The sequence below is a fragment of the Apostichopus japonicus genome, chromosome 4 (genome assembly GCF_037975245.1).
Source record: "Apostichopus japonicus isolate 1M-3 chromosome 4, ASM3797524v1, whole genome shotgun sequence".
Classification (NCBI taxonomy): domain Eukaryota; kingdom Metazoa; phylum Echinodermata; class Holothuroidea; order Aspidochirotida; family Stichopodidae; genus Apostichopus; species Apostichopus japonicus.
Window position 1 is genome coordinate 12,240,842 of NC_092564.1, and position 50,782 is coordinate 12,291,623.

Consider the following 50,782-nt stretch of genomic DNA (forward strand, 5'->3'; position numbering starts at 1 on the left):
TTTTTACTTTTAACCATTTACCTTTCAAATGTCAAACAAGTAAATGTGGGATAACAGTTCTCAATATTAAATTCCTGCTGGTATAAAATCTGCCTTTATTAGTCCCAGATAACATGTGTAAAAGTAAGTTGGCCTGATGTTTCGATCCTAGCAGGATCTTCTTCAGATGCTAAATGACAAGTAACAGTAACAGAAGGGACAAAAACATGCACAGAATACAGACAGGTTAATGAGCACAGTGAACACAATGAGATACATGTAAGGGGATTAGTAGACAAGGGATGGAGAGAAGAAAACAACAGGGGAAGAGGAGAAGTAGGAGATAAACAGTGGAGGGACAAAGAGAGGATTAAAGGAACAGGGTAGATAACATAACGTTAGAAAATGTAATCAGTAATGTTTCGCTGAAGCCGATTAGTTTGAGGCTGACAGTGAGAGTTGTAAAAACCTTTAGCCAAACTTGACTACTTTCTTGTGTTTGTGGAGGCAATACTGCAACTATTCATAATAATTTGTAACCATGATCTAAACATCCTACACTATGTAGTGGAGTTACCTCAACCACTTCTCCTTAAAAAAAAAAAAAAAAAATTAATGTCTGCCTGCTTCCCTTGAATGGTGGAAACCAATGATGAATGTTACACAAACTGTGAACTCTGTACAGAGGACCATTATAAACCGAATAGCTCAACAGAAGGAAGAAACATCACAAAAACACAACATCTATGAAATACCCTGTAAGGAATGGATTCCAATTTGAGCCATGTCACCTTGCCTCCTCCTACACCCCACTTTACCCACTCAAACATTACTATTAAGTAACCAATCAATTCTTCTTACTATTTATCTATTAAACCAACATTTACCCCCCAATAGCAATCAATCAAGAAGTGTTTCCCCTGGCAACAGAGGCATAGCAGATGAATATATCATCTCCACAGCGAAAAAATATGCAAAAGCGATGACAATTCCTGAAATAATTTGTGCCAATCTGACGATAATTCAGTTCTACTATGTTTACTTTTTAGTAGCTATCCTCATGTTCCACTAACCCTCATCTCTTGAGAACCCTGTCATGTGACCAAACCATTTAAAACATTGCAATGTGCAGGCTATGCTGTAATTGAGATTGTAAGGTTTGAAGTTTCTTATGCTTCAGGCATCCTTGAATAATAATTAAAATGACATCATTTTTCTTTGTGTAAGGAAACTGCTAAGTAACAAGTCTCTTGTAGAGTGATCTTCCAACTAATTCATTCCAAGTATTAAACAACCTGAGATATGAATGAGCCAATGTTATAAACTCAAGCTTATTCGTGTTCTGGACAGTTTCAACAGAGGCTCTTTGTGTGATCCTGAGCTACTTCAAACAGGCCCACAGTAACACCACTTTAAAGATTTGTAAACTTGTTTCTGTAGTAAATGGGTAGGTCAAGTAGTCTGGAGACAAACCTCTTCAAGTTATGAATGTTATGCAATGGCTAGCGAACTCAAGGTCTGTAGGTCAGAAACTAAATTAAACAATTTACTTTAACAAAGTAACATACTTGCAGTTGCTGCAAAAAAAAACAGAATCACATTTTATGGAAAATAATAGCTTTCAAAAGAATAAATGATATAAGGCAAGTGTAATTAATAATGTAAGTAAAACATGTTTCTTTAAGTTTTGGCTGTTAAGCTACCGAGCAGTCAAAGCCTAGATATGTTCATAATCACTTAACATATTCATAATTATTATTCCACTTGGTTGACAAGTGGAAAGCGCTTAAAACGTCATCTGTATTGCCCTCCAAATTTTAATCTGCTTAAGCAGAGATTGTGATCAAAGATTTATAAAGGAGGGGTGTGGCCTTCAATTGTTGAATCTGGCTCCATACACAGGATCTAAGTGCACTCTCCCCCCCTTCCCTCCAACAAAATTAAAAATGCGTTAAAACTAGGTTTATAATGTGCTTTATAATTAGGTTTATAATTAGGACTACATGCAAGGTTGAACCAATAACTACTTTAATGTAGAGTGATATTGAAAAGGGAATCTGTGCCTGTTTAAGTCCCTGAAAGTTTCCACATAACTGCTGGTACTAATTATATCGACTCATTAAGGAGGGTGGGAACAGACAGTTTAATATATCAAGTGGAAAAACTATGTGGAAGTGGCAAGGGGAGGGGAAGGGAAGGAGGAAGAAGAAGTTGGTTGGAAATGAAAAAACAAATTCAAGATTTTGTGATCACATTTTGGTTTTTCTAATATAATTGGAAGGCCCATACTCATTCACTTGAACTCAGGTTGGTAATTCACTTCTTTAGATAGTTTTCACGGCGGCAATGATTTCACTTGTGGAAGAATGAACTTTGACCTACAATTCAGAGTACAGTCCAGATGTCGGTGCCAGAGTCTTGACCAATGCCTGAACTTCCTTAAACTTTGGGTTCTCCTTGTCACCTAGTAGCTGAAAGATGACGGCTTCGCTAGTCGTTACCATGACACCAGACTGTCGGAGATGCTGAGGAAACGGTTAAGCAAAAAATAAATAAATAAATAAATTTAAAAAAAGGAGGCATACTGTATGTTCAACAGAACAATGACAGTGATTTTCAATTTTGGATATATAGCAAAGACTACTAATTGGCTATAAATTAACTAATTATCTTTCCATCATTATCATCTGCAATCCTAGAACAGTTCTTAGAACTCATACAGCATCAGAGACAATCAAATCAATCTTACATGATGCTACTTGTTTCTAAAACAAGTAGCAAGACATTTTCCAACACACTCTCAGAAGTAACACAGTGCGATATATAAACTGGTATGACACGTTGTGTCATTCTTCTCAAAAGGCAAAAATAATCCCTTTCCATTTTGATAGGTACACTGCATTCACATTATTATGATGCAAAGTATGAGCAAATTTAAACTTTAAACTAACAACACCTCTTGTGCTGATGGCTATTCGCATGACTCATCAGATTTAAGGAATCAACTTCAATCAATCCTGATAAGCAGTCAGAAAATGATGGGCTGGAATAACTTATTTATAGCACAAGTAGTTTATCATAACCTTAGGTATGTACCGTGGCTTGGTTGTGTCGGAATACAAACATTGTAACTCCTTTTTCAATTGCAGCCAACCCCTTCAACCATCATACAGCCTCAACTTCCAAATTCTAATATCAATGTTACAATCCATTGATCCAACCAGGAGCCAGCAAAATCCCATTACTTTCTTCATCACCCCTGCCCTCCTTATAAAATTAGGTTACATTCAATCAACCATATCTCTAGTTAGGGAGAAGATATTGAGAAGGGGTGTTCAACTAGCAAAGCAGAACATTTTTCTTTTTACTATAAGTTTCAGATTGCTTGTCACCAGAAAATCTCAAGTTCATTTACTGTAAGTCTCAATCAAAAAGAAAATTCCTTAGTAGTACTACTATATCAAAGCATGTGTTTGCATTATCATTTGCAAATATGGAATGCCAAAAGGCTCAGCTACAATAATGACTTCAAAAGATATGTCCATAATGTTTGCTGATATGAAGAAAGAAGTGAACATTTTATTGCTGTTGTAACAGATATGTACATGATTTTCGATACACAGTATTAAATTTTGTAGTAGATCTATAAATTTCAGAATATCATCAAAATTTGGTGACATTTTGACATACATACAGAATGCATGATATGTGATCAAGTTTCAAAGGATAATTACACGCTGTTCGGTGCATTTACTGATATGCATAATGTTCGTTGTGTCATTGTGTACATTTTAAGTCTACAACATTATCATGTACTTTTACATGATCTGAATATCAGTTAAATGTTACATCATGGACATTCATCTTTCAGATTATCATCATATAATGGTAAGCCATATTCAGAGTATTATGGTATACCATCACACATACCTCAAAGGCAATCATTCTGTCCATCATGCTACGAGATGATGTGGCATCAGCTACCACGTGTACGTCCAGACCTCTCTTGACCAGGTCGATGGCGGTCTGCTCCACACAGACGTGGGTCTGAAAACCGACCAAAAAACATGGATACGATTTGTGAAAAAGTATAGTAGCAAAGAAATTAAGACGTGTGACCCTGCATATAAATGACGGGAGAGTTGATACGTTTCTCCGATTTATATTAAAATAGCTGGATTAATCTTGATGAGTAGCTTGATTTTATGGAAAGCACAAAGTAATGACACAAAGGGTCTTTTCACTTTAATTTATTTTCATGTTTTCTCTTACTGGGTTTGCAAAACCTTGTAAAACACCCAAACCAGGATACTGGCAGGCGATTCAAGGTTGTTGCCAGAAATCAACGTGCAAAAGGTGAAAATTACATAAAAACAAATAATAACATTGATAAATGAAAATAAACAAAATAAACAAAAAATATAGGAACTCTGAGTGGTATTGCATGAAGATGGAAATGATACAAAATCACTAGATTGTTTAACTTTTGTTCTCATGGAAAAGTAGGATATTACATTCCAAATTAATAAGTTCTTCACTTCCCAAACAATAGCGGGAAATCTGATGAAATAGCAAACGTTATGTACAGGAAATGCAGCAAGTTTATTCCAAAAAAAAAATTCAGAACTGATATTTGTGATAAATGAATGCTAACTGGCTTGATGGCATCTGGACCAGCTGGTATCAATTGTGGTATAAATACAAATAATGCTCATCATCCGATAATACCCTTGAACAGAAGGTACTCTGTCCATTTGTTGTTACCAAAACAAATTCAAAAGCCTTTACAAAATCTGTTGCTTTTTGAAATAAAGCATCGGTTACTGGCCTGGACTCAGTATTTCCCAGCAGACTTACTGTATTAAGCCTTGCCTACTTTTCCAGATACGAATTAGGGCTGACGAGCCTGACGTCGTTGTCATTTTGGACAGGTTTCCCTACAATCGCATTCTTATGAGGCATTACTTCTTTTCCTCAGGAATTAGCTCTTTGGCCAGAATGGGCCTTTTGAGCTTTTGGGTTACGGATTGTCGTGTTTCACTATTGTACATACAGTCCTAGAGGTTTCTCAGTAGGCATTACATCTACATATATAGTTCTTACAGTACAGTACCTCTACTCCAAACAGGACAACCGTTGTTAGAGTTGGTAGTTTGCTTAGCTGTTCTTCTACTGCTGGTATCACCATGGAAAACTTTGTCTTGTCAAAGACTCCTTTAGCATGGTCTATATCCAGTTCCTCCACTGTCTTTCCGAGTCCCTTTGGATACTGAAAAGAATGAATATTAAATAGACTTGAGGGTTTGCAAGTCTGCAGTCTTAAAACTTAGTACAGGTGGTAGGTGGGGGGAGGGGGGGAGAGACTATAGTGATTACGTTTTCCCTAGAAATTTTTGTCACATGAGTATCATTTACCATGAAACTATGAAAACCATAATGTGCTGTGTCCACAAATCTGATACAGTTTTACAGTTGTTTTAGTAGATTGGCCAGTTATGTAATTGGGAGAGTGGGAGATTTAAGATAATTAAGTATTCCCGGTTGTGCCACTTCACAATCAGAAAAATTTCATTCCAATGATTGTGTGGTGCCTAGAATGGGTGCCCTGGAGGAGTGGATAAAGGCGGTGGCATTTGAAGCAATGAGGCTTAGCAATCGGGAGGTTCCGGGTTGGATACCTGGTCAGGAGGTGGATTTTTCATCCAAGGGTAATCTACGGTTTTCCCATCTGAAATGACTTTATAAATCGAACAAGATTCCAAGTTTGTGTTAAAATATTGAATTGGAAGCCACCTGACATGTAAGTTGTAATCCATACTGTACACAAGCCCCTGCAGGTTTCTCCCACATTTGTGGTCACTGAAGGAAAATAATACTGCTGATTAAATTATTATTATATTAGAATCCATTCTTGGTAGAGTCTACATGAGAAAATATCAATTTTACAAATTTTTGTGCAATTTTTATTCTTCTGTATGATGGAGTATGTTGCAGGATTTTATTGAAATGTAATGCCAAGGAACTCAAAGGGTGCCTTGGGACCCCTAGGGTACCAAGCAAAGGTTCTGTACTGCAGGCATCACATAATGTTCTGCAGCCTGTAGACTGTATTTCTTGCAAAATTTAGTGATATCATCACTGAGGTACAGTATGGACAGTTACTACTTACTGTCAACTTATAATTACTGATTGAAAATCTTTTGTGCTTTAATTAAATGCATTTATCAAACAGAATATATGCTATTGTTCCCTGATTTTGAAATGAGGCACTGTACAAAGCAGAGACAAGAGAAGAATTATATTGCAGATAACCAAGGAACCCTCAATAAGTAAAATTTAAAGAAAATAAAGTACAGTACGCCAAACCTTTCACATTATTTTGAGGGGGTAAGGGGGGGGGGTGAGAGAAAAACACTATACTGTACCTGTTCAGTAGCTATGAGTGGAATGTCCAATATTTTTGATGTCTTCACCTGTAATCAGAGATGGAATGAAAAACAGAACTACATTATTGTGCCATATGATACAAAATTTACAAACACATACTCTGATGTGGAATAACATCTTTCTGCTCTAGTTGAATTTGGGTTCCAAATCACAATAATAACATTTTTTATAGAGGTAATTTTTTCTTTGTGGTGCATGATGTTGGGTGGGTGGGTGGGCGGGTCTTTGTTCCTGGTGAACTTAGATCTATAGTTCTGAACTTTCTAAATGAAACAGAATGTGGTTATTACATGTCAACACAAAACTGAGGTATTGAAACAACAAGTACAGTGAAGTAGTATTGGGTTTTTTCTAGTTGATAGATGACTAGCAGATGATTCCTGCAATATTGCTTTCCATAACATCATATGAGTTTACACCATCAAACTTTTAACAACCTTGCAGTTCTTTCTAATTTAAATAATTTTTTTGTTTAAGTTATTTATATACTGTACATATCCTGACATTTGAACGATGAAATAATACATACATGAAACCTTGCTATCTTCTTGTATGTATGTAAGCTCAATATGAAGGTAGGCAACTTAACTATTACAAACGGTCTATACACTGGGAAACTTGTTATGAATTCCGTTATTTTATTTTTTCTTCATAAAATTTGCAACACACATAACTTAAAGCTTTTATCGATGCACATCTGCTAAAAGATGAAAGAATACTATGTGCTGCTATCCACAAGATGTGTTGCATAGATAACACAGGTTCAAAGAAATATTCTTACAAACCCTTCGCACATTTGTTTCTGCATTATTTCAATTTTCTCTATAGAAGGAGCTTAAATAGATTGAAATTAGTAAGTTATAGGACACAATTGCTTCGCTGAAGTAACTGTATTATTTAACAAAGTGGCTATTCTTACGACTAGTTGTAAGAATAATTTATAAATACGCATGCGCAGTTGCTTTAACCTGGCTATTTTACGACTAGGTGTACTATTTTTACGACTAGGAGTAACAATAATTTCCGGTTAGGGTTAAGGTTAGGTTAGTGTTTAGGGTTAGGGTTACCCCTACTACATGCGCAGTTGCTTTATTTACTTTACTGCACTTGAATTCGCCGATGTCGTAAGAATAGTTTATTAATGATTGTTAGGACTAGTCGTAAGAATAGCCACAGCCATTATTTAATCTAATTTAACTGAGCATTGTTATGTATGTTTTATATCTTTCTTTTTATGATAACAAAAATTATATTTGTCAAGTAGGCCTAATCTTAAAATCCAATGAAAACCTGTTGGGTAGCCTACAGTTTTTCAAATTGCACAGTTTTTATTTATTAAAGAATAAAGAGTCATGTAAATCTGACAGGAAATTGAATGAGCAGAAGAATGAAATCATTTGTTGGGCAGGAAGCATATTCCTACGCCAGAGTATAGCCTGGTAGACGGCCTAGGCTACTGTACATATATTCTGGTTCATATACTTACAAGTCGATTCGCCACCTCCAAAATTTCGTCAAAATGCTTAATTGCTGGTCGAAACTTTTCCTGCATGTCACACAAAAGGAATGCAGTACAGGTGACCGACAGGGTCCCAGGGGTAACATGAAGACGCCCAGACATTACTTCAGAAACGTTGTGCTGCGTTATTTATTGTAATTAACTCCAGGTTGCTAGGTATACAATACACAACTGTAAAATAGACCTAACCTATTTGAAAAGATTGTCCAAATGTAAGGTGCAAAATGTCTTGCTTTGCTTGTTATGATCGCTGAACTCCTACAGTATATGCTACAACTGTACGCCGGTAAGTTTATCCTTAGCCTTTGAAGCTTACTGTATGAACACAATCGCTAAGTTGGGTCAACTAAGTGCAGTTGATTTTGAAGATGGCTTGTTAGAATCAGCTAAGCGATACGCAAGTGGTGAAATCTGTTGCGATGACTAAAACAAACCCTGTTCACTTTGAAATATGTTTTTTATTTCAAACAATGGCGGAGACAACAAAACGTTTCTGCCTTTGTTTCGCAGTGATCTTTGACTTGAGGGGAGCCACATGCGTTTGTTACAGTACCTGCACTCAGCGCAGTATATAGTATACACTCTAACTCGGGCCTCATAGAGTTACTGAAAATGAAACCTTCTAGGACGAGTGTAGCCATTTTATTTTATTTGTATTGGATCCCACTCCAAAAAAGAACACCTAAAATTGCAAACCAAGGTTAAAAATACATTCTTTTATATCATACTAGCTAGTTTGACCAAATTTTATACCATTAAATGTTATCATAAACCATTTTATCCACTATCCTGATCATATACAAAACAAAAGTTTGACCAAAATGTCTCATATTTGTCAGGCATGATCGTCACTTCAACACAACAATAATAGTTACAGTATTATATATATCGATGGTGCCTTTGAATCAGCTGATTAGTTTTTGCCTGTCTGTGACCATGTTAGCATATTTTAGGCTAGGCCATAAGTTTGTTTGCAACATCTTACAGAAATGTGATCTATATACCACTATCCATGTAAATAAATGTGGCTTTCTAAATCGCGAATAAAGCTGCCTGTTAACGTCTTAACTGTAACTTGTCAACCTGCTTTCCAAAAATTCTGAAGTTGGTTGAACATGGAACGCTGAGGTGATTAAACCACCCAAAGTTGCTGTTATGAATATGATGGACTAGCATAAAATAGGCTAGGCCCTACCTTAGGCCTCCTTGAGTCCTACTTTAACATGCAGCAGTACTATAGGCTATAGCCTTACTTTGGGTCACTCTATCTAGCCTAGCTGCAAAGTCTATTGTAATAGTATCATATTCTTCAGATGGAAAGGTTCCATCCAATATATCTGCTATGTTTCGATCATGAAGAAAAATAAGATGGTATGATAGCCCAATGTTTATTGACTAAGTTTGTGATGCTTGTGAAAGTGAGTCTGGGCAAGTGCTGTAGTACAGCGAGGCCGACCTCAAAGTCAAAGCTAGGCATTTGTGATTTGATTTTATAAGATAATGATATAATATGGGAGGGACTTATTCACCTGAATATTGTTGGTTCAATAAGGATGGGAACCTTGCTTATATACCTGACCAGCAGTTCAAAAAGTTTTGCTCTGGTGCCTACAGTATAGGCTACTTACCCAATTGTCAGTTCAATATTGATCATGACTTACTTAACGGATGACCAGTTGAATAAGTCGGTTACATTACTAAATACTGGTGCTTATTTACCCCAAAATCCATTAAATAAGGGTTGCTTAACTATCAAATCAAAAGGGCTCTTTCCTTTGTCTTAGTATATACTTATTTACCCAATCATTGATTTTAAATAAGTGTTGCATTAACTTGCTGCTTAATAACCAGATTATCGATTCAATAATTGGTGCTTATTTGCCAGATGGTAGGTTAAGTGTGCATGTTTTAGTGCATTATAACTGACCATCAGGAGATAATGAACACCAGAGTTGGGACCTGGTCATACCCACTCCAAGTGGTACAAGTGTATTTGACAAAACATTTAATTTACTTTATATATAATACACTTCACTAAGACTTTATAATGCATCTGAACACTTAGCAAGATGTGGCTATTTTGATAGGATGCATAGACACAATTTGTTCCTCAATTGCTTGATGAGTCTTTCAGCTCATAGGCTATGATCGAGTGAATAATCGAGCGCCCCATGCTTATTCACTGGAAGATCATGTAGATAGCCACTACAATGATTTAATGATGCTCCCCCTGAATATTTGCCCTGTGGTTTATTTTTATCATTTCATTGCATGATTTCATTGATGGCTTCATCAGATTCAGATTTATAGAACTGTTTTGTTTTATCTTAGTCAAAACTCTCATCAAAGTTGTCAAAAATGTCACCAGTTACATCATGTATGCACTAAAGTTTACTGAGTTTATTGAGGTAATAGGTGAAATAATTCATGAAAGTGCTTCAGAAATACAACAATGTTCTTTTCTTTCATTGTGCAAATTTGTGTCTTTCTTGTTGATGCTGTGCAGATTTAAAAAAAAGAAAAAAGAGCTATTGCAAAAGCTGTGTCTACATTTCACTCTGTATTTTATTGTTGTGTGATGCTGTGGGTGTCCTCTTGCACATTGGAAAAGTAATTGATTGAACAAAAATCAAGGGCCTGGCAAAGCTATAGTTTTAATAATTTCTGAACTGGTTATCTACATTTTTCAATGTTTGTGACCGTTTGTTTCTCTTATATTTTACAGATCCACCAGCTGGGTGAATATTTTGCATAGCAGGAATGTGCTGCCATCCAGCAAAAGGTCTTAACAGGGTATCCTAAATATAATTAGTTGGTTGCAGAGCACTGCCTGAAATAACTACTGTATACAATAATGAGATCAATATAGAAATATAGTCAAGTACTGCCAAAAAACAAAACCTGTGAAAATTTGAAGCAGTGAAGCCGAATGAACACAGTGCAGTTGTTTTGGCATCTCGTGGCATTACCCCAGGCTGAATATTTGCATGGAATATTTATTTTCATGTGTTAGTAAAGATGAATTCTACTCTTAAGTTACTGGAAAGTCACTCCGGGCGTGGACGCATCCTGCGCACCGTCCAGTATGGCTCGAAGATGGTCGCAGGAACGACCTTTGTGAATGAACAAAGCAGAAACGGTCTGTTGGTTCTAAGCAGTCAGTTGGGTCTGTGTCGTACAATCCTTCGCCTCTTTGACGATCTACCAATGTTGTCTTACACCATGAGCTATGGACTCGGGTCACAGGTGTGTAGCACCCGCTTTGTGCTAGCTTATGTTATTACATAATAGTCTTGACTGAATTGTTTTTGCAATTGTTATGTATTTAGTCGTGTATAAAATGGTCCAGTTTGTGCCCCCTCCCACACCCTTCATAATGCGAAAGTCTACAGTACGCTACTGTGCATTATCAGCATGTACCGCTCATGATCAATCTTGATAGCCATAGACACCCTTGACTGCAACTCTTAACTGTACACAATCAATGCTCCTTGTCAATGTTTCATTATTATGTGCAGGGAGTATATACCTTTATGGACTACCACTAGGGGCTTTCATATTGCTATGCCAATTTAGTTCACAATTCCAAATTTGCATGTACAAAATTAAATTTGTAAGATTGGCTTAATGTCTTTCTTAATTGAAAAAGTAATAAATCCAATAACTTTAAAGTAATTCATATGCAAATTTCAGCTATGAAGAACAAATTTCCTTAAAATTTTTGCAGGATTTTGTTTCCTCAGTAGAAAGGGAATTAAAACTGGAAATTGTTAATCATATATATTTTTGTTGTTGTATGTTTCCCATCTGCAGGAGAAGTCTGTATTTATTCGACTGATAACACTGGTACAGAACTTTACGGATCAACTTTTCTTTCCAATTGAGCATATAGCCTGGGCATCTGATGCTGGTATTTTGAAGATATCTTCAGCGAGGTGGAACAACTTGTGTGTTTATTGTTGGCTCATTTCTCTTTCTATTACTATAACCAGGTAAGTACTTCATAAAAGGAATGGAAAAACAGATCAAAGGGCGTATACTCGACGTACATTAATGATCATCTCACTAAACTACACGACTTATCAAATTTAAACATCCCTTAATTCCCAATAGATGTTTGCTAAGTTAAAAGAGAATTTGATGAACTAAAGACATGAGCAGTAGAAGGTTTCCCTCTTCTGCATGTGAAGGAATCTTGCACGAAGCATAATTTCCAATCCTAACACTTGGTACTTCCAAGGATGTTGCTACCAGTTCATTATGCTCTGTGTAAAATAAAGGAATGCAATTTCTCTACCAAAAACTCCGAGGATACTTTGTCTTGGTTTCATTCTATGCTGAAAAACAAAAAAAGAAATTGATAATTCCAGGGACTAATTAAGTTTCCAAATTTTGCATAGTAGTTTTGAAGTCTCTGAACTTCATCTCTTGTTAATTACTATGGTTTCTGTGTACAAGAACTGTTATAGACCTTTGTAAATGTATAGCAATCTGCCCATTTTGCATAGCATTTTGCGATGCTATACCCAGGGATGTGCCCAGGATTTACTGAGTGCCGGATATACTGATTGCCGTCCTGGGAGAGGGGTCTAAGGGGCAGGGGGTGTCACCCTCCCCTTTGAGAAATTTTTCGATTTTGAAGGTGCTCAGATGCCAAATGCTGTCACTTGTGTAGCTTTTTAGGCACATACACAAGTACTAGTTTTGCTAACAATTTACATTTTTGAATTTTTTTTTAGTGAAATATATTACGTAGCCTACCTGGTTAAAGTTATTAGTTTGTTTCAAAGAGATTTTACAAGGGTCCGATTGAGAGCCGTAAGTAATGTTTCTCGCATGCGTAACTGATGCATTATTAGTCTGTATGATTTTGGCATAGGCTAGGCCCAATTTATGTTGAATATATTGTTAGGAATGTCGGGATATTAGATGAATATAGTACTGGGCGGGATTCACGATTTTTAAGACAGTGCTGGGCGGTAATTTTTAGTGCTGGGCGAGGCCGCCCAGCGTGGGCACATCCCTGTACAGTATACTGTATAGATTATTCCATGAATTCACATTCAAACATGTTTCAAATTCATATGGTGAAGATGACTAGCCATAAAAGTCACACATCATGAAAGTAGTTTAAAAATCAGTTGTATGAATGTACCATAACTACAAATGGAGTCATCAATGTTATCTGTCAGGGACTTCATGTATCGGGAGCACTAGACAGAATTTCCACTAATGCCTTGCCACACATTGTTCCGTTATGATATGTTGTTGATGTCCCTTGATACTCTGTGCATTTGTTTTCACTTTCTCTTGTTTAAACTTAAAAAAAAAAAATTCTGGTAATACATGAGAGCACCCACTGCTCACAATGTTGACGATACTATGTGTCCAGTACTCTAGTTGTGGTGTATCTGACAATAGTTCCTGCACAGCCTGAGATGAATTCATCATCAATCCAGTAAGTTTGTGTTTAACTCTCATTTGTGTCTGTATTACAGGGCTTTGTTTCCTCCAAGTTCCAGCTTTCTGGTTGCTTTAAGAGAAAGTCGGAAATTACCAATGTTAAATGGTTGTCAGATTCTGTTTAGTCTCTCTTGTGACAACTTTCTTTCGAATTGATACTTTTCATTGCAGAAATTTGATTCAATTGACCAAATTGAGGCAAAGGGAAGCTAAGAAAAGGTCTACAGATGCATCTGGGTAAGTATAATCTACTCTTTGGGTATCTGAACTGTAAAGTAAATTGCAATGCAAAGTTACTCAATAGGATATTAAAGGAGACACAAACCCAATACATAATTGTTGGTCCAGTGATAGAGATAACGGTGATTGAACAAGTTCCTTGAAACAGCTGAGAAATACATTTAATTTGGAAAACATCACAGATGTTCTTAATGTTTTACTGAGTTTACACAGTCTACCCTAAACACAAGGTAGGAAAATGAACTACTGAAATTTTCAGACCTAGCATTTCACAATTTTGTCATGTTATGTAATGGAGTACAACCCACTACCACTGAGGAAATTTAAAACAAGAGAAGTATTGTCAAGCAATGTTTACCGTAAACTTTATTCCTTTTTTTTAGATCCGTCTCGAGAAAATTGAGCCCAGAGGAACTCTGGACTTCTCTATCGATTGTTAGTGAGTTAGCTGACCTGGCTATCTGCATCCATTTTATGCCGTCTGGATTTCTGTGGTCAGGTAAACTCACAACATTCGTCGTGGGATTGCTAGGATTGATATCATCTCTCATTCCATTGTGGAGACTTGTTCAGTCACAGAGGTGAAGCTCAAATGATGGACATTTCCTTTTAGTAGCTGAAATTAACAGAATGAAATGGTTGCATGTAATATGCATGGTGTCATTATTGTAAGCTTGCCATTATTGCAACTTTTCTGATGTTTCTGAGGAAAATTGGAAATCTTAAAAAAGTGTATATGTGTGAAGAAATCTAAATTGAATAAAGAGAGGAAATGCATTTGAAGTGAGGCACTGCATTTACAAGCATTAGAATAACATTTTATGGTAAATTAGAGGGAAAAAAAGAGATAAGAACTTTGGCTTGATACACAGAACAGGTGATTTGTAGTTGAAGAAAAAATTGGACCATTGAGCAGTGTGTAATTTAGTGTAGCAAGCTTTCAATTTCCCCTTAAACAATGCAAATAGTCATGAATATTCAACAGAGAACTTGTACAAGCCATTACTATATTTTTTTGTGCCTCAAGGTGAGGAAGTGACTCAAGGCACTTTAGTATTTCATTGCGGCAAAACGTCGTTTCACATTGAACAATGGTCCATTAATAATGTACTAAAGTAGTGCATAATTACACTGTTGAAAGCACAGTCAGAAGATAGTATAAATCTTAGTTAAGGTATTCCCAATGATGGCTATACTAATCTTAAATAAAGGTTGCAAATAAGGCTTGCCTTTTTTATGTATTTAACCATAATTATGTATTTGTAAATAGCGCCATCTAATAGGGAGGCTCTTTCCAGGCCATCTGTTTACCATGCTAATACCAGTCAACGAATCATTCATTTCCATCAATAATTTTTGTTGCGAATCTAAAGGCATCATTACTTTATGATCAAAGTGTTACAAAACAGATTATAAATTACAAACATTAATAAGCTTTTGGTGGTATTTAGTTGACAAGACTGTAGACAACAGCATCTCAAGAGTCGAAAAGGTTTAGACCATAACAAGCAACTTGGTAATTTGACCTTGATTATATTATCATAAACTGTAATATGTAATTTAATCAAACTAATGAGGGCTTACGTATCTCAGGTTTTCTAATCACTATCTGCCACAAACATAAAAAATAAAATAAAAAAATAAAATAAAAAAATAAAAAAAATCTGGATTTCTACAATATTTATTTTAGTTAAATTTGATATTCCAGTCCAACAGTAATTAATATATTTGACAAACATCTTGTAAATTCTTATAAATATCTCCCAATCATTCATTCTGAAACTTGTATTGGGAGTTAAATTGCAAAGCATCTCAATTTAAATAGGATGTATATGCCTTTTTGTTAATATATATATATATATTGGTTGTACCATAAAGCAAATCAATGCATTGATTGGTCTAGCTTGATACACAGCATTTTATGAATATTCATTTTGCAGTTTGAACTATTGATTCTGCTGCTACATTTGAGTGACTGTTACCTTAATTAAGTTTGATTTTGTTTTTACTGAATCCCCCAAAATTGTGCTCAAAGTTCAAAACAGTTTCCCTAACAACTAAAGTGGTCCTTTATTTATCACTGATTATGATATCTAGATATGAAAAATGATAAAGCTTCTTGTTTGTCATAATCTTTGTCAATGAAGAGTTGCACACGTCTCCATCTTTCAAGGAGCTGTCAAATTTCTGCAGACTCCCCTGGCCAAAATGAAAATTTTCCAGAGCTTGCCTCAGGGTGAATCTTGATCTTGCCCTGATAAAAAGTCAAGCAAACAAGGATGGGGGGGGGGGGGTTGTAAGGGATATACAGCCTTGGGATGGATGGGGTCAATTAGGGGGATATGGGATAAAGAATAAACAATTAATGTACTCTATTTTTCAAAATATGCCAAAGGAAGAATAAAGACTTCCTTTGCACCTGTATCTACCATTTGGTAATCTTCTTGTTATTGATCTCATGCAGGTCTATATTATTAATGAGCTAATACAACCAAGAGTGTACACAGAAAGCAGGAGCAAGTCTTACATATTAAGTTATTTTGAAAAATTGCTTAATTTACTTTGGTCAGTTAACATCTTGTGGGTATTTATATATCTGACCACAAAGTTTGTGTATGTGTTCTATATTTATGTGTATGTGTTTGCACATGAATATGCAGGTGCTTCCTGGTTAACCTTTTTTGCCTGCAATCCATCACTCTTACCATTATGCTCTGTTGTCCTGCCCTCAACAAATGTATATAATGCCAAATTATATGTGTTTAAACCATTACCTGCATCCGTCAATATATCCCCTTTCATGCCCCATTCATGTGACTTTTGAGGGTTATTTTCATTAAGCCAATAGTTCCCTTTGAAAGCGATAACCAACTCATCGACTGTTAATTTCCTCCCTGGATAAAATGTTTTTCTCTCTGGATAAAATGTATGGAGGGGGGAGGTTGTAGTGGGTGGCACGGTCTCCCCACCTGCATTAAGTCAGATGATTTTTCACAAGTGTTTATTAGCCCAATCTTGCGTTTATGCCTGTTTATATATATATTACCGATTAGTTTCAAGTACACAGAATGTTTTCAGCATTTCATCAGTAAAATAATTTGTGCAGAGTCACTGTCATGTTTGAGAGGCCTGCCTGAGATGCTTTGACCATGTTCAGTCACATGCAACATTTTCCCCAAATAGCTCCCCTAAATTCTACCTCCACAATCCACATCGCCATGCAATCGAGCTAACTCATCATGCAGTTGTGCTAGCCAAACATTGTCGTTATCCGTTTTCTCATTTTCACTGTCCATTTCATTAGAATAATCACTCAAGTTATCTTACGAAATGACTCGTGAAAACCTCCCAACAAATTTGTGACATGTTTTTTTTTTATTAAAATCGGTGATTTTGTAATGTTGTAATTTAACTTTCAGTCCCAAGTTTCTGCTAAAATTTATGATGCAAACCCATGGTACAACCTCAGATGTGTTTGTTAAACACATGGCGAACTGGATGTATTCACAAAGGCAATAAATGCTGGAATGATACTCATCATCTTTATTGCAAAATGTAATCTATTTACAAACAAAAAAAAGATAGTAACCTATCACACCATAAATAGAAGCTAAAAGTGAATAATGTAAACCTTAAAAGTTAATAAGCACATTGTGAACGATATGTTAGATGTAAGCAGTGGCGTAGGAAGGTACTTTTTGAGTGGGGGGCTGAAGACTGATGGCCGGCCTCCCCATTGGAAATTTTTTGCATTTCCAGGTTGCCTCAAAAATTTTTTGCAATTTGGTGCAATATAGCACACTTCAACACCCACTCCATTTTGTAAATAATTTTGCATTTTCACCTGGCCTTAGATGCAATTTGGTGCTCCAAATGAGATTTTTTTCTCATTTGGAAATGAAAAAGGGGTTTTCTGACTTGCGAAAGCGGGGGGGGGGGGGCGGAATGATACTTCTGCCCCCCATATTTTTCACTGGGGGGCTGGCATCCCCCAGCCCCCCCCCCCCCCCCAGTTCCTACGCCCTTGGATGTTAGAGTTCGCATGTAGGTTTAATGAATGAGGAAGCCTAAGATGTTAAGTAACAGAGCTGGATGCATTTGGTTGTGCAATGGTTTATCACTCTGATTAAATATTTTTATATCCTATGCTTGCTTTATTTGACTTAGTGGGAGAAGTGTGGTGTTTTTTACTTGTATAAATTTTTAATTTGAAAATTTACAACAAAATTTGTTGTCTGTATGAGTGAAGTGCAGACATTGATTCATCATATGTTATTTCACTGTGAAAATGAAGATTATTGGATGGAAAAAACAGTAAACTTTTATCTTTTCTGATTTGTGATATTGTAAACAAATAATTACTGCTTTAAGTATTCACAATGTTTTACTTCACATTTTCCCTTATGTTGACAATATGCAAATTTTCATCTTACCATGATGTGTGATCTTTCTTATTACAGCAAGTAAAACTGAAAGTGCCTTCAGAATATCCATCTTGTGAAATCTTAGAAACCATTTGTTAATCACAATCATTTAGAATGACAGCCTGCAAAATACAGCATGACTCAGGCAAAAATGTAGGTGGCAAAAATGTTTCTGTGGGTCACAGAATTTTTCTAGAATTTATCTAGCTTTACAGCTTTCTGACATCCATATAATGTAGTCTAAACTAGCTTTTCATACATATTGAGCATTTATTCTGAGGGGGGAGGGGATATGGGTCTGGTGGGGATGGGGGTCTGGTGGGTCGTGACTCAAAAGTTGCTGATCAAGTTGTTAGGCATGACTTTTGATAAACATGCACTTTTTATATTTTGTTACCCTGTATAACAAGAGTTGTTCCACACATTTGGAGTAGTAGATACACCTGAATACATATTCTACTTTCATTCCACTGCCAAATACTGCTGACGGAGGTTCCAGGGAACAGAAAATTCCAATTGAGTTTCTAAAACAGTACTCCTTATTTGTAAATTGTGAGTCATATATTGTTTTCTCTGCCTTTGTATAATATTAATAATAATAACAATAATATATATATAAATAAATATATATATATATAAATATATAGATATATAAAATGTACCAGCACATAACAGTGATCATGCATGCCACTAGGTAGAGTCTGTTTTTCTACACATGTACTCACTTCATCCATAAAGTGGTGAACTTTGTCCTTTGGTTTTATGTTATAATAAAAAATGTAATGTAATATTTAGAAGGTAACCCACCTGTAATGTAGTTTATAGTGATACTTTTGTGCAGAAAATGTACAGCAATGTTTTGAGATGTTACAATCAGTGTCATGACTTGATACAATTAAATGCATAATTTGATAATGAGTCTTTGCATGGTTCATACACCAATGCATGCTTGATAAAGATGCATCCCAAGTGTACTACATGGGGTATGATTTTTTTCTCAACACTCTCTCTTTCAATTTCTGTAAAAATTTAAATATTGAAGTTAATGAGTACAGAGTGTTTGCAATATAAGCATAAATGAATAAAAGTGGAGTAGTTAATTTCTTTATTACCTGTTATTATTTGTTTAAACTGAGTGATTAGAATTGGTGCATAAATTCACAATCCTGTTCACTCTGTGTCCGAAGTAAAATTGATACGAATTCAGGTTTTTCCATGAAGACATTTTGGTATTAAACTTTCTGGATGCTATTGGATACTTCACGTTCTTTCAAATGTTTTCATTAAGGTGACTTTATCAAGCATCCCTTCAGTTAATGGAATAGACGTCACAAAAAATGAAGCTTTCAAAATTTTCATGTGGCCATGGGCGTCGATCCGTAGTGGGGGGGATATGACCTTGTTGACTATCTAAGCATAGCGCCACCACAGGTTGGCGCGAAGCGTACAGAGAAAATTTTGGGATTTACAAACCCTCTAATGTCCGGAAACGGCACTTCCCGAGGTTCCCAAGCGGCATATACCCAACTTTAAAAAAGGGATATCATGTCCGAAATATCTCATAATTCAGGATCCAAAATACTTTTTTTTTTAATTTCGGGTGTTATTTTGGGAAAATTGCCCCTGTCAATCTTGTTTCAGGCGCTACGTTAGAATGTTCGAGAGCTCTTTATATTATTCGATGAAGAAAATAGCCTCATGCAGGCTATTATAGGCCTATACACATGCAATACACAATTACACATATTTACATTCCGTTTGCTTTTTAGCTAGGGAAAACCTGATGAGTTGAACCAAGGAGTTGTTATGGAAACTCCCTGGTTGAACTTAGGGAATAACGCGACGACCTAGCAAATGTAGGCTAACTTGGCCGGGCAGTACGATGGTAGAGTGCTCGCCTGCGGTGACAATTGGAGGTCCAGCTGGTTCAAACTTCGGTATCAACATCTGATACCAAATCTTCCCTCAACTCCTTTCTCTATGAAAACTAATAAATTAATATAGGAGAGGCTAAGTCTCCATCCCCGAGTTCCGTTGCCATTTGCCAGGAGACTGGAGAGGAAAGTGTTTGCAATATCTGCAAGTGGACAGCTGTAGCCTACTCACGTTGGTTGGATGGGGACATTAAATGACAGTCCTGGAAGTAGGATTTTGACCCGCCAATGAAGCCTACAGTCAACTATTCTTGCTTTATAAAGACGCTTTATTTGAAAAGAACGCACTGCATTTATGGTAGGCGAGAAATGAATCTAAAAAAGAGCCGTACATTCACGATGATGCATAAATGTAGGCATGAAAATATTCTTATCCCTGGCATTTGGTGGATATGGTGTATTACATCCCCTCCACCAAGGGCGGGGGTGGGGGGTGCCAGCCCCCAGTGAAAAATATGGGGGCGGAAGTATCATTCCGCCCCCCCGCTTCGCAAGTCAGAAAACCCCTTTTTTATTTCCAAATGAGAAAAAAATCTCATTTGGAGCACCAAATTGCAACTAGGCCAGGTGAAAATGCAAAATTATTTACAAAATGTAGTGGGTGTTGAAGTGTGCTATATTGCACCAAATTGCATCTGAGGCCACCTGGAAATGCAAAAAATTTCCAAAGGGGAGGGGTCCCCTCCCCTTGACCCCTCCCCCAGGCCGGCCATCAGTTTTCAGCCCCCCCAAAAAAAAGTACCTTCCTACGCCGCTGCCGTCCACCCATTTTCAAGGGGGATATATCCCCCACCCCCCCCAGGATCGCCGCCCATGCATGTGGCATGTACTTAATGCTGATACAAAGATACTCCCTCGTTAACTTGTTGGAAACTTTTAGAAAAATATGCGCCCAAGATTCTGGAATGAAACACTCAACATTTAGACGTAATCACCTGATGCTTGCAAAGTAAACAAACTGAAGCGAACAAAGACTATTACAGGAGAAGAAAACACATTTACGAATTAGTGACACCGGAAGTTGATACTATGCAATTAGCGACCTGATACATGGATAGTAACATGTTGGCAAGTACGTACACATTACGGCTTCCTTCTCCAAGAACCGGAAACGTGACGTCATACTTTGTCACAAGATTCTGTACGAAATTGAGCAAGGGTCTCATCTTCCCCGAAATCTTCGGTATTTCGATCTAGGCCTTCTACAGGTACTTGGTATAATTAATAACAATACATTTACAGCCGTGTAACAGAAATTCTGGTGGTTTGTATTTACTGAGTGCACCTTGACAGATGATATAAACCGATCGTTCAAGTGAATAGACTTTATTTTTCAACAATCTCTTAACTGAAATAACACAAATGGTTATCTAAAGTTAAACCAAGATTTTAGGTTGGCCTTATTCCAAACTTTACGTTACCTAGGCTTTTGCACACTCTAAGGCCTAAGTAATTATAGGCGTAGGCCTACTCTATGTTGTACAGTAGGACAAACGGACCAACTTTAGTTAGAACTTAGAAAACTTATTATACTTCGACCTATTATGAGGAGTAGCATGGTATGGTAATGTGGTTTAGGACTACATGAGAGTTTGAAATGACAAGACTTAGGCTACATGAACTTCTCAATTTAAATTGGACCTGAGGTTATATGGGCCTAATCGAGAATGGTTTATGTATTTATAACTTTCCAAGTGAGCAACTTGTTGGGTCTAACGGAAAAGTAACATCCTGTATACTCCTAGGACCTAATGCTAGGCCTAGCAGTGGACTGGTATGCACAATAGTTAGCTTGTATAGAACCAAGAAATTTGTTATCTTTCTTCAAGTTACTTTGGACATGAATATATGTTACTGTTGAACTAATACAAGTAACCAACGGTAGCCCCTAACACACAAACTTCATAATCTTTGTCATCACTTTTGTGACATATATATAGAAATGCATAAACTTCAAGTTGGTTTCACTTTGCATAATTGGTACGTGATGATATCATGTTTAAAGTTGCAAAGGACGACTGGGGCTAGTGGGCTGGGGCCCCACTTCCACTTTTTAGGAAGAAAGGCGCATATCAAATACCTGATAGTGATACCTCCTAAAATGAACTGAGATTTTCTGTCGCTATTTTGGGCAGTTTGCTCCTCACATTTATGATGTGCATGTCTATCCTTAATATTGATGGAACCTTGAGTTTTTTTCCTCAGGACTTTAACATGTTAATATGCACAAGTTTCTTAAACATGCAACTTTGTTTGTATCTCAACGCATGCATTTAAGACTTCATTACTAACATTGTTCGCATATTTATTGCAGTAAACTAAGTTTCCAATTCTTTCCAATTATTTTACTTTCCCAAGTTTAGATTTTTGTATTGAAACAATTCAAAATGAAAGAATGGCCAACAACACAATGGAAGAACTAGAGGAAAGTTTCTCAATCGATTCCATCTCTCGTGATTTGCATCAACCTTTGACTAACTCTGAAATTATGAATGAAGCAGAGGCAGTTCGCATTTGTCCTCTGTCAGAATTTGTCACGAGTCTGCCAGATGCCTTCACATGTCAACTCCAACCCTCTGAGCCACGGCTGAGGGCCTCTATTTCTCCTGCCGAACCAGATGATATAATAGTATGCATTGAAAGCAATATGCTACAAGCTCACAGATTGGTCTTTCCTGAAAATAGGGGAAGGTAAGTCATGATTGGTTTTATCATCGTCTTTTAATCTCTGTTTTCCGTATGCTTCAAGTTTAAAAGGAAAAATGTTTCTAGTGCTAAAGAGAAAGCAGTTCACATTTCAGATGAGAGAGATGGTTAGGTTGTTCTGCCACTGTATGCAAGAATGTCTGTTTTTATGTCCAAAAACTTAATAATTGAAGTTCTTTGAATGATCAGTGGTTTCCTCTGTTGTTGCTATTGCTTCAATAAATACGAAAGTTAACAGTCTTGATGATGAAATATTTCGTTATAATTTCCTCATAGATGTTAACTTCATATGTTAATGTGCTATAGCAACCATTAGTTATAACATATATGTTTGATGTAAAATTTTCTGCATCCAAAGTGGTGCTGTTAGCTGTGTGTAATCCTAACCAGTTTAAAGCCAAAATAAAATAAAACTGTTAGCAAACTGCTTATCCACTAGAGAGCCTGTGTAGAGCCTGTGTAGGAGAATATATCAGTTTAAACCCAGTTATGCTATTCCTCTATATGAAAGTAGTTTATTGCACATCTACAGTAGGCTAGTAAAACACTTGGTCTTGTCTTTTTTATTCGTAAAAGTTGCACATCAGATGATCATGGAAATTCTCTTTGTGTCAGCATAATATCAGTGATGTTGATTTACCCGACAATCCTTGTTTACTTATTATTCTAATAAATTATAAATTAAATGCTTGGGTAGAACAACATGAGCAGAATACCAAATACATAATGAAGACTTCATATAATGGCATCACAAGCTTTTAAAATTTTTGTAACTTTCCTTAAATCAACTTTCTATATTTCCAACAGAATTTTGATGTCGAGAACAGTTAATCAGATGAATGGTCTAGCATATCAGCTCATTTCAAGACCTTTGTTGATGGTTGTGAGAGTCATGTATCGTGCCCAAAGGAATTCCAAGTGGTATCTTCAAGTGGGTGAGTTTAGCACAATATTTACAGATGTTGACTTAGTGAATAGTCATGCTGTGAAACTTCGTCTAAAATCCAACCAACTACACCTAATCTGAACAGTTACACCCAAACAGAACAGTTACACCTCATCAGAACAGTTACACCCCTTCCTAACAGTTGCACCCCATAAGAACAGTGACACCCCTTCAGAAAAGTTACATCCCATCAGAACAGTTACGCCCCATCAGAATAGTTATACCCCATCAGAACAGTTACACCCCTTCAGAACAATTACACCCCATCAGAACAGTTACACCCCATCAGAACAGTGACACCCCTTCAGAACAGTTACGCCCCATCAGAAAAGTTATACCCCATCAGAACAGTTACGCTCCATCAAAACAGTTACGCCCCATCAGAACAGTTACTCCCATTCAGAACAGTTACGCCCCATCAGAACAGTTACACCTCGTCGGAACAATTGCACCTGATCAGAATGATTACACCTCATCTGAACAATTCACACCCCGTCAGCACAATTACAACCCATTACGTCAGTTACACCCCATCTGAGGAATGACATCCCTTCAGACCACCCAGTGAATAAGTTATCTGGTATCACAATACAAACTACCATGCAAGTTGGGCAAATTCTTATACAAGTGCAAACATGTGTAACAGTTTTTGTACACAGGAGCCATAGTAGATCAATTTCCTAGCCTTTCAAAACTTCAGAATGCAAAACCTGAACACTAAATGATTCTCTGGAAGGAAATTACATTTCTTCAGGACAATTACACCCCATCTGAACAAATCAGTACTCATCTGATCATGACAGTTTTTAATAGCAAAATAAGAAAGGTGCATCAAACCTTTTATAATTTGTGTTCTCAATTGGAGAATATTCTGCTACTTACACATTTGTTTTCATGTGAAATGTCTTGTCACGTAATTGAAGGAAATCTCTAGTGATTTTTTGTCTCTCTCTCTCTCTCATCAAGCTACATCCTGCTAGTATCCTTTTTTGCAAAGTCATCTATTTATCAAATCATTTTTGAAATATTGTGAATTCATCTGGCAAAAGTACAGAGAGGATCATGACACTTCTAAACTAGACCTGGAGATCCTGTATAAAGTGTACATGACGTCTGACAGGTTCCGGCTTGGCAAATGCTTTCCTTCCCTTCACGATTGTTGGAAACCGGCCTAAAATTTAACAATTTTTAACCACTTGCTGAAAAATGCCGGTACATGAAAAAAAGCTTTTAGCTAAACTCAAATTCACACTCGCAGTTGAACATTAATTTGCACTGGCAGAAAAAAATGCCAATGCATTCTTTGACTACTGGCAAATGGTAAAAATCCACTGGCTTTTAAATAACGTGAATTTTGAGGCTGTGTATTTGTTTTTTGTTTTTTTTGTTCCCATGTGGTTTGAAAGGATGCATACACAATAAGAGTGTTCTTTACTTTTTGGCCTCCTTTTGACAGTAAACTACATTTAAAAGTGGTGAGAGTGTAACAGTGAATGTACTGTATGGATTGATGCAGGATTCATGCAGCAGGGATGTTAAGACTTTACCATATATACCTCCTGCATATAATATAGTCTTCATCACCACCAGGTATTTATCAAACTGCAACACATTTGCCATCTTACATGCTCCCATTTCATTCCATTTTTCTAGGTCATGGATGCTTCTTGTCAGTGGTGCGATCTCTCACTAACATCCCCTACCATGAAAGTAATATCTCTTAAAACAAAGACGGTAAGCTTGATGATCAGTCTGCAGTTTCTCATTTATACCAGCATTGTTCACCTCTTCATGTCATTAGTAAGGGGATGGTGATGCCAATCTTTCTTACAGAATTCAATGAGGGTTTACAAATTTGCATTTTTCTTTCCCTTTCATTTTTTTTTGCTTGTTTGTTGTTTTTCCATTTGCTTTTTGTGCTGTTCTCACACAAACACAAGACAGAGTACTACAAGCCTTTTATCTTGGACCATTCTAGACCTTCTAATTTTATCATTAATCATCATGTAAATGATTTCTACAATTTTTACTACCGAGGAAGTAATAAACGTTTTTTATTTCAACCTTTTTGTCTTGTTTTTGTTTTATGTTTCTTTAATTATCTTCTTTGTTTAGTATTTGCTTATACATGATTAAACATGTCATTAATATTTATTGTATACAGGAGCCAAACCAGAAAAGCTATGTTTATTTTTGGTTCTCTCTACCATACAGATACTGTATTGCTTTATTTCAATTTCTTTATGATGTTACTTTCACACTATATGTTATTGTATTGTATGTATATTGTGTTTTTGAATTGTTAGAAATAAATGAAATCAAATAATTACCCGTTTATCAAGAATCTTCATTAAGTGAACAATTTTCGAGTTCATAAGTGTTGAAGAATGAACGTATCAGTTTTATTGTCGCAATTTAATTGAAACGCCATTCTATTACTGGCCTTTTACCTCTGCAGCATATCTTACGGTTCTGATTAACACCAAACATCCATCCATTCAGTCACAGTTGGAGGATGGGCTAAAGAGAGGTTTGAGGTCCATCACTAATGGTAGACAGTTTGCTGTAGAGGTGAGAATATGGGCTGGCATATCATGCTTCAAAGCACTCATATTGACAGTATGAACAGTTCCTAACCTTTATATGATAGAAACATGATACTCATACTGTCACTATGAGTGCTTTTGCAGAGTTCCGAGAAAGATCGGTTTTTAAAACAGTGTCCCAACTTGGTGGTTTTACTTTGAAACAAATCACTATCTTTAACTTATTTTGGTGTTTTATAAGACAATGTTGATAGAATGTCTTTTGCACGCATGTTGAGGAAAGCATAACAAAAGGCCTTAAATGGATTTTCTGGTGGATGAAGTTACTTGCTTTGCAAACTAGCTAAAAGTTTCTTTGTATCTGTAGGTCAATAATCACACCCTCATAGTATTTTGCATAGCAAGAATATTTATTTTCTAATTTTGATGGTATTTCATCATTGTATCTGGCAACAGCAGAATGAATGATGTCACCAGGGCATTTCAGCTGAAAATGTCTTTGTGTTTTTGTTATAATATTTCAGTCATTTATTCACATAGGAAAATGAAACATTTTTTCCAAAAGTTGCATTTTGTCGAAATTCTCACATACAGAGAATGTTGAGAGAAAGTAATCATTCCAAATGGTATCAATTTTCAAAGATAAATCAACAAGAACATTATAAATCAACTAGAACATTATAACAGGTAAGTAAAGCTTTTGAAGAACAACTGCTGTGATGACGTCACAGGTTAAGCCAGTCAAAATACGTTACATTCAATCAACCATATTTTCATGTTGGGAACAAGATTTTGAGATGGGTAACTGTAGTCTGGGATATTTTGCTTTTCAATGCATGCTTGACATTGACTGTCAATGGGAGATCCCTTTTGAATCCTTAAAACAAAGATGGTCTAACCTTTTGTTTTGTTTTTACTTGTATTCCTCTGTTTCCATAGTTGAACTTTAACGCCATGATTGCTTCTTGGTTGAAGACAGTCCTTTGCAGGGAGCATGTACTATGGACCACATCTCACAGTTGTGAGTTCTTCTTACGATGTGAAGGAGCTAGTTTGGTCATCACAAACTGCAGCGAATACAACAGTTTGTTTGATGTCAGGGCACCCGACTGTTGCTGCATATGGATGTTTTGCCTGCCCTGCTGCTTGATAACGTGTCCAGCATATACTGTAAGTTCTATTCAAACTTCAGAATTCTTTTAAAGAATTCTGTTTTCAAAGAATTCATTTGGCATGTTGACGGGCCTGTAATTAAGAACTGTGGTCAGCCTGGGTTTACATTAAATGATACTTTTTGCATGTTGTTTTTTTTAACTTAGTTATTAATTTTTAGAGAGGAGGGGGGGGGGGAGGGGGAGTTAAGATGAAATTTCCAGTCAGATAATGATGTGTTTTGCTTCATTTTATTGTTTTGACGTCGCAGGTACCATTTGTGTTAATAAAATAACAATGAATGACGTGTACTCACATGGATCCAAATTGTTGAAAAATCAAGTCTAGAGAAAGTTCATGCTGTGACATCACAAATTAACGTTTGGTGCAAAGCCTTGTTTACTTCCAAGAACGAAACAAGTAGTCTCAAAAGCGTCATATTGTACCACATGTAATGATTACACTGTGTTTTTGTGATAAGGTAACTTTGGAGATAACTAGGAACTGGACCTTAATTATCATTAGCCAATCAGATCCCTTCTTGTTCATGGAGTAAATCAGTGAGTTATCATCTTGGGTTTGTCTCTCAGTATTGTGTGTTTGTTTGGAATAATTTGTATCTTGTACGTCACATCCAGTAACCCAATGAACAATTGTCATTTGGAATATGTAAGGTCAATTCAAACGGTGAAAACTGAAAATTGCTTCCTGATGAATATAACATACAGTATTTCCACCATGCTCTGGTTGAACCCAGTGATTTCCAGTTATAGATGTTATTGCATTAAAATGTCACCAACGTGATTCTTTCAACCTTCATAACAACAAAATATGAGATTTTGCCAGGACTATATCACCGCCATCTTGGTTTATTAGTATATAGAGTTATCCTGCACGCCTATCAATGCCCTTAACAACAAAATAAAGACATTGCCAGGACTATATTACCGCCATCTTGGTTTATTAGTATATAGAGTTATCCTGCACGCCTATCAATGCCCTTAATATTAAAATAAAGTCTTTGCCAGGACTATATCACCGCCATCTTGGTATATTAGTATATAGAGTTATTCTTCACGCCTATCAATATCCTTAACAACAAAATAAAGACTTTGACAGGACTATAGCACCACCATCTTGGTTTATTAGTTTATAGAGTAATCCTTCACGCTTATCAATGCCTGTTTGTGATCTTCTCTATATTTTCATTTCCAGGTGACCAGACGGATCACAGTTGATGACCACACAGTCAATATCAAAGCCGAGTCGAGCTATTGGGATCTTCAGAACCATGAAACTGCAGAGGAGGCGGTGATTCATCTGAGAGAGATCTTGTGTGGAGAAAATGTGGACTGGAACCAGGTCTATGAAGTATTATGGAGAAGATGTACTGAAGGTACGACAGAAATAAAACAACTGTCATCTCGATAGTTAAGTTAAGTTTAGCTTAGATTAGTTTAGCTTCGCTTAGCTTAGTTTAGTTTAGTTAGTTAAGCTAAGCCTAGCTTAACTTACAGTAGCTTTCTCAAATTCGGAGGGAGTAAAAAAAGTAACCCATTCATCATCACTACAGTGCAAGAAGTCACTTTGAAAACTCCATTATCCAAGTTTTCAAACTGGAAATATCATATCCCCTACAAATACTCCATTCAAAAACTGCATAGCAACGATATTTGAATCAGTCAAGAGAATCTGATACTTGATGTGGTTTTAAACTGGGTGCATAGAGGTTGTGGGGCAGACATTCCTACCACGTTAACTTAATATTTAAAGAGAATGGCAGAGAATGCTTCACAAACCTATCGTAAGGTGGATTACTTGGAGTGACTGACGCTGAAGTCCTTCGTTTTTTGTTAATTTCTATCTCAGGTGTCATGTGACTGCTTCAAAGACTATAAATCAAATTCAATGGTGTTCACAACAGTGGTCTATCCCAAAGTAATTTATAAAAAGTCAAGCAAGAAAAACAAAAGAAGTGTTCTTGGATATTCATATTTTATTCAAATTTTATTAAGAAAAGTGAATTCTGTTGACATATTTATAGACACATCGACTTTCAATTTATGAATGACCAAAAGTTTTCATTGGTTGCTAGTTTGTAGTGATTTTTACCAAACGGTTTGTTCCAGAAAAAGATGTATAATTGGAGTTGAACAGTAGTCTTTGTAGCTTTTGCTACTAACGAGACTGAGCTAATTAACTGGTACCGTTGGTCGATGGATTCTCTATTGTGTTTGCTGCACCTGTGTTTATCGCACATAAACCAAAACAGGATACGAAATACCTGTCCAAGAACTTATACAGTTAGTCCGTGGACCCTTTCAGATATTCTTGGCAAAGGGCCAATTATGATAATTATTAATCGCCTGCAGACCAAAATCTTGTACAAGAGCACTACTAGAACTTAGTTGATTGGATCACATGAAGCTAAAAGTAGGTGCTTTGTGATAAGAGTATGGCAAGGTACACTTTGCATATGCAAGGTGCAGAAAGCATTTCAAGTCCAGCGATTATATCATGTAGGATTCACATCATGAAGCCGGCACTGCGTAGAATAACTTGCCAAAAATCCAGCATTTTGGTATATGTATGAGACTCGCCAGGGTGGTGATTATTGTAGATTTTAATGGTATGCAGCTTTGTTGGGATTTCTGTTTATATCAATACCAAAAGTTGATTTGAATGTCATTATTTTCTCGCCTTCCCCTCCCTCCCCCCCCCCCCTCATGATACATGGAGACAACCTGAATATTATAGCTTTGCTGTGAACTGAATTAACTCCTTTAATGTTGCTAAATTTGATATTACATTTTACAATACAAAACAAAGTAACTTCAGATCAACAACTGACATTTAAGTACCTTAACTTGGCCACCTGAGAATGTATGCCATGTCAAAAAGGTAATGGGTTTCTGTTGAAGAAAATAATTCACTACAGGATGGAAGATTAGAGAAGGGAAAAATATGACTGTTATGTTTTTTATCTTGACCTAGGCCTGCAGGTACAAATAATGAAGCAAATGAGGGGGAGGGGGCTAAAATAGCTAGCAGGTAGCTACAAATTTGAGGTTCCTAGGGGGGAAAGTATGTTATATATAAGTTAGAATAATTCTGATGAAAACAACCATAACATGTGGTAAATAAGAGAAGAGATTATTTCATTTAAATGGAATGAAAATAAGTCATCTGCCTTTTCCTGTGGAGAGGACCCTTTGAAATGTTTTTGTTTTGAAATAATATGTAATATGCAAAGAGTTTGTTTCAAATATTGTTTCAATAGGTGATCCTTGTATAACAATTTGACATATAATGGCCCTGAGCTGTTAATGAAGAGACACATGGCCTCTGTGCTTTACCTATCCTAGGGTCCTGCACACTCTCACGACCATAATGTCAACTTTTGTTTTGGTATCAAAAAATTCTCTGGAACAATAGAATCAGTGGATGTCCAAAAGGAAGAAAACAAAACTTTGAGGGGGGTGGGGTGGGGGTGGTGGCGGGGAGGGGAGGGGGATTTGAATAAAGAGACTACTTTCTACTAGGGCAGTTATTAGATCCCAACATAGCAAATGGACAATAGGCAGGACAATATTTTCTGATCTATTAGTTCCTGTATAATTTAATATTTCCATTTTATTATGGGAAGTTTTAAGTGTAGCAGCCTCTGGATTGGATACAAAATTTCTCTGGATATTGCAATATCAATCCTGTGTCAATTTCTCCTGTAAGCTTCATACTGTACCACTCTATGACTGACAAACTGTTCACGTCACACTTGTTAAGATTTTCCCTTCAACATAACTATTAAAAATGTTTGTTGCTTCAATTTTCAAGAGTTGTGAGTTTTTCTCTGTTGTAAATTTCTCTTTCCTTTTGCCATTTAATGAATGAAGCCTAGTGTCTGTGATGTTTACACAAGCTATAGTTGGTCAGAGTACTGTCAGGCATTGTTAATTTTTGTAAAGGAAAGGGCAGTCCAAATGTTTACAGTCAGAAAAGGATATTTCAAGTGGGTAAGACCGAAAGTGAGTCGACTATCTTTATTTGGTGTGATTCACCTCCCAGTGTTATGAGTTTCAATGTTGTATGTTGCATTACTTACAATGCCACACACACTCACAAGTAATGTACATGTTTGCTCCTCATTTGAGATTTGGCTTGTCTTTTGCAGAGAGACTCCGAGCGAGAGGAGAGAGAAGAAGCAACGACTCACCGCATCATGGCGTAGTTTCATCTCAACCCCAAGGTAGTAGTAGTAGTAGTAGTGATGCTGACCTACCCTCTTATGAAGAGGCAGTGCTTCTCTCTGGCAAGGTCAATGATGCCATGGTGCTAGAAGAAAGCTGAAAATGATAAATCTACCGATCACATGATGGCAAAGATAACGAAGAACGGGAACATAACCCCTGTATTCTAAAGGTGGATGTAAAGGTGAGGTTACACAATGAATCATTGATCACAAACAAAGTGATTTGCCCCTTATAATCCGTAGGGTCCTATTCCCGATTTCAACTCTTGTAGTCTAACCAAATCATAACCTGCCTTTATATCAACTTTAAAATGCCAAAGTATTACCAAGTTTTGGCAATTACTGAAGCATCGAAAATCTGTTGAATTTTAATTCTTCTTTATCCACAAGCAATTGTGCCTCAGCGGTTTGTTTTCTTTTGTTCTACTTAAGTTCATATTTGTAATGTCACTACTTCTTTTGTAAAATATTTTGGTATTTTCCTTTCTTTCTTATTAAACCTCTTTGAAGGTTGGCAAGTGAGGTGAATTGAAATTGGGTACATATATGCAAGGATAAAATTTACCCTCTGCAACCTTGGTGGCTCAATATATATTATATTTGTTCCCATGTGCCTCCCTCACCACCCCCCCCCCACCCCCTTTTACCTCGATAACTTGTCCTAAATTCTAGACGAAATCTGTGTCTTTATAGTACATATATATTGAGTTGTATCCAGCATATATCCCTTCTTGAATAAGGTTTATTTGATTGATAAGCAAGTATTGATATTACACCCATTGGGAACAACTTGAAGAAGAAGAATAACGAAAGAAAATACTAACTAAAAACCTATACCTTGAGATATACAGGCATTATCAGTATGTTCTGCAGGTTTAAAATATCAATAGAATCTACTCATAATATTCCACATCATGTAAGGCTAGGCTGAGGATATCAGAGAAGGTTGGAATCAAAAGAACCTGCTCATGCTTTTTGTTTTTTTCCAATTCTATATACAAAGAAGTCATTTTTTGATAGAGCAAAAGAACATTTTCACTAAAATGAGACATTGCACCAGTGATGTCATTATTACTAGCGCTGTGCTAGCCAAAAAGCAGGGAATAGTTTCTGTGATAGTGAGCAAATTGCTATGTCCCCATAAGGCATAATTTTCTTACAGTTCTTGTATGTAATTGTTTATGGGACAATGTTGAGGGCCTTCAAAACTTCTATTGCAAAAACAAAACTGAAAACTGAGGTCTTTGCCCTTTCTGAATTCTGATTGTTACTTTTCAGTCAAGTATTTCATTTTGATTTAAAAAAATTGTTTTCTAAGGAATATTTTTGTATTTCATAGGTTTGGCCTTCCGTTTTGGTTAGAGAAAAGTCATTTCTTGGTCTCCCCAAGTTGCCCCCAAAAAATGTGACTTATAATGTTTGCATCAAACATATTATTTGTAGTTTCAATGGGCTAATTACCTAATAATACAAGGATCGTTTTTAAAACAGCTTCAATTATGGACTATTTAGTATTGAAATAAGAGTGAGGCTTTCATTTTAATACATTTCTTAATTTTTTTATCATATTTTAAGTCATGGTTAAACATACTTGATTGGGTATCACAAGAACTACTTTATGAAAAAATCAGTTGAATTGTTTATCATATGCAATAAGGGCAGACACAATGACACTCACTGTAGTACTGTAGTGTAATAGAGTTTGAACTGGGAAAGTATGTCATAGTTTTGAATTTCACATATGCTATTTTTTTTTTACATAATTATCCCCTCCAGGAGCTTTTCCAGGATTTTAAGTTTTCATGTCAAGTTAAAGAGTTTATTAGCTAAAAGCTTCTCTAACAAGTAAAATCATATTCCTGTATTAAACTTGACTTGCTAGTTGTTTTTCTCTTTATTTTTATATTTATGATTTTTTTTATGCTTTGACTGTTTAAAAGAGACAAAAGTTGAATTTTATGAATTGATGTTTCGTATAATATTCAGTTTGGTGAATAATTCTTTGAGTAGAATCAGACTCAATTACTCCACTTTTTCATTTTGTTTTTCAAGACGTTCACAGAAATAAACTTGACGTCTAAGATGATTCTTGCCATTAGCTTCAGGTATTCAAATCAAATTTACAACAGGAACCTTATACAGTGGCCTTAAGATCATGACTTGTCCTACGTGGTCTTTTCATATGCTAAATAAAATTCCCAGAACTAACTGGCAAATAGTTTTTTTTTCCTTTTTTTTCAAGTTGCCATGAAAGGAAAGAATAAAGATAAACCATTTTGCAGGCTTCCTTCTTGTGATGTGAAGTCTTAAAATTTGCTTGAAACAATATATGGGTATTAGTTGCATCACAAATAAAGGATTCAAACACAACGGTTCTGACAATCTGTGTTCTCTAAGGAGTCTAACAACTAGGTTAGGGTTATGGATACCATTTTTTGTTTTTTGAGTCCTTCCTTACCGAAGGAAGAAAAAAGAATATCCAATGGTGATGATGTGTGAGTGACATGTGTGTGTGTGTGTATGGGACATCAGCTTGTAAACAAACATAACTTAATGGTTGAACAGCTGATTGGTTGTAGAACCTCATTGGTGAGTTTAAAGAATACTACAGAAACTGGTAGAGGTCAAAGGTCATGTGAGGTCATCATAGGTTAAAATCTTCCCAAGAAATTGAACACAATAGTAACTGTAAGCCAAGCTTAGATGGACTTAATAGTTGATATGTTAATCAAACTTAGTGCATACAAGTACTCTTTTGTTTTGTTTGAAGGGCAAAGGTCACATGAGGACCAACAACTGAAAACCTAAACATAATATAATTTCAAAAGCTCAGCGTCGTCTTTCAATTTTGTACATGGTTTGAAGATCCACTCGAGTGGGTTCAATAACCTTATTGGCTTTTGTGTAGGTCATAGGTCACTTCAGGTCAATTAGAGGCCATAATCACTAAAACACAAACTTAAAGCTAGGATCTGCATGCTTGATAACTAGTTGACATGAGTACAAATATCTTTCTGGTAATAATAATCAAACCTTGAAACTCTTATGTGTAGTCTACTGAAAGTGTTCATATAGATTATGGGAAAGAAACACTAAGCCTATTTGATTTTTTTTTTTGGTTCTCATTTGTTATTATTCTATTGATTGTCACAAGCTGATACTGATAATACCAGTTGATTTGTCTAGGCTAGAGTGTTATTGTCATAGTAAAGCCAAAGGCAGCCAATAATGAGAGCTAATGATTTAAGTGTTTTAGTCTGGAGACGAGGCATGACTGCGAGTGATAAAGAGACTCTTAGGTGAAATGACAGGAATCGATTCAGATATCACTCAAAAGCTGCATATTATTGAAAAATGAAGGTGATCAGGATTAGGGGAACCATTTCTCCTAGGTGACAGTATTATGAATATCTAGTAAGAATTGAGTGTTACTTTTGAGTTAACAAAGGGTATTTCTACAGATTTAAGATCTACGGTCATTTATGAATTCGCCTGATGTTTTTAATGATTTTGAGGGTTAAAATGATATTCTGAATTCATTAAGAATGCTAATTAGCTAAATATTAGGTTTTAATGACTTTGTCATTACCAGACAAATGTGGAGAAGAAAGAGAGAGAGAGAAAAGGAATTAGCCAAATTGATGTCGTAATGACATAGTCATCATAGACGTTTTCAGAAGATCACATCTTGTGAAGTATAATAATATTGGCATAAAGTATATTAGTACATTACATAAACAATCAGTTTTTGGCGAATCATTTTCAGACTAGAGTTTTATATGCCTTGATTGCGGTAGTTTGCCCACCCCATGCGGCGGGAGATAATATTCTATGGAACATTTTAATGACCATTTGCCTATCAGACTTTTGTCAGTTATTTCAAAGTCTGTTTCTCGTTTAGCGCGGGAGTCAAGTGCACTATTTGAACTTTCAAAGTGCACTAAAGAGACAAAGATACTGTATATGTAGACAATTATTGGAGTATCGAGCAAGTAGTTGAATTGTAACCACGATCTCATTTGTATTGTGAATATAACTATCAGTGACATGCTCGGGATTTGAAAGATAGAGAGGGGAGGGGTGGGGGATTCTAGATTCTCTGAAAGACGTAGTAATGGAACAGGAATCTTTATGGAAGGGTCAGAGGCATTGAAGGGTTTATATAAGGAGAGGTTTGGGCCTGGGGCTGTTGAAGGTGACTCCCATGTAGGTTGATCTGGGGGTCCTCCCTCTGACAAAAAGAGTAAACAATAAATGGTACATTATGTGCCATATTTAAACTATACCTTAGCTCTATTATAATGTCTAAACGCTACGGTGTGCTGCTTAATAAAAATTCAGTGCTCTGGAATATTTTTTGTTGGGATGAAAAGGGTGTGCAGACCCGTAGAAGTGTTATAATTAAAGTTTCCAAAAATCCCCCAACTGACAATGGAGGTAGGTAAGCAACCACCCCCCCCCCACCCCTGCCACCTTTCCCTTTAATCTCGCCACTATATACTTATTAGCCTAACGTAGTTAACGTATCTGACACTTTAAAAGTACGACTTTTCATATATTTTCGTTATCAGTCTCAGGTATTCTTATATAGTGTTGCAAAATTCTGAGATCATTTTACTTTTTTTTTTTCTTTTTTTTTTCAGTTTAAAGACTTGCTTGTCTGCATATGAGAAAAGTTAAATAACTGGTTTACAAAAACAAATAAGCGCGTTACAGTCAAGATGGAAGCTGTCAACACTATTTTTAGGGGGCACACTTTTTTTTCCACTTTTCCCAACGGTTGATGGGGGATGGTTGGGGGGGGGGAGTAATTACCTAGATCAAGAGATGGGGTAATTATTGCTTCTGTGAAGTGATTCTAATTGACTAACAGCTTTAGTGTGGCGACTATCTTGTATTTCATTAAGTTAATCGCTTCGTGTGTCTGTTTTATTTTATATTATTATCCAAGGATTTTGCTATGTATAGTAATGATCTGAAATGCTCAAATATAAAAGTTACATCGTTCAAACAAATCAGTGTATTTTCTAAATTTCTTTTATGACGAGGTTTGAAAGACGTACTCGTCTTCGTTGTGCAGTGTCTCACGTTCTTAAAGAAAAAGAAGAGGGAGCCATTGACACCCACGGATAAGCAAACCTTTTTGCATTTTAAAGTCGACCCTCGTCCACACCTCTCTACCTCCCCCACAAGGTATACACGACCCCCTCTGGCAAAGAAACGTGTAACAAATCTAAGTGTTTGGTCTGTAAGCATGTCATCCACCATTACCCACAATGCCACGGGCACGATTTTGAAACCAGGAAAGTTCAACTGCGATTCATAACGTAGTTAATTTACTTTACTGCACCCTTTGTCCCCTTGCCACATATATTAGGGAAACCGGCACAAATTTCAGACTTCGATTTAACAACCACAAACACAGCATACGTAATAACAGCCCCGGCAACCCCAAAGCTGGACACTTTAATCTACCGAGCCATGGTTAAGTCCATCTTAAATGCAGCATTTTATATGGTAACTTTTGAACATCGCTAAATAGAAACAACCATAAGCATAGGAGCCCAATTTGATTTGGGGTGCTGTAACGACTTTGCCGAAGAATATAACCAACATTTTTCGCGCGCTAAGCGCTCGTTCAACATGTTAATGTACATATCATATAGGCATGCATCGGTTATTACATCGCATTATCCGTGGGATGCTACTGTCAACACCGAACTATCTTATGTAGACGGAGAAAAAGCATGGAGGTCCAATTATGTCAAAACTCTCTTTTACATTAGTAATGGCGATTTAGTCGGACAAACTTAGAACTTTATTTTAATCACCAAGGAGATTTTTTTAAACTATTGATTTCCTTAAGCTACATCATTGCAATTTATTTTCTTTCAGTAGTTGCTCGAAAACCTCTCGGCATATTGCCCGAATTTTCACAAAACTATTTGGTTGGGGGCGCAGAACCCCCCCCCCCCCCGGCCTCCTACGCCTGGAAACAACCAAGAAACGAGATCGATACTACAGCTTAGAGACTGGTCTAAACATGGACCTGTCTATTATGAGCACCCATGCGAGAATCCCAGCCGATTTATAGGGTCAAAGTTTTTCTTTCACTCCATTAATACAACTGAACAAGGGCGGTTTGCCCGAAATATTTTGTATCTTTTACTGTAAACATTACAGTTGGCATGAATTTATCCGAATTTATCCGTTTTGTCTATATTTTTCTGTTTACAGAGAAAGATAGAATCTCATATGCAAATTTGTATGTTATTGGAATTGTTGTACATCTGTCCAAGTATCGGCTTTGTAAAGACTTAAATGAAAATGGTGTGTTTTGAAATAGCAGCCCTACAAAAACATGCTAATTAGTAATGACATTGCATTATTCTGACGACTGTAGATGTCGCTTCAGATCCACCGTATATTTCTTTGGCGGGCCCCATTTGTTGCGCTTCCTACGTAAGAAATCAACAACCGTCGTATGATTTTTTTCTCCGCCAGGAAATGTCACTTAGGAACTCAGCAACCGTCACAAAAAGATGGCGTCTTACGTTGTTCAAAAATCAAATCAGAAACTAACAATTAACAACAATGAAAACAATTCTATTTCCTTTCTCAAAGTACGTCAAATGAAAGAGGAAGAAATAACGTAACACACTGAGTTTTAACTAATTCGTTTTATAGGAAGGAAAAACTCCATCATTTAGTTTATTTGGGTAGTAGGCGTACTTTGTACCCAGGAGGTTAACTAAGAATAAATTTATCGAACCACTGCTTCCGGCTTGATTTGTTTGTCAAATCAGACAATTAAAAGCATACCAATTATAGTGTACTGTACTGAATTAAAATTGATTAACTTTCATAGATTCTGTTAATTAATGACGTATTAATTATATGCTATGACAAACATGATGTCATCCTAACTAGAAATGAAACATTCTGCATCCCGTGTCATGGAACTTACGCTGAGAGAGGCGTGGTCGGTGAGTTTTACTATAGGTTTCAATGGTTGATCGTCAATAACAAGTTGGTCGTGTTGTTCGCACAATTATGCGAGGCTATACGTTATATTGTAGGAGTTTGGTAGGTCTATGAAGCTAGAGATAGAGAGAGAGGGCAAGGACACATGGTATGCTATGGTTTGTTATAAGACAAATACATCTTACTCAGATTTTAATCACGAAAAAATCATGAAAACGATGACACCCAGTTGTGACAACTTTGTTTATAAACTGTACACTTTCTTTTCATGCTTCGAAGCAGTTATAATGGCATGATATATAAATTATTTTCAACTATTTATCTGCTTACACCGTTAATAATTGGTCATATTCATGCATGAATGAATTTGATTTTGTAAACACATTTGTCAACCGTTTCGATGGTAAGTTACGTCATATTTAAGTTACGTCATATTATATATATATAAGTGACGTCATATTTATATATATCAGAGACGTCATATTTATTTGCAGACTGTTGGTTGATATCTTTTTTTAAATAAAATATAGTACATACTTTTAGTCGATAATATAACACAAAACCTAAGGACGTATATACTTCATAATAACATGACAATATCGCTAGTGTTTTAGTGTCTGCACTAGTAAACATTATTACGTCATTAATACGTCAAAACAAATATAATTCGATCGCTAGATAAGTTTTCATCTGTCAAAAAAAACAAAAACGTAAAAACTTTACAGAAAATGATTTACAAGAATAAGATCGAGGAACCGTTCCTGTTTATATAATGAGTCCAGCTTTAAGCTGAAAATGTTTTCATACAGTCTGTTGTCCATAGTCTGTCCTCGTATTTATGTAAATTTACCGGAATTTATTCAAATTAAAACAATTGGAATTTTACAAGGTTTAGGAGAGCATGTTACTGTACGCAAGTAACCTCGGGAAAGTAATACGAAGAGAGAGGTCCTATACTCCGTCTGTCGTATAGTCTTCAACAATAGTAGTCCAATTCGTATAAATATATATAGGCCTAACATAGATTTGTCCGCTATCTTCAATTCGTTTCAGTCTTTGTCAATGTCGTCTTCCAACATGGTGCAATTAAGTGTTAGAAAACAATGTCTCGTTATAAAACGTCCTTGTTACTTGTCTTAAATTAGTAACGATCAAGTCCTTTAGCGATCATCACGTCATTGTCAATGAGCTTACCATGGCATACTACGTGTGCAGTATATGCATATGAAGGGTCAGGGGTTAGGGGTTAACATTACTCTTATAAAATAAAGAAGCTCTTCTGTTGTATCACTTGAAGTACATGTATGACTCGTTTGTGATAATATTCTGCTGTAACTTCGTACGTACATACTGAAAAGCTAGTTTGTAATTGTAGCTCAACAACAATGACGTGGCGACTACGGAAATGCCTTATGTATAAAAAATGTTAAAACCAATATAAGCATGTCCACAATAAATATAAGCATGTCCAAATTCGTATAAACATGTCAAAATTAACATAGGTATATCCGAAAAATAATATGAGCATGTCCAAAATAATATAAGAGTGTCGAAAGATTATATGAGCGTGTCCAAAATATAAAAAAAGAGTGTCGAAATCTAATACAAGAGGGTCGAATGTAACTGCCTATTCTATTTTGTATAGTGAACATTTTGGCGTTTAAGTTACACTATATATTGCAAAATATCCAAATAATATAAGCATGTCCAAATTAACATGAGCATGTCCAAATTTTTATAAACATGTGAAGCTAATACGAACACGTCCAAACATATATAAGTATGTCCCAAAATAATACGAATATGTTCAAAATAATATAAGAGTGTCGAAAAATAATAGAAAAGTCTCGAGTGTAACTGCGCACTTCAACTTTGTGCAGTGAACATTGAGGTTTTTGAGGTCACGCTATGTGGTCCAAATATCGAACTTTTTATATTGGTATGTCGAAACAAATTCAGCTTATCAATACCTTCTTTGGAGTTACTCTGTATCAACTGACACTATGGTTATCATTGTGACATTATAATATTGCACCATTATTCTGTTTTTGTGAAGCAAATAATTCAGAATATGTAAATACAATACCATCACCTAATATATTTATTTCTTACATCCGTTCTTAATGTGAGTGGTTTCGCTCTGCCTATATATTGATGCGTAGGCAAAGAAGTTTACGTACGAAAGTACAACATGCACATTCGCTAACAACTTTCTAACTAGTACATAGTTATCACACATGCGTACGCTGACAGTGAAAATCAACTACCATTTTTTTAACGGAGAATTGTGACACTTAATTACGGTTACCAGGCTTGTTAAAGTAACATATTAGCCTTCTAGTTTTGTCTTTATAATTTATGTCCCTTAATATTCGAAGTATACTAAGGTAGATTAAATAATAAGATGGAGTATTTGGGGGAAATATTTGCCGCTCTACCCAATTTAGTTGACGAAGTTGAGAGGGTTATCCGAGATTGGAATGGGTCTGACGTGGTACTTTTACGGATTGAATATGCTACACCATCCTTACTCTAGAACTAGTCTTAACCATTCTCAAATTCGTAGCACAGGTGTACCCTTCTGGAATTCTCTTAATCATGTCATTAAAATTTCTCCAACACTCAATACTTTTAAGCAAAAACTAAAACAATACCTACTGCATAGCAATCCATCTTAGTTGTACTTCCTGTTTTTTTCTCTTATGCTTCTTTCTTTCTCTTTTCATAAGATTTTGACTTTGTTGGTTTTTGGGGGGAGGGGGGGGTGGTGGGGTGGGTGATGTACTTTGCACTTTCTTTGTTACAAAGGGACCAGACCAGAAAAGTATCCACTTATTTCTGGTTCCTCTACTTCCATCTCACATATATATATTATTTCAATACTCTATATTTACTGTTTACTGTATTTGATACCATCTATATTTATTCTATACTGTTCAAAATGTAAAATAATGGAATGTAGAAAATAAATTCAATTCAATTCGATTGCACCTTGGGGCCGGGCGACCACTCGCGCTACGAAACAACTCAACTAATATTACCTCGAAAATAAAATCATTTCTCCACCAAAATATCATTAAAATATAAACACATACATTAAGACGGTAATGGATGAATTGTTCATCACCTTACGTTTTGCTTGATATGCTGAATTTGTTTTCGGCACACCAAAATAAACTTTTGATATTTGGAACAAGGCGCGTAACTTTAAACGCCTTAATGTTCATTACAAAGTTGAAGTTAGCAGTTACGCTCGAGACTTTTGTATTAGTTTTCGACACTCTTATTATTTTGGACATTCTCGTATAATTTTTCGACACTATTATATTAATTTGACATGCTTAAACTATTTATGGACATACTTATGTTAGTTTCGACATGTTTACAAAAATTGGACATGCTCCTTTTATTTTAAACATGCTTATATTATTTTGGACATTTGGCAACAAATGGCGTGAATTCAAACGCCAAACTGTTACTACAAACATGAAGTCAGCAGTTACATTCGACATGTTCATATAATTTTTCCATACTCTCATGATATTTTGGACATGCTCATATCACTTTTGGACATTAGTTTCGACATGTTTATATAAATTTGGACCCACCTATATTAGTTTGGACATGATTATATTGTGTAAAAGTAAGTAGGCCTAACGTTTCGATCCTAGCAGGATCTTCATTATATTGTGTTGGACTTTTTTGATATAGGCCTACTGTAATGACATTCCGTAGACGACCACTAAGGGACTTGATCCATTATTTAATCCAAGAGGTGAGTCTGAGAGGAAATAGCTTACCCCCCCCCCCCCAAATCTGGTAATGACTGTGTTTAGTTACTTCAAAATTTGTGTTTTCTGGCTCATATATAGGTTATTCATGATATAGATTGATTACCTTAAAATTGCCCACTGTGCATAGAAACATAGAAAACGAACATTTAAAATGGATTTAAAAGCAGTAGAAAAACATATTTTTATTCTATCAAATCAAATCAAATGTTGGCCATCGTTGGACTAGCCTCTTTCAATGAAATCTGCATATCCACTTACACAAATACACACACACACACACACATACTGCAAGCGTATTATCAATACATGTAACGTTTAGCGAGTATCATGAGTTCGTAGGAAAGTTAACCAGGTTAAAGGTAGGCCTATATAGTATTGTTCGTTTAGACAAAATAAATCCCTTCATACCAATAATCAGTCACCTTTACAATTGTTAATTTTTTCGGGCTGAATAACTTTTCTTAAGTAATGAAAATACGCCTATGCACTATATATGAAGAATATTATATATGTGAGACAATGAAAAGAATGTTATATTTAGTATAATGATATATCTAAACAAAGTGTATCTTATAGGTAATTGCTAATTGAGGTCATGTTCGCCGTTGTCTTCCAACATGTTATTTATGTTCCTTTTACCTTCCTGATTGGTTTAATTTATGTTAATTAATGCGTTATGTAAACAAAATTTGTTAACACCCGAATCAGTTGCGTTACTGTTTAACACGTGATATTTGGTATTACGTGGTATTATATATATGTTAAGCTAGCGACAACGAATAGTAACTTTTAACTTGAAGGCTGCCTCGTTAATGGAGCCTGGTGGTTTTGACAATAACACATATCTAGTATATTATATTATATTATAACTTGTTAACTGTTTAGCCTGATGCCTGGTATTTCGTTATTACCAGGCCCCTTATCAAGCCTGGCTTATCTACTTATCCTGATCTTGAATCAGATTTTTCACTTGGTTTTGGTCGAAACGCCGAGCCTCCTAATTTATAATTTCCTGGCTGTAGGGTATTTTCGTATAGACACAAACTTGACAGCCTTTTCTTTCAATTATTTCAGAGCTGCACCATTTATGCAAAAGTTATTTGTGACACATGGTTGAAAAGATTGGCTAGAATTGATAGACGCTATATGTAAGCACTGAACATTAAAAACGTTAAGTAAGTTACTAGGTCCCTGTTGAAATTGTGTCAAGAAATCAAATTAATTTATTTAATAAAAACAAGGTATTCATTAATATGGAGCTGCCTAAGTTTCTATAATACGAAACACGTATCCAAAGATCAATATCTCCCTGTCGAAGATCGAAATTTAAACTAAATAAATGTAACCACATTTTTACATTGTCAATTTGTTTAATTTTTAAATTAAATTAGAAGCTGATCTAACATAACAAAAAAGTCTCTATTTATTTGTGTGATTCAAATCTATCTTTTTGCCGTCCTTTTTGTGCTTTTGGATGTTTACCGTTTTTCTACTGCATTATATGGTATATGTATTTTGTAATGATGGCTCCAATGGAAAGCAGTGCTTCTGCACTGAGCAGGACTACCCTCATTAAAGATGGCAATAATAAAAATAATAATAAAAAATGGTGTGCTCATTTTTATCATTAACACCATCATCATACTGTTTCTCACCTCAATTAATCATACAAATCTTAAAGCTGAAAATGATTTTAGTTCTATAGATGAGCTTAGCCAAAGTTTAGCCAACGCCTTAACGCATTACGTCATTGTGAACTAACGACGTTCTGTACCGAAGTATATATATTACGTATGCACCCTTACGTATACGTGACAATAATGTTATGTACTGGAAATACTGCGTATATTTTAAATTGAACAGGGAGTTCAGTTGATTTCTTTACGGTATTGACACCTCAGGGAAAGTAAATATTTGGTGGACCAAACTTGAGCGTTCACGTGACGTCATACGGATAAACGTTGAAGAAGAAATCATTACTAACTTAACAAATATTTTCTTTATCGTCAGTTCGCTTTCAGTGGAAACAATCCACATGATATTTTTTTCTCTACGATGTTGTCAGCAGTTTCTTCAAGTAATGTCGTCAAGGATGGTAAATAGTTTGGTCACTATGGTAAATATTAAAGTAACCATACCATTACATCCTGAGGGTACAGACTTCGTGGAAAATACATCCTTTACCCACGTGTCTCATGCAGGTCCAACTTTTAAAACTTTTAATTTGTTAGGTAAACATGAAATATTTTGTTGTCATCGGTGTCTTTGAAAATGGAAAAGAAAGATTTCTTGACGTCAAGAATTTTGATCCGATAAGGTCTGACGTCACAGCTGGCACCATAATAAGCACATTTCACCGGCTTTCGTCTTTTTTAGTTCAACCTTCTTCCATGCAGTAAGTAAAAACAAGTACATAAATGCATAGCAAGGACATTTGTAAATACGTTCATTACCTAATACTTAAAAATTACTTAATAAAAATAATGATGATGATGATGATGATGATGATGATGATGATGATGATGATGATGATGATGATGATGATGATGATGATGATGATGATGATGATGATGATGATGATGATGATGATGATGATGATGATGATGATGATGATGATGATGATGATGATGATGATGATGATGATGATGATGATGATGATGATGATGATGATGATGATGATGATGATGATGATGATGATGATGATGATGATGATCACATTTGTTACATTCCTTGTTTGACCCATTTTCATGCATTATCTTTCATCACCATGACGTCATTTGCAGAAAAAAACTGTCCGCAAATAATTAGGTAATGTCATTTAAAAGACCCTTATTCTGTATTATGTAAGAAGAATTGAAAACAACAGAATTTTCGCGTCGATTGTACTTAGAAAAGTCAGTTTGAGGTTGACAAGAATATAATTCATGCTCCTAGGTATTTTAATTATTTTTATCATTCCAACTTTTTCGCCAAGATCAAAAAACATTAACGCGAAATATTTATTTGCACTTGAATTTTCTGTTGTTTTTTTTTTTTCTCTTAACTTGCCTCTAGATATTAAACTCAGATTTTAATACACTGAACATATGGAAGCCTGTAAGCGACATTGAGTGAGGGGGAAATATCAAATAACACCCAACGTTTTAAATGTGCTCGATTACTTCTTTCACTTACAAAAACAATAATATTATCCGGAAATTTGGTTAATCCCTAGAGGATTCTTAAAACCTATTGGAATTATCCCAGTCCATTCAGTTTGATTCTGCCCTGCCTACAAAACCTTAAAAAACCGGGCGAATTGGCACAAACTTTTTCCTCGTTTCTCGTCGATAATTGATCTTAAAAGCTTCGACGAATTTCGAGTGTTTTCGCCTACAGCGTTGCAACGAAACGGCATCGTAGAGAAAAGAGAAGAGCTATACAAAATGATCAGTGCGTGACTGAATGAAAGTTTCTTACGTTTAACTTTTACGCATACTTCTTGTTTTTCTTCTTTTTGTCGCCAAATACTCAGTTCCTTCGCATAGCGACTAATTTAATCCCAAATGACTAGATATATATATTTTGTTACCTTGGTCTTGATTCCATGTAACCTATTTATAAAAACCGTGTTTCTAATTTGCACGCATTATCTTGCATCTGTAGATAACATTCGTCCTAGTTTTGTTTTTCAATTCAAAGATATACAAATGTATTTCGTTCGTTTTTTTTCATTGACATATGCAGCTTATTCATTAGCATAATATTTTTTTTCTCGCGAAATATAGGTTTCATTTGTTTGAAGCTAATTTGAATTCATTCTAGAATATTATATTAAATGTTTCATAAGCTCCACGAAAATATCCCAATTCATGAGGGAAAAAATGTTTTCCTCATGTTTTCTAAAAAACGATTCATATTTGACTTTCAAGTAATGTTCATTTTGGAAAAGTGTGGTTGCCTATTGCGGTAAAAGGTGACTTTGGGCTGGAAGTTAGTCTTATATTGTTCAAGAGAAAGCACTAAATGAGTGCTGATAGTGCTTCTATATATACCTGTTCCGTTTTTTCTTCAAGATTTTCAGTTTCATAAATGTTGCCTAAACTCTAATATATATCAGGTCACTGACTCACTCGTCATTAAATGATAAAAAAAAGCCTTGAGTTGTGGTTTTATAGAATGTATCGCGAATGTACTGCTAGCTCCAAATCAACAAAAGCATAGCATGCTCTTGTTTTAGCATTGAAAATTAATTTCACCAGCAGACTACATACGACATATATGAAGAGCAGAGTTTTATGTCGAGAGAGTTTAATTAATGGAGTTTGTTTCAATATTCTTTTCAGCATTTAACGTTGCGTGTAATTCATACAACTAATATCGTGTAGTCTTTTCATTGCTATACAATGGGATCATGACGTGTAATTTCCGTCTACTTGAGATGACTCATAGCAGCAACACTTCTTATAACATGATCAAACATTCACATAACATGATCAAACATTCACATAACATGATCAAACATTCACATTACATGATCAAACATTCACATAACATGATTAAACATTCACATAACATGATCAAACATTCACATTACATGATCAAACATTCACATAACATGATCAAACATTCACATAACATGATCAAACATTCACATAACATGATCAAACATTCACGTTACATGATCAAACATTCACATAACATGATTAAACATTCACATAACATGATCAAACATTCACATTACATGATCAAACATTCACATAACATGATCAAACATTCACATAACATGATCAAATATTCACATAACATGATCAAACAAGCAATAATAAATAGCAACTACTTTAACTTTTTCATAGCACGGTCATAGCATACGGCATAAGTATCAACTATATATCACCAATATTTTATCGCACATAGACAACATCATTTAGCCCCAACAAGTAGACGGACTCATCATAGCGTACATTCAGCAGTATAGATCTAAAGCATATTATGTAATTCTTAGAATCTGACGAATACTGCTTTATTGTATAACAGAAGCACTATACTCCATAGCATAAAGCTATACTCATATGTAATATTTCAATATAGCAAATCATCGTTTGTCGTGAGATAACCTGAGCCATGCTATGATGTGTACGATACTAAATATCCGGCCTATACCCATGAACACATATAAGTACTTATTCTAATAACATCCGAGTTTTACCACCATAGAGTTATAAAGGACATCGACTTCACTGCAAGAGATTGACTCTGTTTCATTCATTCCAAGATTCAGAACATTTAATTGGCGATAGGATGAGGTTTTATTATTTGTCAATGAGGCATCGTCGTGGTTTCTAGACACTTATCGACAATGACCAAACACTTGAAAGTGAAAACGAAAATCACCGAAAAGAAGGAGGAGATGAAATTGACTGACGAAAATGCTCATCGTAATTATTATGTATCTACTGCAGGCTAAGATATAGTTAATGAAGAGATTATAACTTAGCTCCAGGAAAGAGGAATTTCTACGAGTCGACGATAAATTAAAGGAATATCTTAGAGCCGAAGTGGGCGGGTAAACCCTCTATCACACCCGAATGTGGTAATGAATTAGATGGATGGCTTTAATAGAAATTTGTAAATACGCTCAATTGCTTCGAAAAGTTATTTTACTATAATAAAACAGTCACTTTCTTAAATATGATATTGTTTAATAATAGAAAGAGTGATGTAGAAAAACACAGTGATCAAGTTGTTTTCAAAGACAGTGCAAGGAATTGGACCGAGCAAAATTCACCTGGAAAGTACATAGTACTGGTTGAAAATTGTGGTGATTAGGAAGAAGGATATGCAAAACCGAAATAATGACATTTATAGGTCACTGACAGGTCAATGGATGTCATATTGTATTCAATTTGTTGTCGGTGAAGAGAAGTGAAAATGTTCCATATATATATATATATATATATATATATATATATATATATATATATATATATATATATATATATATATATATATATATATATATATATATACATATACATATATAAATATATATATATATATATATATATATATATATATATATATATATATATATATCAGAATAGTACACAGGTTTTCAAAGCTGAAGTTTTAAAACAATTTCTGAGACAGCATAAGGTAACCAGTGATACATCCTTCGTTTTTAGACTTTTATTGCATATCTGAGGTCCCTATTACAAATGTTTAAACTTTCTTTGAACTGCAGCAGCTTTGACTTAATTATAGAAAAGAATCGTGTGATTCATAAAGTCCTAATAGGGTTCTTGATAATTACTTAAACTTTTGAACTGCATCATTTGTGTCTTTTAAAGCTATATATCAAGGGTTTATAGAAGAGTGGGATGAAATATACGAAAATGATTTTTGTTTAAGCATATGCATGAATGTTTTGAGACTCTTATAGTAGCTGCAAACAGTGTTCACGACCCAACTATAAAATAAATTGAGACTCATGAAACATTCATGATAAATGATTGTAGAAAGGTGTTGTTGTTGGTTATAGCAAAGTTTGATCTCCTTCCATCCGGCCTCCTTAAGTTGAAAAATTTCCGATTTAAATCTAATTGATTTAATTTTGATTTTGACACGAATTTTGTTGAAGACGAGTCACCACTACAAAATGATTGAAAAAGTTACAGATTGTTAGCATTTATGTTTTTCTCAGCAGTAAGAGGCTGTTCATGTTTTTATAACGGTACCACATTATACCAGAGACTTGTTTTATATCGCAAACCTTCGAATACCAAAACCTGTCTTTCTGACGGACTGAGTAGTTACGATCTAATTTTTCTCCCATTTTCAATGTGTACACTGGAGGAAATCGTTAGAATAGTTTTGACTTGAACTTGATTAATGGTACTAATGTTATTATACTTGATATTGTTGATTTATTATACTTAACATATGAAATTACACCTTATATTAATGATACTTGTCATACTATAACGTTTGATTATTCATACTTGTTATTACTATGTTAGTATATAATATTGATGTCCTTTGTATGTGGGTTTGACATGCTTGTCCTATATGGTAACAGTATCGATTAGTAATTCTTGTTATGAAACTGTTACTGAAAGTACTTGTTATTACAATTCTGACACAAATGCTTGTTATAACACTGTCTTTTAAATTCTATACTAACACGGTGTCAGGTATATATTAACACAATGTTGAGTATTGACACGGTTCCCCGGTAGCAAATTCATTTTTCCCCAAACAGGTTTTAAATTATGTGTAAATAGTCGCTCGTGATTGGTCGGAAAAGTTACGTCGTCACTACATAGAAACCTTCACTTCGAGGTTACCAGGATGTCAGCATCAATTCGTTGATACGAAAATACACCCGTCCTATACACCCGTCCTATGTATACTAAATACACCCGTCCTATGTATACTGTGTTTATTCAATAGTTTCCTCTATATATGAGTTACCCCAATGGAGATACATATATACTTCAACAGAAAAGTTGTGTAAGTTAAGCCATGATTATTAACGTACTATTTTCCAAATTTTAGACAAGAAACTTCAGACTATAACTAGAGTCCTAATCTAGTCGCGCAACAAAAAATTGTTAACAACAAAAATTAATCTGTTCAGCTTAAGCACCATGTTTAAGTGACGTCAATGAACTCATTCATGTTTTGACATTTTAAGACCCACCGACCATATCACTCTTCTGATTCAGTGTTTGTCAATATTGATGCTGACGTCACGAGCAATCTGATTGCCTGAATACTCCGTAATTGCAAACCTGTTTGGTTAAAAAATTGCCCCCTCCCCCCCCACCGGTAGGTTTGGCATTCTCAATTAGTGTTATAAGACTGTGTTCCTGCATGCCTACATCCAAACATATTCGTTTAATAATTCAATAAAACTGGTAGTACAGATGATAATTTTATATTTGACGGTTTGAAAGAAGAACATCTAACCATCTTGTTAAAAAAAGATTGTGTTTTCGAGATGTTGATAGTCGAAATTGTTACAGTTTGTGCCAAAGGTGAACTTGAAGCACACAGCTGTTATGTTATCGTTATATACTGATAGATAGCAAAATATGTTGTATTACTCCACATTTTCTTCACTGTACTGTTTTGACCTAGGAGTAGATAAGACTCCAATTTTGATTTAGAGATGATATGAAGTGTTCAAGTATAGCCCAACGATTGTTGTTTCTTCATGCATTCCAATTTTGAAAATCGAATTTGGATGTACTTTTAAAGAAAAAGGATATGATTAATTTGCCTGTTTGCTTTTCTGACATCACACCATTTATGCTTCAAGTTCATCTTTGTAACAAAAAACTTTTCTTCGCCGTTGAAAACGATACAAATAGGTTGAATGCAAATTTCACCAGGGAATTCTGAGAATATGTCGCTCT

The 50,782-nt window shown here is 35.5% G+C and overlaps 3 protein-coding genes across 7 annotated transcripts; 2 read left to right on the plus strand and 1 right to left on the minus strand.

Moving 5' to 3' along the window:
• Window positions 1–271: 271 nt before the first annotated feature.
• Window positions 272–8,508, minus strand: LOC139966472 (isochorismatase domain-containing protein 1-like). Its single transcript, XM_071969496.1, has 5 exons — window positions 7,913–8,508; window positions 6,405–6,452; window positions 5,093–5,248; window positions 3,910–4,026; window positions 272–2,504 (listed from the first exon to the last, which is right to left on the minus strand). The coding sequence occupies exons 1-5, from the start codon at window positions 8,045–8,047 to the stop codon at window positions 2,358–2,360; spliced, it is 603 nt and encodes a 200-aa protein (XP_071825597.1). The 5' UTR covers window positions 8,048–8,508; the 3' UTR covers window positions 272–2,357.
• A 372-nt stretch (window positions 8,509–8,880) lies between these two features.
• On the plus strand, window positions 8,881–15,662 carry LOC139966471 (peroxisomal membrane protein 11C-like). Its single transcript, XM_071969495.1, has 5 exons — window positions 8,881–9,073; window positions 10,671–11,191; window positions 11,759–11,937; window positions 13,580–13,645; window positions 14,032–15,662. The coding sequence occupies exons 2-5, from the start codon at window positions 10,964–10,966 to the stop codon at window positions 14,231–14,233; spliced, it is 675 nt and encodes a 224-aa protein (XP_071825596.1). The 5' UTR covers window positions 8,881–9,073; window positions 10,671–10,963; the 3' UTR covers window positions 14,234–15,662.
• A 5,530-nt stretch (window positions 15,663–21,192) lies between these two features.
• Window positions 21,193–36,611, plus strand: LOC139966474 (uncharacterized). Of its 5 annotated transcripts, none has more exons than XM_071969502.1 (7): window positions 21,193–21,214; window positions 22,370–22,697; window positions 23,520–23,647; window positions 26,117–26,229; window positions 27,144–27,374; window positions 28,572–28,752; window positions 31,528–36,611. In XM_071969502.1, exons 2-7 carry the CDS (start codon window positions 22,402–22,404, stop codon window positions 31,701–31,703), a joined length of 1,125 nt encoding a protein of 374 aa, XP_071825603.1. In that variant the 5' UTR covers window positions 21,193–21,214; window positions 22,370–22,401; the 3' UTR covers window positions 31,704–36,611. The 5 variants fall into 5 exon arrangements, with proteins under 5 accessions (XP_071825603.1, XP_071825599.1, XP_071825600.1 ...); XM_071969498.1 differs by having other exon boundaries at window positions 21,200–21,321; XM_071969499.1 differs by lacking the exon at window positions 21,193–21,214 and adding an exon at window positions 21,218–21,321 and having other exon boundaries at window positions 22,365–22,697.
• Window positions 36,612–50,782: the final 14,171 nt, after the last annotated feature.

Bases quoted from the DNA above. Each gene is read 5' to 3' on its own strand.
- LOC139966472 (XM_071969496.1), bottom strand. From the start codon at position 8,047: ATGTCTGGGCGTCTTCATGTTACCCCTGGGACCCTGTCGGTCACCTGT. The intron at 5,249-6,404 runs GTACAGTATAGT...CATTCTTTTCAG, and splicing joins CACTCATAGCTACTGAACAG to TATCCAAAGGGACTCGGAAA. The intron at 4,027-5,092 runs GTACTGTACTGT...GTCGGTTTTCAG, and splicing joins TTGTCCTGTTTGGAGTAGAG to ACCCACGTCTGTGTGGAGCA.
- LOC139966471 (XM_071969495.1), top strand. From the start codon at position 10,964: ATGAATTCTACTCTTAAGTTACTGGAAAGTCACTCCGGGCGTGGACGC. The intron at 11,192-11,758 runs GTGTGTAGCACC...TCCCATCTGCAG, and splicing joins GCTATGGACTCGGGTCACAG to GAGAAGTCTGTATTTATTCG. The intron at 11,938-13,579 runs GTAAGTACTTCA...TTTTCATTGCAG, and splicing joins CTTTCTATTACTATAACCAG to AAATTTGATTCAATTGACCA.
- LOC139966474 (XM_071969502.1), top strand. From the start codon at position 22,402: ATGGCCAACAACACAATGGAAGAACTAGAGGAAAGTTTCTCAATCGAT. The intron at 27,375-28,571 runs GTAAGTTCTATT...TTTCATTTCCAG, and splicing joins TAACGTGTCCAGCATATACT to GTGACCAGACGGATCACAGT. The intron at 28,753-31,527 runs GTACGACAGAAA...TGTCTTTTGCAG, and splicing joins ATGGAGAAGATGTACTGAAG to AGAGACTCCGAGCGAGAGGA.